The sequence below is a fragment of the Taurulus bubalis genome (assembly GCF_910589615.1).
Source record: "Taurulus bubalis genome assembly, chromosome: 11".
Lineage (NCBI taxonomy): Eukaryota > Metazoa > Chordata > Actinopteri > Perciformes > Cottidae > Taurulus > Taurulus bubalis.
The window spans coordinates 13,710,927-13,769,880 of record NC_136599.1 but is presented as its reverse complement, the minus strand read 5'-3'; the positions used below and the strand labels follow the sequence as shown (position 1 = coordinate 13,769,880).

The window sequence follows — 58,954 nt, the reverse complement described above, 5'->3', positions numbered from 1 at the left end:
TGGGACTACACTGCATGTATTCATCCGTCTCACCCCTCTCTCGGCACTTCTTTCCCACCTGCTTCCCCCTGTCTCCCTCACTTCTTTCCTCTGACCTCCTCATTTCCCCCTGATGACAACACCTACACATGATTAATGATAATCCATGCTGGCCAATGGCTGTGATATGGAAGGGCTTTATATGAGGCAGCAGGGATGATTTTCACTCACTCTTTCTCTGTTCCCAGTTGTGTCTTTTACTCAACTGACTCCAGCTTACTGAGGAAAAAGACACCAGAGGGAGCCACGATGAAAGACACTTTGGAGAGGGAAAAAACCGTGAGCCCACATTCCCTGCTACTAATAGCTCTATTTTGAAGAAAAATCAGCTCCGAGCATGAGTAGGAGGAGGCAGACGAGGTCGGTGGTTATAAATGTCATCTTGTGGAGAAACATTTTCATTTTTTTTTCATTTGGTTTTGGCCTTGTTCAAAACATCAGTGTTGTAGGGGTGAACGAGCATGAACAGTAAGCAGGGGTGGTTCATTGGATGTCAATAGTGGTAAAAACGAGTCTCTTAAAATACCTTATGTAGAGAAAATGAATTATTTTGTAACCAGAAAGAAAGAAAAGCAGACAGAGAAGTTGTTCATTGTCACTATTTGTGTGACTTTAGGGCCCTCTAGTGGCCAGGTCTGTTGTATGTTGATGGACCTGTAATGGAAGAAGTTACTCTTTTAAAAATAAGTTTGTTAAATTACATTATCACCGATAGATATTATCGTTATTTGTCATGTTTTGTTATCATGTCTGGTAGACTGGTGTGGAGGAAAATAAAAAATAAAATAATTTTTTGGTCATGGACCGTCGTCACTGCGACCCAAAATGTCTTCAACGTGAAGCCACAGGATTAAATAAGCTATACAATAAAACACCTGAGAAAGTTATGTAGTGTTTTTTAAGCTTAGTTTGTCACATGTGGACTTGCACATCTATGTAAAATAAGTTGTTTATGTGTACATTACAATGCATGAAATATGATAATTAATAAGGGATATTATTATGAGGGATTTGTAATTGTATGCATATGAAGGTAACTTTATTACATAGTGTAATGATGTCCATGTGTACATTGCAATGCTTAAGATAGATTATTGTTTATCAGGTCACAGAGCCACTAGTATGCTGAGGGTCACATGGTAATGTACACACCACCTGTGGTTCGTCCTGTGGTTTATGACACGAGAAAAAAAACTGGTGGGGGATTTGAGTTGCATGTCAGCCAGCCGAGAAGAAAGGTTTCTGTGAAAGGTTGACTGAAAGCTGTAGTCTCATCAGTTGTAACATATAGAACTGAATAACAATTCCTTCTAGGTCAAATATTGCATTAGTAAACACAGGAGGGCGGAGTGAGGACTTCAGGTACCGGAAAACATGAATGTTATGGAGCCATCTTCAAAACCTGTGCCAAGAGAGACTCCGCCCCTGTGGGACTTTTAGCAAATTGCATGCCGTAGAACTAACCAATGAGTGGCCTTAAGCTCTGTGAATAAGAACTATAACTAACACGTGAGCAAGAAAAGCGGCCTTTTTAAATCCCCATGTGACTGGACAAGACCTGCAGTCTGGAGTTCGTTGAGGAAGGAGGGGCCCCGATCGGGTTTGCATTCTGTCATCATTCTTTTATTAATAATTATTAGTATAACTCTTTTTGGACTCCGGACCTTATTCCCCACACCACCTCCCAGGATCTGAACCAATATTTTACAGTTACCACATCAATAATTGACTCTTTCTTGTTTGGTACAATTTTTCGTTCCAATATTTTGTTACGGCTCTTTGTCTCATGTTTTCGAGAAACATTTGTTTCCACTCCTTCTTTGGCGAATTTAAATATTGGTCATTTGTTGTATAGTGTGTTGTATTTACTTGATATATTTATGGATATTTTATGGAATATTTCTTCATGTTTTCTTAATATGATCAGCAGATATGATTTGTTTTTCTTCAAGGTTATTGAGATTTTGAAGACCCAGATACGATATGAGACATAGACTTAATATTTTCAGATCTGCCCATAAAATGCCCATCCCAAGTTCCCAAAGCCCATATTCGCAGACCCATATTTTGTTGTTCAACAGTCCAAAACCAGAAGATATTCGGTTTTCTTAAAAACTGCTCAAACCCTTTATTTTTTGTCGATTAACGAATTAACTAATCATTACAGCTCCATTGTTGATACATTGCTTATTTTGCATTCCCCATCTAAACTTCTTTTTCTTCTATTTTCATTGGTATTCAACCCATTTTTATATAGACAGGTGCTGGTCATATAATTAGAATATCATCAAACAGTTGATTTATGTCACTAATTCCATTAAAAAAGGTTAAACTTGTTTATTATATTCATTCATTACACACAGACTGATATATTTCAAATGTTTATTTCTTTTAATTTTGATGATTATAACTGACAACTAAGGAAAATCCCAAATTCAGTATCTTAGAAAATTCCTGTCGGAATCCTGTATAATCCTGTTGGAAAATGAAATCTGCATCTCCATAAAGTTGGTCAGCAGCAGGAAGCATGAAGTGCTCTAAAACTTCCTGGTATATGGCTGCGTTGACCTTGGACCTCAGAAAACACTGAGAGGACAAAGAAGATGTCTCTCCTCTCTTCCTCCAGGGTCCCAGAGTCTGGAGGAAGAGAGGAGAGACACACAATCCACGTTGTTTGGGATTTTCCTTAGTTGTCAGTTATAATCATCAAAATTAAAAGAAATAAACATTTGAAATATATCAGTCTGTGTGTAATGAATGAATATAATAGACAAGTTTCACCTTTTTTAATGGAATTAGTGAAATAAATCAACTTTTTGAGGATATTCTAATTATATGACCAGTACCTGCATATCCTGTTTTTGAATCAGTTGCTAGTGTGTTAATTCCGGAGACAGGTGTTTGTTATCACAGCCTAAAACGATTGTTTGGTTCACATTATGAATCCAATGCTTGGTGAAGGTCCATTGCTAAAATATTGTGGCAACAAATTCCATGCTGACAGAGTAAGAATACCTTCTTTTTTCTAAGCATGCAAGCTGTTGACTCCTTAAGGATTGATGAGGTTTATTTTCCTTCTGTTTCTTGTCGTCAGCCTTTCTCACAACTCCAACAGACACTCTTTCCCAAACAGTGATAAGCATGCAGGTCGTACTATGTTTGTTACACCACTAAGTGTCGCTGCACCCTCACGTTTTAGCTGTGTAAATGTTGTAAGGGTGAAGTGAGGACATCTTGTCCACCTCTTCTCTCATGAGCAAACTTCCTCAGGGACTTGAAAGGTGACTCAGTAGTTAACCGCAGCCTCAAGCTTGTTTGTTCTCTTGTTTTCTGTGTTCACTGATCTGTAATAACCAGTGTGGAAAAAAGATGAGAAATGCCAGAAGTGGATTTCACAGAGAAACTGTTGATATGTTGGTGTTGTCTCCAGAGGGAAAAGGCACAGAGTATCCCCAGTGCTGAATTGTATAAGCTTCAATAAATCAATGAAACACTGAGGTCATTGTAAGTGCAACTTTTGATGCACAAGCCGTCCTCTCAAAAGGTGTATATGCCACACTGGACACTGTGATGCAATGTCAGCATGAATGTAATTTATTTTTTCACAACAAAGGTATATGAAAGGTTTTAAATAATCTATTGTTAAATTATCTGAATTGTAGTGGTGTAAGAATAAAAGTAAAGCCCTAAACCCAGCAGTACACTCTAATGGTGACATGTTGACACGAGAGTACTGTACAACTCTATAATTATTTTTTGGTTGATAATGCATAATTATATGACACATTGCCCCAGGCCTGTAAACATATTGCCAGTTTGTGTGTATAGTTTAGCGGTCCACTTTCACAGTTTATTTATCTTGTCTGGATAGATTTATTTCTCGGTTTAATTTACCTCGTGACACTTCCACCCTGTCTCAGGGTTGGACACTCTGTATTTAACATAACACATTTTAATAGATCTCTCTTAGCATTCAAATCATTGCACCCTTGAAGTTATTAAAAAGGGGGATTGTTTAAGGCCAAGCTCTGTAAAGGCTGACATCTGCATTATCATACAGTCTCATAAGATATGATAGTTATGTCTGGTTATGTGGTCGAGTGGATGGTCATCCAACTATCTACCCATAACAATTATATAAAATCCATTATTTTCAGTGGAAGGTGATTGGTGTAGTGCCATGACATCAAACAACACTTTTGCACTAATTCCTTTCTGCACTTGTTGTCTATTTCTTCCTCCCTCACCATAATAAATCACACAACAACTTTTCTCGACAACTTATTTGTATACTTGGATACCCCTCGAGGCTGTACATGTGTTGTACTGTATAATACTGAGCCCACACTGGGAACTACTCACTCTACCAGCTACTGGAGGCGCTGAATTGTAGCACTTGACATTCATACTTAAATTCAATCAGGCTCACTGGCTGAGCAGTGGTGCTAAATGCTAATATATTTTCAATATTGGTGAAAATAGTACTTTAATTACTGTAATGTTTTTATTTTTGCAAATCTCATGATAAAAAAACACAACAAACAGAAGTGCTACTAGATTTAGAAAGTAGCGCAATTATCCCTCCTTGTGAAATAGGTGGTGCTGGAAACTTGATGGTGTAGTGGCTCACAGTTACGGACAGTACTGCCATGCCACATCTCTTTGTGGAGCAGTATGTCGTACAACTCTTTTAGATTGGATGGTGCCAATATGATAGCTTTCTCTCCATATTGGACCAGCTCTCTCTGTTTACTCAAAAGCCTGCACCATCACGATGAAGTATCATTGGTCAATGACATAAATGTACATGTAAACGTTCAGCCTGAAATTTCAACGTTAAAAACATTTAAATGACTGTGTGCCCTGATCAGGACATATTAACATTCCCTAACACTACATTTACAGAATCAGCTGATGCACATAGTGCCCAAATAGAGGGAGGTTTATGGACTGAGGAAAAACGATACAGAGCATAGGGGTGTTGTATGCAAGCTCTCTGAATTGCAGCTGCATTGCAAACGCTCATCTTTCTCTGGTCGGCACAGATCAGACAGCAGCTTCCCCTCCCGAACAGCTTTTTTTTCAGCTTACAAAAATACCATCAGTCTTCTATGGGACTGGGAGGTGCCACTGTGCACAATTTTATTTTAAACTATGTGGGCATTTCCATGGAAACTGCAGAGAACTGTCCGAATTACTGTCAAAGAGCCAAGATACAGAGAGTTAGATACATTCAGTTTGTTGTGAAGGCTTGTGGTTCAAGCCTCTCATCAAATAAGTCTTTGTTTTCTCTTTTCACACGAGAAGCAAAACCAATGCAGACTAGAAATATGCCGCTAGGTGTTTTTCTTTGGGTACAATAAAACTTCCTGACTTATAAAAGAACTCTGTCTTGATAAGCATGTGAGTGTTTCTATTAGGCTACTGTGGGCTAATAGTATGCCTACTGTATGCCATGAAATGTTCTTCTTACTCTAGAGCTGTTATGTTTTACAGTGTACTGCACTCTAAGATGAATCAACTTCTGACCTCAAAAAGTTTAAATCCCTGTTGTGTGATTTCCTGGAGCACTGTGTGAAAAAAGCAATCCTGTTAAAGTCCATTACCTTACACAAAAAGGAATAATAATACTGATAGTATATAATAAGAACAATATTACTAATGATCTTAATCATGGATATAACGTAATAATAATATTAAAATCAATAAGAACAGAAGCATTCATCTCAGATTTTACAAAACAATTAAAAAAACATTGAGAACATTGAAACATTGAGATTGTTTGTGAGATAACTGAAAACCAAACTAATGGTGACAATTTAAATGACAGACCACCTCTTTATATCAATGATGTCATTATTCTCTAACCGTAAAGGGGACGGGGCCTTGTAACGGTTAAATCCGTTCAGCCAATAGCGTGCAGATGCTGGAATCTTAAATAGTGAAGACATTGTGCTGCATTCAGGTACAGTCGGGAATTCTTAAACACTGTTCTGATTCATGCCTGTCAATGACACACGAACACTGTTTAACAGTCCATTAAATATTGGAATTTCATTAGAAAAAGGAAAAACTAGATTGGACCTGAAGGAGTATTACTTCAGCCAGTTTTAGCGTTAAATGTTGCACTATTTTTGATGGTTTCACATTTGAATTTGACAAGAGTCGCAGTTGATTGATTTCAGTATCAGCATCAATAGTGCACTGTGACAATTGGTACACGGTGTAAACCTCATTGTATCAAAAAGTAGATATTTAGTATTGAATTGGGACACAAAGCAGAATTTATTTGCTTAATAACATCCTTCCGGAAAATATAGTTACAGAGTCATACTTTTTAAGGAAATTTAAGAAATATAGGTGCAAATCACAGCAATTAATTTGATTATTATTGCAAATAGTACATTATTAATTCACTGTGTATACATCTCACATTGGCCAATAGAGATCTGGTGTGATATTCAGTGTGACGGATTTGAGGGGAAAGCTGGCAAAGAGCATGACAATATGAACAACAATATAATACTGCACATTACTGTTGATCTTCTTTAATTGTGCGTCTTAAAACGTAATGTACATTATTATTTCTTCGAACAAGATGATTACAATGGCAAACTGAAGTGTCCGGGGGACAGTGAACGCGGTGTTATGGGAGGGTCTTGTGAGTATCGGTTTGATCGTTTCCTTCTCGGCCGTTTTACTCTACAGCTGCTTCGCAGACGGAAGACAGGAGGAGGGGAACACGGAGGCCTTTGATATTTGAAAGCACACTCCGGGAAAGGTAAGAACTTGTTTGTTTTTACCTTTTATTACGCTCGTTTAATTTTTGAAAGCGCCGAAGCGGAAGTCAGGAAAGCGAGTTTGAGGTGTGACGGAAAAAGTAGCTTCGCGAGACGCCACCAGCAGCAAGCTCGGCGAGTTGAAACCTGTTACTTGTTTAGAAGTTGTTTTTTTCCCGGCGGAATGGCTGACGTGTTTCGACGTTTAGGTCATAAAGGGGAAAGTATCATTAACTGTGGGACACACCTGTTTGTCCTCTGCAGTCGGCGATACGGATCATATCAGCATTCCTGCCACAAAACCCAGCCCCGTCTCTACCCACATTATGCTTTATTACGTCATATAATTATATGGACTTCAGCTGTGGAGGAAGGCAGAGCAGATCTTCACTCGCTGTGTAAAACATTAAAAAAAAACGTATCGAGCTCTTTCTCTTTGGAAACCTGTTTGGCCAGTAAATAAGAGTTGATGGTATCGGATGTTTTTTTTCTAATAATTTTACAGTAAGTATTAGAAGGCACAATTTCAATAATACTTATAGGTTACCGAGCGAGTGACCTTTTGGTTTTGTTTTGGTGGTGTCTTAAAAAGTCTTTCTCGCCCATTTTACATTTCTGTTTAAACATTTGTCTGTCCCGAGGAAATTCCTCTCTCCCGAGTCACCACACCCTTGTTGTGCTCCTCGGCTCCTGTAGCGCGAACCCTCGTATCTCACACAGGCTTGTTCCCGTAATGGTCTTGGCGTGTTCCCCATAATAAAGAGGCTACCACCGGTATCTGAGCCCTGCAAAACTAATCTATCGACTGGACTACTACGTCCAAGGGCAGACACATAGCCAGAAGAAGAATCCTTAAATATATCTTCCTGGCATAGATGTGTGCATGCTTGTATGTCAAAATGTTTGTGTTTGTGTGGCTTCTACAGGAGAAAGTATGATGTAATTGTAGCTAAACAGCTGACCAGGCTGTTTGCAGGTAGTGGTCAGAAGTGGAAGTGTTACACATGCACACACACAAATCAGTGTCAATGCAGTGGAAGGAAATGTTGTGGAAATCCCCAATCAAGACTAACTACATTAATGCAAAAGCAGAAGTACTTATGTCTGCGGTTGTCATCAGCAGAATCAGTGTGGTTTTGACTGTCACTCTAACAAGTGATGTAATCCAGAGCCTCTCTGTGTGAAGTGGGGTGTATTTGGCTTGTAAGTATGAGTTATAATTTTCAAATAGAGATACATGTAGATGGTGTATTGAAAATACTAATATTTGTAAAAGAAAAAGCGCTCACACAGAGGAACCCTTTCAAAAATGGAATTAGAGAAATGACAAAGTTGAATGTCTGTGATCAAAACATCAACTAATTACATTTTTTGCCATGTTTTCTTGGCATGAAGTGCATACATGTTTCACTCATAGCATACCAATAATTTAAGATGGTTTTCAATCAGGACCCTGAGTGAGTGGATCAGGTAGCTTGTGGAAAGTCAGATGTGTCATATATTTATTCAACATTTAGGTAACTCTAAAATTAAACTCGACTATATTTTTGCCAAAAAAATTTGATTGGGACATCCATACAAATGACCTAAACTTCTAATTAAAATATGAGATGGTGTGTCATAGTGACAGACTTGACATCTCTAGCATGTGCACTCTTATTCTTTTCCTGTCATATGGAGGTCATGTCAGATGACAGCTCAGTAGGTCAGCGCAAAAGCCTTCATGGAGAACAATTATGGATCAAAAGCTCTAAATATGTCAGCATCTCCAGAGGCCATTTCACCCTGGTGCTTCACCTCATTGTGTTCCCCTTGGATTGCTCTCTACCACTGGCCTAATAGTGTTTTACTTTTCGCCTGTTGTACAAGCCAACCCGAGCCTTAGGGATGGCAACGCAGGAAGTTCTCCCAAGGAAGTGGTGCTTGGACAGAAGGGGATTGCCCAGATGGCCGTTATTCCATCCTTCCAGCTCACGCTGGTTTGTGTATTTTAAGGCCGTAGGTGCTTATCAGTTGAGGTGCTCAAACACAATGTTCCACCCGATCATGTCTTAGATTTGTCAGGGCAACGTTACATCAACAGTATTTTTTAAGGAGGCCAGTATCATACTGAAAGTGAATTTCAGTGCAGAATGCACAAGAAAATGCTGAGTTTAGGCTTGTATCTGTTTTTGAGTCATCCGACCAGCGTCGGAAATACACGAGGGAAAAGGGCAAAACCGCCCCTAAGAAATATAATTTTGCCCCTGATATCACTAGGAGAGGGGCAAAAAATGCCCCCATAATGTCCTCTAATAATTATGATAATTTAATGAACTTAGAAATACGCCGTCCGCGTTTAAATCAACCGTCTTGACTTCCCGTCACGTAGCGACCGCTGCGGCACAGCTGTTGCGCAACATACAGGACAACATGCGCGACACACCGTTGCTCAAAGACTTTAGAAAAAGCATCAAACTGGCTACGGGTCCTCTAGCAGGGCTGGAAGCGGCCGTCATTCAGACACACTTCCTCGTGTGAAATCCACCGAGCTGTGTGGCTACGGATAATATTATAAACCCAGACACTTGGGTGTTTGGCGTTCCAATGTTTTGGGGATTTCCACAACAAGTATAAAGCAGAAAGAGTGGTTATTTCCATGGTGGAAGGCGAACATGGAAACTGCACGGAGATAAGCCCCGCACCCTCTTTGGCGCATCCAGCTCAATGACAACATTGATGACATGTTGGTTTTGCTGCAATAGAAATGATTGAAGTGAGATGAAACTTGATCTTCTCAGATACAATATGTTGACGGAGTTTTCCTTTGGGGACAATTTGCGGTGGAAAAAAGGGAATAAATCGCAATACTCAATATATCGCAGTATAAAATAGAATCGTGGGACCTCTGGTGATTCCCACCCCTAGTAGGTACAACGTGATTGTGATTGTGATTAAGGTTTTGAATTGTAAAAAAATAAAGAAAAAAGTTTTAAATTGTTAATAGTTGTTTAAAAAAATGTAATAACAATGAATTACCACAAAGAAATAAGAATACAATTGATTGTCTGATTTATGTTTTCTGTTTGTTCTTTTGTTCAAAAAATCTAAGAAAACACTTAGAACCTGTAGACTACTGCCTAATAGTCTTATTGTTGCCATTTGATGACAGTTGCTCATATACTGTAAGCCTAAATAAGTATATTTATTATTTTTGAACAAAGGTTAAATTGTTATTTCACACGTTTCAAAAAATGCCCCCAATTTTTATTGAAATGCCCCTGGATTTCAGTTGGTGGGGGCAAAAATTGCCCCCTAAAAAATATGTAAATTTCCTACCCTGCATCCAACTGGCTGGTAAACATGTCGGCATGGAAACGTGTGTCTGTAGGCTTCTGGATGTATCATGGAGAGACCGTAAGCAGATGAGAAAATCCACTTGGGGAAAAATAAATCTTGTTCGAAGGCCTTTTGCTTTGTGCTTGCAGTTTCAGGAAGTTCCTAAAGGGGCCGTTTGGAAATCCAACCATTTCTTCTGAGAAAATACTTGGATTAGTTGAGCTGAGAGATGCTCACAAATCTCTTGTGAAATCTCTTATCGCGCCTCACTTTTTTATTAGCAAAGAGTAATGGAAATCATATAGGCAGCAGGCTTCATTTTTAATCGCCGACTGTTAATCATCTGGAGCACTGAAAAGATTGGCGGTTTTTTGGTTAATGTGCTCTCTGCAGCTGGCCACATATCTCTGTCACTGTATGATGACTGTGTTGATCTCTTCTGAACTACACAAACACAGAGCGGCGACTCTTCTCCTCCGAAATAATCCAGTTTAAGTTACTTTGAGAATCTCCCCGTTAAACCTTTATCCACATCATATCGATATTTGATAGTAATCAGATCAACCTAGTAGTTCTGAGAGGGGACCTTCAGTATTTGGAGCAAGTTAGTAGGCTACAGCTATTCATTGAATGTGTCCGAATGTTGTAGGTACAGGCTCTGAACATTTAAAGCTGTAGTGTTTCTGCCTTGTCAGCCAAGAAAAGGTGATTAGACATCTTTGTGTTGCAGTTATTTTAGCATTTAGTGGCAGTCAAAGTTGAAGGGTTAACCTATTAAGATAAGAGATGTGAAGTGGTTGGGAAATGATTGTCTATTGGATCTCAAACCTAACTGCTGTAACGCTACACATAGCTTAAGGCACAGATGGACTGGACGGGTGAGAAACTGTCGTGGTGTTGGGTGCGGGCGGCTCCATCTAGGCTGCGTTCATGCTTTGGCTTTCATTTGTGCTGTGTTTGAGAGTCAGATAGGAATAATGCAGAACCCTAAGGATACAGAGCATTAGCTCCCTGATGGTGACATCACACTGCAACACAGGAAGAGAGAGGGGGAGAGAGAGAGAGAGAAAGAGAGAGAGAGAGAGAGAGAGAGAGAGAGAGAGAGAGAGAAAAGGATGAGACAAGAACAGAGTGAGAACAAGAGACTGGAGGAGGATGAGTAGAAGGGAGGGAGGTACAGGAACAAATGATGAGAGTAAAAAGCAGGGCTTCGAAAACGGAAACACGTTAATGATTTCTAACCATGTCCTGATTAGCTCTGTCCCCTATCCACACCATGTCTAATTCATCCATGTATTTATTTTGTACTCCTTGAATATTAATCAAAGACTTTGGTATGTTTTAGGTTTCTCTATATCTGTTACTTGTGTATAACATGCTGATGTTCGACCACCACGCCTCTCCTTCCTTCCATCTTTCCGACTTTCTGTCTGTACCGCAAGCGAAACTCGGGGGCGGATGAAAGGATAATTCTGTGTGCTATTTCCCTTTTTCATCCTCTGCTTTGAGCTGTGCTCTGTGATGAATTGGGTCGGGGTAGTCTCAATGGCTCTGTCCTATTTCAAGCTCCAGCTAGGTTCTCTGACTTTAGCTGCCTCCCCGGCCCAGATTCTGAGCATCCACTTCTGGGCTCAAGTTTGATTCAACCTTCATAATATGAGCTTTGTTTCAACTTCTCGCCGAGGATTTTTTCTAATCCAACCTCAAGCAAAAGGTGTGTAGGTGTGTGCCTGTGCATGAGTTTGATCGTCTATGTATTTTGAATAACATTCATATTTCCCTACATTGTAAGGGACTCCACAAAGCAAACTTTGCCTTAAGTAAGTTTACATTGAAATCAATAAAGCAATTTGAATAGTTAGTCAACTAAATAGCTCTTCATTAACAAAGTATATTTGGCACCTCCATAAACGGGTCCTCCACTGATTTTACGCATCACTCTGTTGCAGGTATCACAGGAGAGTAGTACTGCATGTGTGAAAAAAGTTCTATAAAGCCTGTTGTTGCTCCAGAGAGAGATGCTTTAAATCTGATCTCAATTGATGTACTTGATCAGATGAGGCATCAATTCTGAATTGAAACTTTTTCAATACTCGTTTTCCTTCTTTCTTGCCTGTGCCTAAATTTCCTTTTGGAGCGACACACACCGCGTCCTGTCTGAATTCTGGTGAGGTCAGCATGACGTACACTTTGTCGTCTGCAAGGACTGTACGCAGTACAAGCATACCGACTGTGCATGGCGCTTGTTTCCTGCGCTGTATGTAATGCATTCCCCATTCTGTTCTCAAGTGGCCTCACAGCGTCAGAAAATCGTGAAAAAGTCAACATATTCAAATGGATTTTTTTAGGCTGACCAAACCCACACATTTTCAGTTTAAAGGAAAAGCAAACCAGTAATTATTCACATCATTACTCACATCTGTATACCAGTATTTTTGTTGTTGTTGTGAGGGTACATTTCTGATTTAACATTATGCTTAATTACTAATATTGTATTTATCAATTATTAATAGTTTCAGCTCCTAATGTTTCGAAAATATTCCTATCCTTTGTGTAATTTGGTTGTCAGTGTAAATCTGTTATGGCAGAACGGTTCGGGAAAGATTCAGACAGCCTCTCCGTGCCCAGTATGTTCAAAACACTGCCCTGAAACGCAGTCTTCAAGCAAAACCAACACTTAAATCAGGTGGAGAGAAGTTGCTCCACCCGTTACAGTGTTTTGTGAATGTGTAGTTGTTGCAGTTCGTCCCCATGTTTGTTCTCCATGCTGGTCTTCATGTATAATCTATTCCTCAACATTTCAACCAGGAGAATACGGTAGCAATACTGGTGGACGGAGAGATGTTGTGTGTTTAGAAGAAAGGGGTGAGGGGTGTTGAAAGTGGGTGAGACATTCCTCAAAGCTTACGCCCTCCCACATTTGTACACAGTCAGACAGGGTTTGATTGTAAGCTTTCAGTGATCCATTATTATTATTCAGGTGGAATGCCTTTTCCTTCTTTTGACCCATCAGTGTGTCAATACCTGAACTGTTAACACTCAGGTTATAGTTGTCTGTAACAACTCAGACTCTCTGTTCAAACATCACCTGCAAGTATACAGTTAGTGTAAATTTGACAGGGGGTGTGCTGGCACATTCCAAGGAAAAATAAATCAGGGGGACATTCTACCTTTCTCTGTCCTTATTCTGTAATTTCTTGTAATATATTTCACCTGGGGCAGATATGGGGTATGGTGGCTCTATTCATCATCTCCTCTTGACCTCCACCAGTTATTGTAGCTTTCGAGACATCTACATATCATGACCTTACCTCCACCAGGTTTGACCTTCGGCAATGTTCAGCCGATGAGACATGAAATACGATGCAGCGAGTTAACTTGAGTCATGAGTTTGAAGGGTTCTCAGGTGCCAAAATGCAGCACAAGTTTATAATACTCTGAGACAGGATTTTACAACTTCATCACGAGGTGAAAAGTAGAAATATGCTGTTCATCTTGCATATTAATCCACTAGGAATTTGTGCTTGGATGTATTTAATCGGTCACGCAGCCGTGCCTTGTCAGATTACATCATGTTGCGCTGCAGCAAAAGTTGAGCCAGATTCAACTTTTTTGCTGGCCTCATTGACTGAATGAGAGGCTGTTTTGCTAAAGTTGTTCTGAATGTGGCCTGAGGCAGGTGATGAGGGCCTGTGACGAGAGAAGTGTCTCATCGTAGGTAGCACCAAGTTGGACAGCTTCTAACGCAAGAACAAAATGCTGAGAGTCAGATGCAGCTGTCAACAATTGGCAGCATTTTAAAGGTGTGGTTCACCTGCAACATTCCACTGAAAATTCATCCTGAAAAACGTGTGAACACACTTATAGGTTATATGACCTTTCTCTTCGAGGTGTGTGTGTGTGTGTGTGTGTGTGTGTGTGTGTGTGTGTGTGTGTGTGTGTGTGTGTGTGTGTGTGTGTGTGTGTGTGTGTGTGTGTGTGTGCGCGCGCGCGCGCGCAAGTACGGAATGTCTCTAGATTATGGCTCACCACTCAGAAAATGGCTTCAGTTCATTTTGGGGTTCTTATTGTTTTTCGTATCAGAGAGAATAATGCAGCGGTAATGTGGCTGGTTGGTCTATTAAATTCACTGCTGCTTTTACAAGTGATTTTAACACTACACAGATCTTCATTTTAATTATTAATGAGTGTATTTGGACTGTTTTTTTTCTTCTCTTAAAACAATTTTCCCCCAAACACTGAGGCCGACTTATTGCAACATAAAATCAGGGCCACACTTAATTATTGATTGTTGAATATAATACAAAAGCAAATGGTAGAACAATGAATAGCTGCGTACTTAGGGATGATGTTGTTTGGTGGTTTGAATTTGTTTTCATGAGGTTTATGTAGCACTTATATTAATATAGTTTATAACATTAAGGGATCATTTTTAGATTTACTACCATAGATAGAGTCCTTAGTTTTAACTACGTTAAATCGTACAACCTCCACTCTGTTATATGGGTGTCTGCTTTCTATGAATCCTCACACACAGTGCAGACTCTTGTTAAAATGAACAATCCCACACTGAGGACGAGGCAGGACCAGTTGTGTGGGACTCCTCCTTGAGCTATTAAAACTTATTTGAACTGACCTGAGGGGAGAAACTCAAGGAGGGAGAATGAGAGAAAATTACAAAATGGTTGAATTCCAGATGTCTTTCCTGGGGCTCATATTCTCTCCTGCCTCTGTTTATGTCATACCAGGAACTCACTAAAAGGAAGTGAGGAAGGCAAATGAGCACATAAATGTCCATTAAACACCTGCAGATCTTCCCCAAACAACAAAGAATGACTGTTGTTTCGCGAACCAGCCGGAAGAGCACAAAAATGGATAGTTCATAAAGTAAAAGGTTAAAGTAAAAGTAAAAGGTTACTGTTAAAGGTAATTGTTTCATGCCACATTTTCATGCTTTAACATCAGTGCTTGCTTTGTAAAGAAGTGCTTGTTCCCTTCCTTGTACTGGCACAGTGTGCACACACATTAGTGCAAAGGTAAGGGGCCATTATCCCCACTAAGCACCGCGCGTTGCCCTTGGCACCGTAGGCAGCATGCTAGGAGAGCTGTCGTCATTAAGCAGCATTATTTTGTAACGACACAACATCTGCAGGACTAACACATCTCAGAAGCGTTCTGGGGCTGCACGGTGCTTACCGTGTGTGTGTGTGTGTGTGTGTGTGTGTGTGTGTGTGTGTGTGTGTGTGTGTGTGTGTGTGTGTGTGTGTGTGTGTGTGTGTGTGTGTGTGTGTGTGTGTGTGTGTGTGTGTGTGTGTGTGTGTGTGTGTGTCCGTCCTTCTCTCTGGTAGTGACAGTATGATGAATGGAGTAGAACAGGTGGCGTTCTCCAGAGACAAACTGGCCTGATTCTAATGTAGGTGTGAGAAAAAGCAAATTGTCTTTGATTATTGTGGTGTAAATGGTAGTTGAGGCGAATCAAAATAAAGGATGTGGAGATGCACATTTCCTTCTTGAACAAACACGAACGCCTAGACTTACAGTCTCCTTTTTAATTTGCTTTTTAACAAAGCTAAAGATGTAATTCATGCAATAAATGACATGATACAAATATATGTTTTGGTCACTCTATGTAGAGAAGCCACCATGTAAGCATTTAAGGATTTAATTGGCTTTATTTTCTACAAATATTTGGTATCAACTAGACCTTTCCAGCCAACCCACTGATACTTTCAGGGGAAACAACTGTTTATATGCTCAAGTGCAGCAAAACTCTGTTTACCACTCCATAGCGCAAAATTACTGTTTGACACATTATAGTTACTAGTATACCTGTTGGAGTTTGTAGAGATGATGATGATGATGATGATGAAGATGAAAGAAGTACACAAGCACGTAGATGTTTTGCTTTCATGGGTTACTAATAAATTACTTTTTGGCTACTTTGCAGCAAAAGCAAGCTGTAAACACAACACTGAATCATCACCTGTTAAATTGATACGGCAAACCTCTCAGCAATCAGTTGCTTATTTACACACACACCCGTAGAGAATAACCTTATTTAGTTTTCATTTTAGTTGTTTATGGCTAACTGATTATGTAAAAGCAATCCATCTCTCTTTTTTAGCTCAGTTTGCTCCACTAACTGGCTCTTTAGCTGCTAAATGCTCCACTATGTTCTTGCCGTTTGGTGCTAGGCAGGTAGTGTACTTTTTTGCTAAAAGCAGCTGCCTGCTGTAGCCAAAAATGACACAGAGCGGTGAGAATAAATTAAAAACAGTAAAGTTTCGGGTCTTAAAACCCAAACGATAAGCTAAAAGATGCTAGTGATCGCGCGCGCCATATCTTTCTCTGGCAAGCCACATTTCACTCTCGTATACACACCTTTCTGGGATGCAAGCAAAGATTATGAGGGAAGATTGTGTGCAATAGGTGTCAACAAAAACCAGTAAGAGCTGTAGATTACCAGGCCATAGAAGTGGCACATTTAGGATAATGTTTAAATTGACGTGTGCAGCAGTGAGACTGCAGCATTACAAACGCTGCTGCTCTCCTCCTGCTCTCTTCCCTCCCACTGCTTTTCTAGACCAGTGCTGACCCCTCAGTCTGACTCTGTTTCTCACCTCGCACACAGGACGCGGTGCAGGAAAGGGAAGAGGGTGCGGCTCTGAAACAGACTTCGATCATCTTTCTTTCCTCCTGGTTCTCTCACTTTTACTATTTCTGGTTGGATTGTTTCACCTCCCTCCTGTCTTTAATGAGATTTGCTTCTCACCAATTTACTGATTGTTTGTTTAGTTCTCACGCATCTCTCAATTCCTAACATAAAGACTTACCCACCGTGTATTGTGTTTGTAGATGGCAGCCATCAGGAAGAAGTTGGTGATTGTTGGGGATGGAGCGTGTGGGAAGACTTGTCTGCTCATCGTCTTCAGTAAGGACCAGTTCCCAGAGGTCTACGTGCCCACTGTGTTTGAGAACTACATCGCTGACATTGAAGTTGATTGCAAACAGGTACTTTATATTTTAAATGTACATTTTTATTTGTTTTAGTTAGATGATTATGAATAATAATCATTGTTGGAAACTAACTAGGTGCTGTATTTAGGTCAACTTTTGAGTATACTTGTTTTGTCAGAGGGGCATATTGTACTTTCTACTCCCACTGCATTTAGCTGACTAGTTGCTTTTCAGATTAACACTAAAAAACACAAGATATGCTTTGATTTGACTTGTGACCTCTTACAAACAGTCTTGTTCGGGCATCTTGTCATATGTCAGATGTCTGAGATGATAGAAATACCACCAAAGAATCATTTTACCTCTAAATGTATCAAATGGGATTAATCTGAATAACTGTTTGAAGCCCAAAAGAGGTCACATTATATTAACAAAGAAACAAAGATTAGAGAAAAGTGAAAATAATCTCATGACCTGAAATACAGATTTATCTTCTGACACGGTGGAGGGTCCCCTTAGGTTGGACACCACTGGACGTCACTTTCTGGTGATAATATAAAGTACCTAAAACTAGTTGCTCCTCAACCAGCTACAACAGCAATCAGTATTAACAACTTAATCATTTAATATATAATAACACAACAACGTTCACATGGGTACTTTTACTGCAGAACAAGTACTTTTACTTCTGATACAGTACATTTAGCTGGTGATACTTCTGTGTTTCCACTTGAGTAGGATTTTTCATTAAAAGTAAAGGATGAGTACTTTATCCACCACTGATAATCCGAGACATTCCTCAGAACAGGCAGGTTTATGTGTCACTAAAACTGCTGCTGTAGTGATTTAAAATGTGGCCCTGTTTGGTTGAGAACCATGGGCTATAAAGACAGATGGGGATAAGTGCGTATTGTAAGCAAATCATCGCGTCTTTTCATTGTTATAAAGCAGAAGACCTCCAGCCAACAACAGGAAATGGATCAATGCCACCTTCCTGCCCAGTGTAGAAACCCATCCCCTCATGCATCATGACTAATCTCCCATTTCCCGTTCCTGTTTCCTGTGCGGTATAATACAAAGTTGACTGTACTCCAAGCCCCTCCACTGGGGTAGAGACATGTATAGTAAAAAGTATTTGGTGTATTGACATATTGTCAGTTTGTGTCACAGTTCAACTTACAGCTGACCTCTACTATCATTATTTGATTATATTTAGTTGTGGTTACAACAACCAAGATAAAGGCTGAAAAGAGGAGTTCAGATAGGAAGGAAGGAAAATAAATGGATGAGTCTGACTCCTGAGAGACATCTAGTGGTAAAATAATTTAAAAGCAGCAGAAATGGACACAGGTTTGTCATGGTCAATGTCAGGCAAACGTCTCATATATTATGGAAAATGCCAGAGGGCAGTGTGGCCAGCCAGTCTAGTTAGCAAAAGTCAGTAAAGTCCAGAGTAACTGCTAACATGCTGTATCTATGTCTAGATTACAGTTAAAGCTAATGGTCCACAGCCCTTTAGGAGATACAGATAAAAGCCACATGACGTATTCATGCAATGACACTTCTAGGCTACTGTATAGAAGACATACATATGTGGTGGTTTGGGGTTGTATTGTAGCATGTGCTACAGACCTTGCTGAGCGCAAATTATTATTATTATTATTTTATTTTTTTTTTTGCTGGGCATTTGTTTTATCTAAAGCAGGTCAGGCATGCTGGGACTTCTAACAGCTTGATTAACAGCCTAAGAATATCCTTTGGGAACAATCTCCACCTCTGGGGAGTTGCTTTTTAGGCATGAAAGAAATTCGTATATCCTCTTTTTTTCTTCCTTTCAGTTATTCTGCCTCTATTTTTGTTGCCCATATTCTCCTTTCCACTCTTCATCCTGCTGTAGATGAACTTGGATTATTCAACCTTCATAATGTTACTTAAGCACTCTTTGCTAGCTGCCACTTGCTTCACTAATGTTTTTTTTCTCCTCTTTCTCAGGTGGAGTTGGCGTTGTGGGATACAGCCGGTCAGGAAGACTATGACAGGCTGAGGCCTCTCTCTTACCCTGACACAGATGTTATCCTCATGTGCTTCTCCATAGATAGCCCCGACAGTTTAGGTAAGGCTGCATATAAATTGTTTACCCACTTAGCAAAACCAAGTAACATTTCAGAAAATTGTTGTCCCATTAAGGTAATGTTGAAAACTCTTTGGTAGCAGTGTGGCTTCAGTGACCCAAGAGACTTGACACAGAAGGAACCTGATTAAAATAGTGATATGGATTTATGATTTACTTTGTTATGCTACCTCAAGTCAAGGCAGCTGGTTATGTTTATTCAGTCATTTATACAGAATTTAAGTTTTTAGGCAATCGCGAAGAAGCTAGACAAAGTGCATATTGGATTAAATCCAGAAAAAAAGAAGGTGGAAAGAAAATGCAGAGCTTGCATGCCATTCTGATACTCAATTTAGGAAATAATTTGAACTATTTGCATTGAAAAAAAAGTTAAATAATATTTCCTACAGATGCAGGAAGGCATTTTGGCAAATGCTCCTTTTTAAATGTCCACATTTTTGTCTGACTTGTCAGTGCAGTAAAATCCACACTCATCCTCTCTGTAGGTTTTCCTCTTTTGATTATTTATGTGTTTGACATTACATTTCCCTGTCCACTGCCTCTACGCATAATGCAATTAATGATCCATTTTATGAAAATGTAATGCTTATTTAGATGGCTTCTGTTCATTAGTATTATTACATTATTGGTGTTGTAATTAATCCTGCCGCAGCTGTGAAGACAAGCTTTACAGTTAACAGTTAGTCATGTCTAAAGTGTGGAATAGACTAAATTAGAACAGAAAAGCTGACTGTTTCTCAGCTATAGAAATTTGAATAAATAATTGGAGTAATTCCTACCTGAGCAGAGAATGAAGTCACTCACCTTAAGACACTGCCACTTAATAGATTCCTTTTAATTCAGTTGTTTCACAGTGTTGTTGATATGGACTATGACACAGATGGCTTGCCTACTCCATCACAGTAGGGCATCTCCCTCCAGACAGCGCAGATTTTGACTAACATGCTCGACCATGTATCAGCTTTCCATGATCTCTTGATTTTTATGTTTGTCCAGTCAAAGGGGAAACGGCACGAGCTCTCCCAACTGTCCTTGTAGGGAAATACGTCAGGGATTTTCTGTGGAGTGACTTTGCTTGTTTCTTTAAATTTATTTATTTTTCATTGTCGCAGAGAACATTCCAGAGAAATGGACGCCTGAAGTGAAACACTTTTGTCCCAACGTGCCCATAATTCTCGTGGGTAACAAGAAGGACCTGAGGAATGATGAACACACACGCAGGGAGCTGGCCAAGATGAAACAGGTGTGTGTGTCTGACTATTCTTTTATGTTACTGGCAATACATTATTAAAAATACGGAACCACCTGCATTTAGACACCTGCATTCAAATCATACTTAAATAAAAGTATGCAAGTATTATTAGCGAAATGTACTTTATGTTTGAAAAGTAAAAAAGTACTCATTGTCTAGTAAAATGTTCCCCGTCTGTATAGTGGATGTACAAAATGGAATATTTGTCTCTGTGATGTAGTCAAGTAAAGTTAAATGAAAGGGAAATATACCTTGAATTTGTACTTAGATACAGTGCTTGAGTAAACTTGCTTCATAAACATGCTACATCACTGTTCACCTTGTTGAATGAACACCTTCCGTCTTCACATTAACCCTCCAGGAGCCGGTGAAGCCTGAGGAGGGCAGAGACATGGCCAACCGCATCAGTGCCTTCGGCTACCTGGAGTGCTCCGCCAAGACCAAGGACGGCGTGCGGGAGGTGTTTGAGATGGCCACTAGAGCAGCACTGCAGGTCCGCAAGCGCAAGAAGAGGGGCGGCTGCCAGCTACTGTGAAGGGGCGGAGTCTGTTGGCCAATCGACACCCGAGGGAGGATTCCCATCTTGCACGGCACAGAGCAAACCTAGAGAAACCTTAAATCGATGGCTTCCGTGGACTATACTTACTTCACAGATGCAGATATGCCACAGGAGAATATGAAAGACTGACACGCCTGTTTAGAAGCAAAACAAATCAGCCTTTTATTTTAATTTCTATTTCCTCTGCTACTCACACACCTTTTGTTTCTGTTTGTTTGCTGCTCTGTTTTCCTTCACCCTGCATCAGCCTGCTAGTGTGAAGGTCCTGTCCTTCCCTCTATGATTGTATGTTTGTATTTATATGTGCATTTACAAACATATCATGTCTGTTATGTTTACAAAGAAGGGTCTGTCTTCTTGAGGGTCACATGCCTCCTGAATGGCAAGACCGTTTTAAGATGTGCTTCAATAGTATGGAAACCCTGCTTCACTTCAACCTGCATGTACCACTGTCTCCTTATAAGTCAGCTTAGGTCACGCTCCACATATGTCACACCACTATTCATTTTACACCCTTAAAATCCTTTCCCCCCCATGTTTTGAGTCAGCAGAGCTCCATTTCCCTCAGCTGTCTCTTCTGGCATTAACGACTAAATTTAGAGCTTGTTCACTCTGCATTCATCCACTGAAATCTACATAAACTGAAGCAGCAGCGATTATTTGTGTGGAGAGTTTGTGAACTGCACTTTGCTGTGTTTCTCTTCCATGGTGATAGCTTAAACCGGCACCGGAGACAGTGGTCTATTGTCATGGACATAATGCTCAGTCATGCTCACACTGGCTCTGAGTCCGACAGACTTTCCTCTACCCAGACGTCAACGCCTTCCCAAACAAGTCTTCAGTCTGAACTCTGTACTATTAAATGAGATCCAGTATACAGTCATTATGCATCACTGTGTACTGAATCTACAGGTTTCTGGTTGCAACACACAATGGATGCACACTGTACAATTCAGACAGATTATAGTTCTATTCTGTGCATAAAAGTTTCAATAAAATTTCCAGTTGACAGCTCAAATGTTGTCATTACCAATGTGATATCTCCTCAGTTTGGCTCATCAGATCAATAGCTTGCGTCAATATTTTAAATCAGGGCTTTGTTGTTGTGTAATAGGCATTTTATTTGACACTACACCCAAGGGGACGTAGCTTGAAATGTGATTGAAATAACGCGCATATGTGTGTGTGGCCAGTGTACGGTCTCTTGTGTAGTCTCTTGAAGTAGGGCCAGCTGATAGACAATCATTTGGTGGTGTTTTTGGGCTCAGAGCTGCACCAATGCGTCATGAAAGTGTTGTTCACAGAACAAGGAATTGCAACAGAATTGTGGTTAAAAATTCGGCGCCAACCATCAGTACTAGCAACCGCAATTGTTATAATTATTTTCTCCAAGTGTATTGTCATCATCACTATGTGACATAATCATAAAGCCACCATCTTTTTAGAGGCAGCGCTCTGATGCAGTTATTGTTTCTGTATCATGAAGCAAAGAGATGCATGCAGTACATGTTGCATAGCAGGTACTGTCATGAAAGAATGTAAGTATATGTAATGTTACAATTGTCGTGGTCTTTTTATCCACATAGATCCACATAGATCAGAATGTTGCCAGATTGGGCTAATTTATGGATGCCGCGGGGCCTCTGTCCGTTTTTTTAAACACAGAAATGTAGATTGTGATGACGCTTTACAAACGGGAGTGGGATGTGTTGAATGTCTGGATGAGGCAAACATGATATTAAAGTATTTTTTAAATGCTACGTAATCTTAACTTGTTTGGTTTAGCTTTCTTTTCTATTAAAGTAACCTGACTTTGCAAATTCAAAACTTAAAATGTTCCAAATGTGTTTAAATCTTCTAGATTAATTTACATTTATATTGTAGCATTGTTTGTGTATTTTTCTCATTAGTAAAAGGAATTTGACAGAATATTTTATGTTTTTAAAATTGCTTGTTTCACAAAATGCAAAACCGTTCAAAAATGGACCACACAATTATTTTTAATAGTCAACATTTATTTACATTTTTTATTTTGTAATGGTGATTTAAATATGACACATGGACATACATACCAATTGATGATTCTAAAAGAGCAATGGTGATTGAGCAAAGTTAAAAACTATCAATTAAATCACTAAGACTGACACTTTTGGTAAAAAAAAAAAAGAAATTTAAAGAACAATATGAATTATTTCAAAAAATGAAAAATCAAGTCTGGAAATCATTTGTGTGACTAACTGGGGACAATGCCATTTTAAAGTCAAGGGGCAGTCCAATGAGGTAGCTGAAGATGAACTGCTCTAAATAGGAATCAGCTCCCTGTCATTTAGGGTCTTTGGTCAAGTTCATATAGCTGACGTTAAAACGGTCTGTTTGTTGGAATGCTTTATTTGTTCGTGAAAAATGAGAAATGTGCCCTTTTTTGAAGAATTGTACTAATGATGTAAGGTCTTGAAACCTCGATGCCAAAGGAATCAGGATGGAAGATTGTGCTCATTTCCCTCACAGGTCGCTCCTCCACTCGGGGTCCAGATGCTGCTGAACAGCGCTCTCTGCAGTCTCCACTGGATAGAAAAGATTCACAGAAGGAAAGCAAAGTGGTCAATGTTAACATCTATTGAAAAATATTCATTTTGAGGGGTGATGCCGATGAAAACAAAGATGTGTCTGTCACCTTGGATATCAATGGTGATGTAGAGTTCAGCAAGTCTCTCCACCACGTCCACATCTTCCTCTACCTGCTCATAACCGTCGTAGCCTCCTTCATCCCGACAGTACTGGATGAATCTGCAGACGTGTAGCATGGAAGGAGAGAATAATGTATTGAATTTTGGAAATTTAAAATGAAATGTTAATATATGCTGACAGCAGAAATCGGAAGCAGTCAGGTGACACACACCGAGCCCAGGTAGGATCCGTGTTCAGCACACTGGGGTTCCCCACCACAATTAGCAGGGCTTTAGCTCGAGTCACAGCCACGTTGAATCTCTGGAAAAGAAAAGAGCGTGTCAGAATCATGTTTTGTGCGTACATACACAGCAGACATTTTGGGGGGCAGGTGCTCAAATCAAAAAAAGGGTAGGATATTTTCAACGTATATATTTATTTTTGTTAACAAACTAACTCAAATTATCAAATTGAATAAATAAATGAATAACAGGCAAAAACAGACAAAACAAGGCCATATTGTATAACCAAATTTAATCAAAAAATATTCTAACTTAAAACGTATCAAAACTCTGCTCTGGATAAATTGAAGCAGTGGCCACATCAGCATCATGGTCGCCTTCAAAGGGCCGGTTGTAACTGTACAGTGGTGGGCCGTGGATTTTCTACCTGCCCACATCCCTGTCCCGAGACCTCACATCAGATCAGGAAAAACTTCCCAAATAAAGATAGTAAAAACCCTTTCACAGGGAAAAAAGGAAGAAGCCTTCAAGAGAGCAACAGAGGAGAATTCCTCTCACCGGATGGACAGAAGCAATAGATGTCATGTGACCAGAATGAACAACGTAACAGAGTTATAGCACATTACATGAATATGACAGGAATTAAATAAACGGCACCCTGCTGCATTAAAAATTCCCTTAAAAATAAGCACAGTTTTTTTGCAAAGGCCCGTGAAAGACTGAAAACGGCTCCACGAGCGACATTAAACATGACAAACATCAGTAAACATCTGGACAAGGCTTTGAAATCACGGATTTTATTTTTTTAGGAAACGTCGGACCAGTTGCGACGTAATGTTTTCAGCGGCGCTAATGTTGTGGTTAATTTATCACCAAACAATGTCGGGGGATTGCACAAACACCGTCATTACCTGTTTGTCTGATGGGTCAGAGCAGAAGTAGCTGCACCTGCCTGGCGCTCAGCACTGCATGAGCACTAAGTGGAGGAGAAGGAGGGAGAGAGAGGAGGGACGCGGCTGGGGCTTGTGAGCGGGGCGAAAGAACTCAAATATCTGCCCCGTCAGATATCAAAACACATTTGGGGGGAATTGATGAAAGAGAAGGGGCACTTTTCTCCTCCAGGGCAAAAAAAAAAGGGCAGGTGCTTGAGCACCACTTGGGGTCTATCTGTGCACGTGCCTGATACACAGTATGTAGACTATGTAGAGCATGCACGTACACCTAGCAAAATTCCTCGTTTTTGTAAACATTCCTGGCAATAAACGGTAACTGATTCTGATTCTTATGTGTGCATGTGTTTGCTTTGCATACCTTCTTGTTCTTGACAAAGCCGAGGTTGAACTGTTTGTCTATCTCCACGTGATTGGGGCTGCTCCGAACTGTCGACACCAGGATCACTCTCCTCTCCTGACCTTGGAACTCCTCCACCGAACCAACCTGACACACGTGTGTAAACACACTTGAGACACTTCCTCTGCTGTGTATTTGACATTTATTTAGTGGGAAATATTGTGTTACCTTTAGGTAGTTCATGTCCAGAGATTTAAAGTCTTTCTCCACTTTTTTCAGGGCCTTGCGGATTTTTTGCACCTATGTGACACGGGGGTGGGGGGATGTACATTGTTCCACTTCAACCTGTGTTCATTTGGACTTAAAGTAATCTGCAACAACAATAGGATAAATTGTGGGTCGAGTCATTTCCGACCTGTTTCCTGTAGGGAGCGATGATGCCGATGTCTCTGGGTGAGATGGTACCCAGGCCCCTCTTGCCATGTGTCTGCAGCAGTTTCCTCACGTAGTCCACGAGCACCTCCACCTCCGCTATGTTGAAGAATGAAGGACTGCTGGCCTCACGCTCGTCAATACCGGTCACACCTTTGAAGATCACTGGGAAGTCCTGAGAGAGATGTGAGATATACGTTATATTTGATTAAATGCACATTAAAAAGAAAATGTTTAGGGAGAACTTCTTTTGAATACTGAGCTGACAAATCAGTTTAACTCTCTACTGTCAATAACAATTAGCAATGAAGAAATGGAAATATCTGTCATTCACAATGAACACAGTATTTCATTTTAATTTGGGTTTTATTCTTTTTATTAAGATATTAAATCTACAAACCTCACGTTGGAGATGCTGGCACTAAAGAAAATGACTAAAATTATTAAAAGCTGGTAATTCATTTTCTGTCAATCAACTAATAGATTAAGAAACTAATTGTTTCAGCTCTAGAATTACAATGTAATGGCTCCTTTACATATTGAATAACAAAGATATTAATTCATGAGGTTGAGGCATATTGCTGGTCATTTGCTAAATGTCCGTTTCTGTTTGCACACGGTCTGTACAGTATGAGTAATAAAAAAAGAAGCACTACCTTCTTCTTGAGGTATTCCCATCTGCAGTAGGAGTTGCGCATCATTTCATCAGCGCAACACTGCAGCTCTTCATCGTAGAAGAGCTCGTTGGGAACCTTCAGAATGGCCGGATGAGACCTGAACCAGACACACAAAATCAAATCAAACTCAAGCCCTTTCTTTCAAGGAGTGCCGCTAACGATCTCTTGCACCGAACCTGTAGTTGCGCAGCAGTTTGGTGACGAAGCGATTGTTGAACACGCCCTCGTCCTGCCGGTACAGAGAGAAATCCTTCATCAGGCGCTCCAAGAGGGACACTCCTGCAGATAGAAGAGTCTTTAACTCACACAAGTAGAGCAAGTCAACGTTAAGAGTAAGTCTGTGTGTCAGCTATCAAAAACAGTGTTGCAGAACTATGTATCCTCATTTATTCAAACTACAGTGTTATTAACAAGACAGTGTATATGTGAGGGTGTCTGCACTTACCCATGCCAAATTTCAGCGCAAAAGGGGATCTGAGAATGGGTCCGAGCTGCTTGGGGTCTCCGGCCAGAACCACCTGACCAGACTCTGCATCCAGCAGCCCTTTGTTTTGTTGTGTGTGTTTTTTTGGCACAAGAAAAAGGTACAAAACAAGTACAATCAACAATGGTGGAAATTATGCTGCAACACAATTGGTCACAACAAGTAAACAAAAGAGGACAAAAAAATGTATTAAGATGAAACAATAAATATCTTTCTATTTTTTTACATGAATGTAAGTGACTTAAAGTAGTTGGCAAACCTATTCGTGAAAACATCAAAAACCTATAACAATATAGGAATGCATGCATGAATGTTATTAAAGTTTTAATGACTGATTAAAATGATTGATTATTAATCTAAAACCAACTAGTGTAAGAACATGTAACAATGGTCTATGGTTTCAGCTTGTGAACAAAAGGTTTCCTTGACTTTAGGAGCATTAGAATCTGATAGATAAAAAGAAAAGGGCTGTCAAATTTATTGAGCAGCCTTGGAACAAAAATCCATCGACACATTAAGCAAGTTCAAAAGAGTTACAGAAAACACTCTGCTGTTTCTTTTCTACCTGCCAATGGGACTAAACATTCAGTCTCCACGGCGTGTCCCGCCTCGTCCACAAACACGTGAGTGAAGTGACCATCAGGGATGTCTCCTGTGACCAGCCTGCAGAGAGCGGAGGGAACATTTGTGGTAGAAAACTCTTCCCCCACAGAATTTCATCTGTGGACTTGACTGTTAGTATTTTGAATGACAGAATTTAAACAGAACGTAAATACTGCAGTGTGCAAAAGTGAAATGCAATCTTTTTTAATGGTGTCATGCAGGTGAGCAAACTGCACCGTCAGTCATTTACTACCTTGCAGCGGTTATTAGGGTGGTGACCATGATCCTATACTCCATCAGCTCCTCTTTAACAGGAAAAACGTAACACTCCCCTTCCAGGTTAGAGCATGCCTGTGAAGGTACCACAAACCGTAATGATGCTAGAACACTTTTGCAACGGTATCAAACACAAAGCAGCAGGAAGTGTAGCAGCAATGTTGCGTCGTCTAAAGACACTGCTATGCATCATAAAGCCAGCAAGTAGATTATCTAACTGTGACCAATTAAATGAGAGTGAATGAATGGCAGTTACTTTCTGCTTCACATCGAAAGCAAGCAGCATGCATCGAATGCATTGACACTGACCTTTAGTTCCAAAGGGACGAAATCTGTGGGCCGGCTGCTGGCGTACATGCGGAACACTTTATGCTCGTCCACGTGGTCCAGGATCTTCTTGCAGAGCAGATCGGCAGCGCTGTTGGAGGGAGCGCAGGCCAGGATGTGGCAGGAGGCCTGGGTCTTCTCTATCTGCTTGATGGCCTCCACCAGAGTCACAGTTTTGCCTGAACAAACAAGGTGGATCCTAAATTGCTAAACAGTTTGATTCTACACAAAGACACATTATTATGCTGGTACCCGCTGTACCTGTTCCAGGTGGGCCAAACACCAGGTAAGGGGCGGGTTTGGATGAGCCAGCTACAATGTGTTGTACAGCCTGATACTGCTCTGGGTTCTTTTCCAGCTTTGCGTCAAACAGCCTATTCACAGAAATATACAGGAACAGAGGTATGATGTTAGAGCAGAGTAATAGGTAGAGAGAGTCAGCAGACATGTTTAAATGCACAGGGAATCACATCCTCTTGTCAGGTAACACAACATATCTGGTTTTGGGCCAGCTCTGTTAGAATAAAAGGGTTTATCTTGGAATATGACTGTGAGAAAGCTCTTTAAAATGTTTCCATTAATACGGTATTTAATGTAGTACAGCAGCATCCTTTAGCATTAACTTGGAATTAAGCAGTGTTAATCATGATGCCGATCTTAATGTGTCCCTTCATTTGAAGCTGTAGTTAAGGTATTCCTCTGGTCCCGCCTGTCTTCTGGATTGTCATTCAGAAAAAAAGTATAATTTTAATGCTGTTTTAAGCTTGCAGCGGGTTTATTTCTTGTACACATGGGTGATTGTGCACATGAGTCGTGGCATGGAATTTTGGCTATAATGTTTCAAGTGTGATCATATTGCAGCTCAGTCTCTTACATTATTAATTATTTTTGCAGAGGAAGGGATACTGCAGATACCTGCACTGTGAAATCGCCAGCCAACACATTGCACCAGGATACACAGCCTACATGCTAGCGTGCCTAACCTGAGCTGAGGAGGCTCAGCTTGCTGAGAGGAGTCGGCAGGTGCAGCGGGGAACAACACCTGTCCCAGTTTGAATGTAGTGGCCAGCTCTGCTGCTCGGTGCTGTACGCGCCCCGGCAGGCGGTTGATGGTGAACTCAACATTGAACTTCATGCCATCTACAAAGCGATCCAGCAACCTGCAAACAGATTTTAGACAAGATGTGTATATATTTAATATTACCATTGTTATTTTTTTATGTCAAATGAAGTATTATTTGTATTTCTTAAATATAATAATAACTTTCTTAGTTTAAAAAAAATCCTATAGCATTTTTTAAAACAGTTACAAAGTGCTTTGACCGACAAAGCAAAGGTAAAGCAGAATACAAGGCGATATAACAACAGAAAGCCAAACAGTGAGGCCAAACAAAAGTAAGACAAAACTAAGGTAAATTGTAAACATGGATAAAACGGCACAAAAATAATGCCAGAAATGCATCAACCAATTGTATGTTATCATCATATCTTGATCTTACTTTGACCCAAAGCCGAGTCTGACACTGTCCAGCAGCACACTGTGGACGTAGCCTTTGTACTTCACCCCTAGTTCTCCTGCAGGATACACCAGCAGGGAATCCCCTCGTAACACAGACGGACGGTTCTCAGACACACCAGGTACCTGGCAGGTGAATAGAAACACACGTGAATTAATGTATGTCAGTAAATATGACGGTGAATATGTTGCTATATATAATATATTAGAGGTTTTTTTTTATCCGATATTTCTTTTCTTTTATCATAATGCATCACAACCGGAATGCATGATTACACTTCAGCCAGTATACTGGCCATGTAAAAATGATATATTGAACCATAACAACTGCCTGTCTGTTTATGTCAGAATTCAACCGACGAGCGTTCCTTGAAATGTAACAATGCAAAGTAGACCAGAGCCAGTAGTTTAAATAAAACTTAGTCATCACTAATGCTTGCTTTACACTACATATATTTGCACTGTGTTCATGATCTGTTTTATTTATTACCCCTCTCCATGCAATATAGATACTATTTAGCAAGTTAGCTAGAGCTAGCGATCTTATCTAAAACAAATCATTTAGAGAGGGAAGTGAAGGAATGAGAGATGATGTGAGTACAGTAAGGAAATGAGTGAGAGCACATGCTAACCTCCAGAATGAGAAGTTTCTTGTCGAACTTGTCTTTCTGCATGACGGCGTATTCTTTTTCAATGTTGGGGATGTTGTATCGCTTGATGTCCACCTCCATCTGAAGCTCCTCCAGATACAGCTGCAGTTGAAACTTCTCCGTGTAGTTCTCCCAGCTAAGGGGACCTTCCAGCACGGCCCTTCTGAACAAATGGCAAGAAACAAACAATGAACAATGTATGGCAGTATATGTTATACAGCAAGATGGGTGGTTTTTATTATGTCAGTGCAGTGACCAGGTTTCACATCCTGAGTTTAAACAACAAAAACACGTTGTTTTTCAGTTGAATGTTAATAATCACGTTGTGTCTCGTGATTCAAGTCACTGCAGAATCTTCAGTGTAAACCAAGACTATAGTCTTTACCTTCCCAGTGTCTTAACGTAACCATAAACAGCGGTAGTCACTATAAGTGGATATTATATTGCAAGATTGGGTATTTTGGTGGAAAACAAACAAAAAGCATTGTCAATTAACATTTTACTGATGACATGGCATTGCCATTTTTGCAACTTGCCAGATATGTTAATAAACAACAGTTGATCATTATGTTAATAAGAAATAAGAAATTGGATGGCATTACGTTTCCCTAAAAAAGGTCATTGCTGTTTCAGGTTAGTTGTATGCAAACTTATTTTCTACCGGCTGTACTGTGATTTATAAAACACATTAACATCAAATGTAAAACACATCAGACAAACACCTGACAACATCAAAAACTTGATTTACCTTTTATCACAGAAGTAAGTAGAGTGCTTCAGTGACTGGATGAGCTCGGGCATGAATGCTGGCATTTTATACTGTTTTAGCTCAATCACATTTTTTATCTGCATCTTGGACAGCCTGGTAAGAGGAGACATAATTATAAAGTTTGGATACATCACTAGGAGACTTACAGCATTTAATGTTTTAACATTTGCTGTGTATATTTAACAGTGTGTTGAGTGAATGCTCATACCCTTCAGGTTTCTGTCCATCCACAATCGTGTAATTGGTCTCAGGGGTCCAGGCAGGGAGGGAGAGGGGTTTGTAGGGCGCTACAGGTGCCAGCTCCAGTCCTAAGGCAGTCATGCACTGAGCCTCAATGAAGCGCACAATGTGGAACGCAGCGGTGGAGGGCTGCAAGTCTGGTTTGAATTCAAAGGCCAATGTAGCTGGATAGAAACCAACCAAACTGCAGCGGAAGTTGACCTGGACTTCATATGTGTCACCTGAGAACAAGGCATAACTGGTAATAATGTTTCGTATAGTCATAGCACTTTATTGAGTCCATAAATTCTCTCTCAGTTGAGCAAAAGATGGCATCATAAATTCAAATGGCAAATGCAGGATAACTTCCGCTCCACCTGGCTCAATCTTCACTAAGGTGTTAGAAGTACCAAAGCATTCAAACTGATTAAAGATATATCCTCATACCTATTTATTTGTAATAAAGTGTACTCTGCATATAATGTGCAGCTATCGCTTTTATCACCATGAACTCGTATAACATGAAACTTATTTGAGATGTTTGCATTACCTGGTTGTAAACACAGCGGGTTTTTCTTGGTCACGTTGTGCTCATCCTTCAGCATGAAAGCCCTGAGCAAGTGCAGTGGGGTGTAGTAGGTGAAATACACAGGTTCTGTTCCAGTGTTCCTCACGTTCAGGTTTACCACGCACTGTTTAAAAAAAGAACAGATCTATGCAGTGGAGCATCACATTTGTACCTCCACCAACAATGTGTGTCGGCGTTTCAGCAGATGATCATCAGAGAACGCGACAGTCATGACATAAGTACCTCACATGAGTCATCAACGCGCAAGCAAAGTTTCCCGTTCTCAAACTGATGGTCGGAGTCAATGCAGATGCCATGTTTGTCAGAGGTGAATTTAGCCCTATGGGGCAAAAAAAGCTGGTTATGATACATTGTATTAAAGGTGTTAGATATATTGTTGTTTTATTGCTGCAAGGTGAAATAATACAGGCAGAAGATAACGTAGTGAATGCAGAGTCGGTGACAGAAGTTAATGACATCAACCTATTTGATGGGAAGCTGTTTAATTCACAACTTTGTGGGCTGCTGTTAGCCTGCTAGCCTTTAGATTTGAGCCTCTTGTTGTTGCCTGGACTCCAAAAAATACACGTTGTTTGTTGATTGCAGCGTAGAAATAAATAGTAGAAGAAAATGTTAAATTTAATATTTTTTAAACAAAAAAAATAAAACTCTCATTCTTGATTCCTGTTACTTGTCTATCTTCAGTCTGGTCATCAGAAGGCTCGCCAGTTTCCTCCGGGCTCGAACTCCCGTCTCTGCCTGATCTCCGGAGCTGTAGGCCTGTACTGTGCTGGGACTGGCTGCTCCATTCTGTACTGGTTCTGGCCGACGGCCCCTTGGTGAATGCCACTGGTCCAGAAAAAGAGCGGTGACCTGTGCAGAGGATCACTTCATGTCAATTTTGGCTTCAGATGGAAAATTCCTCAATATTCCACTATCAAGTAACTGAGTCTCCTCTGTTATAATTTGTCGTTAACAGCAGCAGATATAATGGTATAATGGCTTTTAAAGGAACCTAATCTGAATATAAAAAGCATCTATAGAAATGCATACAAGTAAAACAAGCAAGCTTTGTCTTCAAACATTGAAAAGAGGATTTTTCCGTAAGTTCTGTTCCTGAGAAAGTGACACACCTCCTGTGACGCAAACAGTGATTTTGCAAGTCATTGTGGCTTATGAGGCGAAACCTTTGCTTAAGAATTAGCACATTGCTGTTGTCAGTTTAAAACATTAAAGCCCTCAAAAACTTCAAATTTCATATTTTGCTATAATATTAAATCATTATTAATAACTGATCCACCAGAGGACTCTTGCTTTAGAACCAAGATGACATAATTACATTGTAGCAGTGATCTGTGGTGCAAAGTGACATCACTAGCATGTGACCTACTAGTAATATGTGGTGTGCTCAGATGTGTAATAAACTTTGACACGTCATCGAGCAATTCATCTTCAATTCGATTCAATTGGTAAATTATAGTTCTAAATAAGAGACATTCGAGCAATTTCTATAGGACATTAATTCCTTGTTTAATCTGATTCAAAAGTTTCAATAATTATATTGAAATACGTCATACTGTAGTTTACAGCGTGTACTAACTAACTTAAACAACGTTGCATCAAAAGCCAGAAAGTACAGATGAAGATGAGCTTTGTATTTACACTTTATCAGGTGATCACATTGTAGTGTTGATCAATGCCATTAGGTTTTAGTGATTGACCTCGATTAAACAGCTGATGACAGCTAACTAGTTCGTACTGATTCTCCTTCATCATTTCAAAAGCAGACATTTAAAACAGGCCCAAGTGCCTAAAACACAATGCGGAAATACAAACCGTGGAGTTGAAGCGAATTCTTTCCCCTCGTCGACTTATTTTGTTGTATTCCTTCAAGGCATAGAGCACTGAACCGAAGCTTGGATCTTTGGTCCCTGGATTCCTAAAAATAAACATGCAAACATTGACATAACTGTCAAACACACAAACAGGTCTGCTATAACATCCCTGTGATGAACTCACCTGCTCCTGAACTCTGAGTTGTAAATGTCTCTCAGTTCAATTCTGTCTGTGATGGATGCTCGGTCGCTCTCCTTCAGGAACTCAAAGAACTCCACTCCAATTTTGCAACGCACAGACAATCTCATTTTAACCATGATTAAAGATTGATATGATGATCAATGACATTCAATCAATAAAACCCCTGAGTATGGCTACAGTGTATCGCTCATCAACCCACAGCTTTTATTTGCGAAATACCGGAGACTGCGAATCCATTTGTATACCTGGACAGTCCACAGGGGCGGTGTTTATCTGTTTCTTATGTTACGGAGCTGAAATACTAACACCGCCATACTCGGATAAATAAAACAGGTGCACGCAGACAGCAGTCAGTCCGGAGAAACGAAACTTAAAGCTGGCCCTGTAAAACCGAGAGGAGGAAAGCGAAACCTCTTACATAAAAAGATGATTATAATGAGATAATTAGATTATGAATATACCTTTATAAATGTGAGGCTTGTCTAGATCAACGCAACCAACCCAGGACATGGTCACACTGTTACACCTGGAGAATGTGCAGCATCAGGATTATGAGTCTCCATTGTTTACCATTCATAACTGATTCACTCTTTAAAACTTAAATTACACTTTATGACATTTTGTGACAGGAGCATGCGCCGCATGAATGTTGATCAACTGAGCACTAAATGAGCCTCACAATAGACCTGTATTTTTACAGCAAGCACATTACCACAATAAATGTAACTGGCACACCTAGTTGCAGCTATTCATTATATGGTTAATTACACCTCTGCTTTTCTTGCTGTGAAATGTCAAAATTATTTGTGAAAAATCCTTCGTGGCTATTTAAAGAAAATGTAAGAACGTACTGTACCTTCCTGCAGTTTGCAAGCTGGTGAGATCGTATACAGCTCATCTCGAGGGAGAATCACAATTGACTTGACTTGTTTTGTGGTTTAGGTTGCAGTGTAACTACCACAAAGCACATGCGTACATATAGTCCACATCCATGTGCACAGGCCAAATAAAGTGTGTCAGGATTTACTTAAGTGAAAATCAGAGAGTGAAAGATATTTAATCAAGGTGATGTTGTAGAACTCCTATAAATGTGCTGGTATGTCTTTGTGGTTCTTCATCAACAATCCTTGTTTGAGATTGTGGTATATGTGACTTTTAGCCCAATAGTTGTGTTGTCTTGAGGCTAATGATGTGGTTTGTTTATTTTTGTGGAACAGAGTATAACAAAATCCAGACTTTTATATTTTGGGGAATATTTTTCACAGGCCAGTTTAGGGCATAAAAGCGATACGTATTGTTCTTGTCAATCTTTTCTTCTAGAAGTTTCTCACAGAGCTGATCAGTTGCACTGTTTGAAGGAGCGCAGGAGGTTGTTTGAGGGCTGCAATTTCATTTTTTGCTGGTTGGCTTCCACAAAATCATTGTTTTGCCTAACCAATACATGTACAAAATACATCAAACTATATGTACATTTAGAGACAGAGGTGCAAGTATGTTTACATGCAATGTGGAAACAGAATTTTAGGGACTGGATTTTCGACTTTGAGGTAGTCTGACTTGTGTAGATGTGGCTGGTGGGAGAACGACTGTCCGCAGGGAACCGCGCTTCCCTCCGTCTGTTCTTGTACACTAGCTGTGCTGCTCTGGCTACGCAGGGTCATACGGTTGATGCAAAAGTTGAAACGGAATCTCATACCATCCTTGAAACAACTCAGGAATTCACATGTTAGTCCTGTGTGGTACTATGGATTTAAATTAAATTGATGAGCATTGTGTAAGGCCTTTGCAACAAGAATATGAACAAGCAAAAAGTACTTCACTATATATGACCAGTCAGGGAAGCCTCCTGTTTCTGTTATGATTACAGCTCAAAGTTGCTCTCTCTCGTTCTATAATAGTTGTTGAATTCCATTTTTGTTTTTCATTTTTGATTTGCCACATTGCCAACCCTGTCTCCTAAAAATAACGTAATTGGGAATGCGTATAAGTTCTGGGCGAACGTAATTTTTAGGAGACAGAGTTGACATTGTTTGAGTCGTTATTTCATCACATCACTCAATATCTGTTTTTTTTTAGTGCTTAGTTCTTGTGAATCAACCATTAAGCATTGTGTGTAAAAGGAGAATTGGATGTGGGAATGAAGAATTGTTGCTATTATATAGTCAGATTTCAATTAAAAGCCTAACATCCAAATAATAGGTAGTGAGAAGATCCTTAATTAAAACTATGTTGTTGGTAAGACATTGCTTATTCAGCAGTAGTACCTTTGAACAAGTTTTGGGCTGATCAGGCTGAACATGTCATGGGAATGGAAACAGTTGACTGAGCATGTGCAGCATTCACTTTCTATTGCATGCCAAGACAGAAATAGAGAGAGCCGGTGGCACACTGGGTCCTGGGAACATTCAAGAGTGCTATCCTTGTGTCCTTGACTCAACAGATATCAGTAAGAGTTTGCTATATTTTGCACACAATCAGAGGATGATTCTGATGCTGTGGAGGAGGGATGTTAACTCTCTTCAGGTGGGGGCCGTGGCGACTCCCCTTCAAGGTGCCTGGCTTGTTGTGTTATGTCTTGTCGTTGTATTAGGTCCTCTTGTCTCTTGTCCTTGGTAGATGCAGCAGATGGGTGATGCAGGAAGTGAAATGGTTTGAAGGTGAACAGTTGTAATCCTTATATGTTGAGACAAACTCCATCCGCATTAAAAAAGATGTCTATAATCTCAGAAAATGTTTTATAACTATCGATAAAGTGCACTGTATTGTGCATGCAGTTGAAAGGTGTTCAAGTGAAAGGTGTTCAGTGCCAACAATCTGCTGAATCTCTCAACTCCTCTTCTGACTGGTGGTGGAGGGCAGCTAATAAACATTCATTGTTCAAGGAGCTGAGTTTAGATCACTCGTTTCAGTACTTCTGATTGCGCTGTACAAGTGTCATTGGCCCCCATGTACACTTCTTCATGATCATTCCTTTTACATCTCACAGTTTGACACCCAGTCAGTAGATTGTATCTTTTTGCATTCAGGATTTCTCTCAGACTGTTGTGCGAGGACAGAGTCCTGCAGCGGTGGTTAAATTCTGTTTTCAAGTTGTACACTTGCTGGTTTGTTGCCAATTCTTTCTTTTGCAGCTGTCCACGGATGTGTCCTGTTATGCACAGGGGCTGATGAAGCACACTGCCTGGATGGTGGTGCCGGCATGGGCTCTGGGTGTCATTCGTTCTTCCATTTCCCAAGGAAATTATGTATCCTTAGGTTTAGCACCTGCTTCTTGCAGGTTCACCTGCTTGCTTATTTAGCAAAGTGTTAGCATTCTCGTGTCCATTGTTTTGAGTCCGAGGTAAAAAGGTATCATTCGTTCCCATAACAAACATGGTTGGGGCCTTCTGCATCTTTCATTACTTAAAGTCTGATAGAATCCAGGATCTGCTTTCAAAGGATGAAATATCAGCAAAAAAATGTAAGCAAAGCGGAGATCAAGTAGCAAAGTGTATGCAAGAAAGCAGGAAGCTTGGTACTGCAGAGCTGATTATCATATTATCTCTATGTTTGATAAATCCTGCTGTTTTGTTTATCTGGTTGACATCTGGTTTACGGTTGATTCATGTTTTAGTTTTTTAAATCTACATATTTACTTTGGCCACTAGGTGGCAACGCAGATTTATTTTTGCTCTGTGTTTAAGCAGACAGTATTTGATGTGTTTAAAAATAATTAAAAGTAGGTCTATAATTTTAGCAAGATGTACAGAGTGGTAGCCTGCATTCTCCCTTTTGTGACTTAATTGTGTGGTTATTTATTTGCACTCTTGAAAGGTGCAATATTAATTAAGATGAATTAGATTTGTTTAAATGTGGCCTTTTCCCTATTCATACAGTAGCTTCTTGGGTGTTTCTGCAATGCGTTGTAAGGTAAGAGTGACTGTATCCCAATATCCATGGCAGAATTATAATATTCCTGAAACTATTTAAATTTGTGTAGGGGTAATTTATTATAGTGATCATGTTTTTCCTCTTCAGTGGATACAGATATAACTAGCAGTAAAATAAAAAAAAAGTAGTAGTAGTAAAAAGTAGTAAAATCAGTCTCACCAAACACAGACCCTCACCATAAAAGTGTAAACAAAAAAGAAGACTTGTAACCTGACAAATCAGGTTAGATTTGTTTTATGTTGTGAAGTAAAATAGTAGACTGGCAGGATTATTACCATGCTAGTTATGATGGTATTACTTTCAATTTTAAGTTCACTTTTCAATATTTATTTTTTGTTATAGCACAAAGTACAATGTTGTCAGGTGCATACAAATACAAATAATAATAATATGTAGAGAAAGAGACTATATTAGGTAAAATTGTGGTGTACGTTTCAGAGTTCAGTAGGGGTTAGTGTGTGTGTGTATGTGTGTGTGTGTGTGTGTGTGTGTGTGTGTGTGTGTGTGTGTGTGTGTGTGTGTGTGTGTGTCTGAGCGTAGGAGGTGATTGAAGAAAGTTTGGAAGTGGGCAAATGAGGCTTCAAGGAACAGGGGGTCGGGTTTCTTTGACACAAAATCCTCAGAACAACCAGAGGTGTTTGTTTATCCTGATCAGTGTTAGTCATGTGCATGTGTCTGTTTGTGTGTGTGTTTCTGTCAGCCTCATATCTGCCTGTCGATCCATGTTTGTGTTTAAGACTAGAACGCCGTCAGGCTGCATGATGACTCAGCCGTCCAGATTGTCTTACTGTACGATCACCTCTCTCTCAGTCCTGCTTCCCCGACAAGTGACTCAGTGATCATCTCGCTGCCCCAGCGGCTACGACCCCACATGCGTCCCAATGACACCCAGAGAGCAGAGCTCGTCTGTTTCTGAGAGACAAAGTGCCCCTGATAGCAATGTGCATGTGTAACTGTTTATCTGACAAAATGTCGATGCATTTGTGTGTCAATGACCCACAGAGACAGCAGAGCCAAGAAATTACTTAAACGGCCACAGCTGCATATCCATGGCAACAGGGTGTTTTAATGGAGGGACATTATGGGCTAGAGAGCAGGGTAATGACCGCTCTGGCCGTCGGAATGCCTTGATCTTATCATCATGGCGAGAGGGGATGCTCCTACTTTCTGATAGTCTAATAGCCCTTGCTCTAATAGACAGGCGGCCTGGGCCACTGAGGTCACTCAGAAACACAGGAACACTCCTTCCTCCCACGCACACAAACACACACACACACACACACACACACACACACACACACACACACACACACCATAGCGCTGCTTTTCCACAAAAACTGTGTTCAGTTTTCTAGTGATGCACTGTCTGGTTAAAGGGTCCTTTTAGAACTCTGCCTCTGCGACAATTGGATCTGGTATATTTGTGAGGGAAATGTAATCAAAGGACATTTCTTTCAGGAGAGAAAGAAACAAGGGAAAGGATAAGGATAGAGCAGAAGAGAGATAAGAGTTTGTTGAAAACCTGTTTGTAGAAGAATGGCCTGTCACTTTTTTGGCAACCATTACACACTCTAGCACTCGTATACTCTTGCAAATCTCACACAGCACGGCGGAGTGTATACATGTCCAAATCTTATAAGTCCAATTGAATACCACAACAGTCTTCTTCTAATCTGTTTGTTTGAAATTTGTGATGAATCTGCAGTTCTCAACAGACCCAGTGCAGGCCTTATCCACACCTATTTGTCCATGTTAAGGGTTGAGTTATTTCTCAACACGATTGGTTGAATGCCAATGGAGGAGTGTGTGTGTGTGTGTGTTTGTGTGTGTGTGTGTGTGTGTGTGTGTGTGTGTGTGTGTGTGTGTGTGTGTGTGTGTGTGTGTGTGTGTGTGTGTGTGTGTGTATGTGTGAGTGAATGTTCCTCTTTATCTCACTCAATGAGTGAGTGGAGGTTGGCTGTAAGGCTATCTGTCCCTCTCAGACACCCAATCTGTCTCTGTCACTGTGCCTCCAGCCTGCGCACACACACACACACACACACACACACACACACACACACACACACACACACACACACACACACATACACGCTCACGCAGACATTCGTTGATGAACTGGCGTCAGCAACGTTACCTTTGTTAGATGCTGATATTGCATCAGTGTCCCGTTATTGTGTATTTGGTACTAGCCAGACCAAAAAGGACTCTCCTTTCTAATGAATGTCTAAAGTGAGTAGATCTGGTTGTAATCAAATTAAGAATCTTGATCCCAGTTAAATTTCTCAAAGTCCTTTTCTATCTCCGTCATGACAGGTAGACATACGGTGCTCAGGATGAGAGCTGCTGAAGTGTCCCATTGAGTTCCCTGAAGTGGACTTATCTCCTACCATCGCTTCTCGCATCTCACTGTTTCCTGGATCCAGACAGGGATGAGCGCCACACTCATCCAGCCCTCCTCACACCAGAGAGGCCTCTCTCTTCTGGGCTCAGTCCCACACTCAGACCCCTCAACCACACAACCGCCATACAGTTGGCAGAGTGCTGCATGACACTCAAGGCAATGATCTAGTTCTAGTGTGTGAAAACTGGACAGTTGATGGCCATGGGGATGATGTTGACAGAAATATTGATGTCACCACCAAAAATACTGTTGATTCTGAGTGGACAGAAAAGACACAATCAGGGAGAAAGGCATACATCCTCAAGACTCCCCAATATTCACATATTACATTTCTTTTTTCTTTTTTACAAATGTGAACTTACTGTTCACATTTAAAGAGCCCCTCTGAACATGTTTTTTTCTCTTTATTTTGGACATTTGAATCCTTAATGAGATAGCAATAGTAGAGAGATTACAGGAAATGAAGGAGAGAGAGATGCCATAGAGGTCCTCAGACAGATTTTTAACCAAATATTTGAGTGGAATTGGAAACGTATTCGATGATGTGCAGTGATAAGTGTAGCTAACAGGCTTCTGGCGAGAGCTTTGTATTTACCGCACAGACATGACAGTGGTATACTGGCAACCAGCTCAGATAACTCAATAAGAAAGAGAAAGGGCTTGAGGAAAGAAAAAACGTGGACACGAGGATGCATAAAGTAAGGATTAAGTTTCTTTAAGAAAATCCAGAGCATTTTAAATCACATTAAAATGTGTCCAAGACACACAAACATTGTTGCCCTTGCAGATGTAGGAACCTAAATAGTTCATGCAAGAGTCATGCAATGTAGCATACAAAGAGCTGATGCTCCTTTGCTGTTTCTTTGTCAGGACAAGTAGGAAAGTTGTAGTATATCATCTAAATGTGTTTGGGCAAGTAGCTGCTTGAAATTATATTTGTTATATTGTTTTCATCTCCATATAACTTTTAGTGCATGTAATTGATCTCTCATTTTTATTTTACATTGGTTTTAGTAATTCATCCACAAAACTCTTTGCTAAACTCTCTTTGGAAGAGGCGGATTACCTTGCCATACCTAATGAGCAGATGACCTGTTAAATATCAGAAGTAGAGGCTGGGATTGTGCTGGATAGTCCTGGTAATAATAATAATCCGCTGTATCTGTGTGCATGTTATGTATACGCATGATGATGCATTGTTTCTATAGATTGTCCTGCATGTATAGCTGCATGTCGTTTAGTCCTGTGTGGTTCTCATTGTTGTGAAGTGGAATCATGTTTATTGATTTTGTTTTAGTAGTAGTAGGCTTTTAAAGCAGCTTCCGGTCTCCCTCCTTCACTCTCCCTCTTTGACTCTAAACTACAGGGTGAGATAGTGTGTTGCAGCAGGTGCATTGTCACTTCCAGGGTGGCCATGTTCACCAACTAATCCAAGACACAGATCACCTTCAACATCCCCTTCAGTGTGTAGCGCCATCAGATTATGTTATGTTATGTTCCTCATGCTGTTGTTGTTGAATGCGGCTTGGCTCTCTGTGTGGTAAACAGCTGTTGGCGTGTGCTTTAGTGTCTGATAAACACATTAGACTGTTGTTTACTCTACGCTAAACTATCCCAGTTCAAACACTTGATAGAATCGGAGCTCCAAGCCAATAATGAAGATGTGAGCATCCCTATAGTACTGTGATTAGTGAGAACAAAATCATGCTGCCCGAGTATACTTAACACACACACACACACACACGCACACACACACACACACACACACACACACACACACACACACACACACACACACACACACACACACACACACACACACACACACACACACACACTTTGTTAGCTAGTATCAGTGTTTGTATACAGTATATCTGTGTTCATAGTGGCGTAGAATTTCTCTGCACAAGGGGTTTTCATACTACCATAAAACAAATAAGAGTTGTCCATGCGTTTCTACCCTCTGTGTATGTGATTGCCTGGTGGAAATGGGTGATCGCATGTGCAATGTATCCTTTCACATAATGTTCATGTGTTGCTTGTACGATCTGTAACATACACCTATACGGTAAAGGTGTTGCTGCTGAGTTGGCTTTAGTTACTGGAGGAGGATGTGGACACAGCATGGTATTGCCAAAACAAGGTGTGGTGTGTCCATGCCTTTGTGGCTGACAGTGGGTCAAATTAAAATATCACAATTCCATTCGGCCAATGTGATGTGTCTCTTCTTTCCTGAGCTTTTGTCTGGCAAATTCTTTTTGTCAAAATGTACCTTTAATTTCAAAATCCGTGTTAACAAAGTCCAGATATCAACAGGGACAGAAGATCTCATCTATTGACATGTAATACAATACAATTCTAGTATGAGATCAGGCTCCAGATTTGGTTGCTGTATAGCATTAGTATCAATGCTTGGTTAAGTCTGTGTGAAAGCTCTATTATATGTGATTGAATTATCTCCTTACAGAGAGTGGGAGGCCGCAGCATAAACAAGTCACTCTGAACGGAGAGAGGGACAGATGAGTTTCCTTCTGTTGTTTTTGTTACACCAGCACTTTATTGTAAAACTGAAATGATATTGTTCCCGTGGCAGCTTTGTGTAAATGTTTTGTGCACAGTATTCCTCCATTTCATGCCGAGCGCTCGCTCTGTTTACCACTGTTTACTGAGCGACTGAGGCTACTGTACTGTGTCCTTGCTCTCGATCAGCTGTCTCAGTGCTGGTAGAAGGTGAACCCCAGATAATCCTGAGTTTCTATAATTCTATGTTTGGGCCAATCAATCTAATACAGTAAATTATGGGAAGATGAGCAGGAAAATGAGCATTGGAGAAAACTGCAACTCAAAACACAAACAAGACATTCCACAAGGAGAGTGTTTGTTTGTGTGGTGTGAGTTTGAGTACGAGTTGTACGAGTGAAATTGTGTGTATATTTAGTGGTTTGTGTTTTTAAAGGTGAGGAGTCTAGGAAACTGGGAGTGCAACGTTGGCTCCAGTGATGTGGTAAACACATCTTCTCCACTCTAAGCAACAATAAACACATAGTTGTGAACATGTTTGAGTACAGGTAGACACTCCAGTTGTTACTTTCACCAACTTACCACTTAAGAAGCTTTGGCCTTCGGTTATTTTCTGACTTTATAGTTGCACCTGGTACCCCAATTTTCTTCCCTTTTGCAGAGGTTTAAGGTGACAGAGCATATGCTGAGTAAAAGTCAAAGGGATGAGCTGAGTTTTGGTTTGATTGTGTGTGCACGCTGGGATAGCTCACCACTATCTATCAATGTCACTCAGGTAGCCATGGTATCACTGTTAGTGTCAGCATCAGTGTGTGTCAGCTGGTATCACTCACTGGTATCTATGTCTGTGAGGCCTACACAATTTGACCCTGACCCTGTATCTCTCCTGTTTCCCACACCTCTGTCTTTCGTTGTCTGTGTGTGTGTGTGTGTGTGTGTGTGTGTGTGTGTGTGTGTGTGTGTGTGTCTGTGTGTGTGTGTGTGTGTGTGTGTGTGTGTGTGTGTGTGTGTGTGTGTGTGTGTGTGTGTGTGTGCGATGTTTAGTGTGTTTTGTCAGCCCAAACCCCCAGATTCCTTGGTATGTTGGTGGAATTTCGACTATTTTTCCAGGTCACTGTTGTTTGTGCCTTGCGAGGTGTGTCTGTAAATTCCCACACAGGGAGGGAGATAAACACACTCACACTGTCATGCGCATATGCAAACCTCGTCACCTGACAGCCCACACCTTGTAGGGTGAAGAATTCACCGCGACTAACTGTCTTAAATGTCCGACCCAGGCGCAGCACCGGCACTCTTTGTCCTTTCACGCTCAAGGTGGCTTTCTGTGAGCCAGACCTGCAGGCTGATATCCAGCGCTAAGCTTGACTCGTGGCTGAGCAGCAAGTGAATTATATCAAAGATAAATTGGGGATGACAAATTGGTGCTGTGTGAGGTCAGAGAGGCTTTCTTCTCGTGGAAAATTCATAGAGGTCAACCTGCATGAGATCATATGTGTTAGTAGTTGGAGCGATTGTAGACGCACCGGAAATATTTGACATGCAACGGGGTGAGTGAGTTCTGAAATACTTCTTCGCCAATGAAGGGGAAACATTCCTGTTTGATTCTTCTGGTTGCCAATTAAAGAATTTATATTTTTAGTTACTTGGAAAAGAGAAGTGGAGCTGTTGCTGTGATAGTACAAGGAGGATTGATCAAAATGTGTTGCTGTGAACCATTATAGAAATTGTTGAGTAAAGGAGGCAGTTTTGCTGAAAGTCTCAGGAGATAAGTGCTTTATATCATAAACCTCTTTTTCCCTCATACTTATACTTTCTCTCCCTCTCTGTCACACCACTACCTGGCAGGTCACGTAAATATTAGTCTGAGCTCCCTAATAAATCTGCCCCTTCTACTGCACCCACAATCTCACAACCCAATCCTAAAGGCTGACACCCTCTCCATCAGAGTCAGCAGAGCGAAAAGAAGACACTGTAGGCAGCTACGCTGTAGGCCAAATTTTAATCCAGCAGAGCAGGTGTTCTTTTGAATGAATGCACCTTTTCGCTGGACAGCCAGAAAAGAGCTTAACTACATGAGCAAGCCGTTAATGTTTAGGAGGTGTCAACAGAAGATGGATCAGTGGTGGTCGTTCATAGTGCCGAAGGTTCTCTGTCGGTACACCTAAACTTTATGACCCCTGACCCTCAACCAGACTCCCCCTCCAATCTCCCCCTCCAAAGGACCTAAATTCTACTGGCCCTGGAGGTAAACTCATCCCACGACACACACACACACACACACACACACACACACACACACACACACACACACACACACACACATACACACACACACACACACACACACACACACACACACACACACACACACACACACACACACACACACTTGTATGTACTTTCTGATCACAAACAGTGAGTGACAGAGTAGAAAGGCTTGGTAACATACCGAGGACTTTACCAGACAGGTGATAGCTGAGCTCAGGGGGCTCTAAGGGGGTCCCATCCTCGCCTGCAGGTATGTACACGTGAATATGTGTGCGAAACAGATCGCATGGCTGACACCCGGACCACCCCAAGGTGAATGTTATAGGGCAATTGTTGGTGTGGTCTCTGCCTAGCTTCCCACAGAGAGAAGCCTGTATCAGATACAAGGAGCAGGAGAGCAGTGGAGGGAGGCGGTCAGTGGGATGTGGCAGGTGGGGGCGAGTAATGATGATGAATTGTGGGGATCGCAGTTCTTTCGGCTCAGATTAAAATCTGCTGATAAACATGCCCGCCAGGTCTCTAGGTAACCCGATACATTTATCTCTCCCCTTCATCCATCTATGTGACTCTTCCTTCTCACTGTTTCACACCTCTTCCTTTTTTATCTCGCAGTCCAAGATGGATTTTAGATGTTAAAGTCAAGTCAAAGTCTAGGTGGTGGGCTCTGTTCTGTTCTGTAGCTCCAGGCTCTATGTGTGTGTGTGTGTGTGTGTGTGTGTGTGTGTGTGTGTGTGTGTGTGTGTGTGTGTGTGTGTCTGCAGTTGCATGCATGTTTGTGTATGTAATCAGAGTGTGGTTTATCCTCTATTCTCAGGGTTGGTGTCATTTGGCAACCGGATCTCAGGCTGACATGCATTACAGCCTGGACATAAGTCTGAACTAATCTGTCTAACTGTCACTACCGAGACACAGGGGGAGTCAAGAGTGGTTGAGAATTACTGTGATGAGGTAAAATAAATGATTGGGCTGCATGCATGACTAACAGTCTAAAGATACTGCAGCAATGTGTGTGTCAGTGTAAAGGTACGGCCACATAACGTTTCCATTCGACGACATTGCCTCACACTCAGTCCAGAAAAAGGGCTAGGATGCAGGTAATATATAAATATTGATCAAACTAAAACCTGTGAACTATGTACTAAGGTAATAACTTCTCCATTGTCAAACACTGTGCAGTGTTTCTGTTGCCCGATCGAGCACACCTTGCGAAACTACCAGCTGGAGATCACACTGAAACAGGAAATGCATGTTTTAAATTGTCTTTTGTACAGGCTTCAATATGATTGAATGGGAGGTGAAATGTATCTTCATAAGACGGAAGTGTAATGTGACAGTCACAAACATTTAACGCAATCGGGCCAGTGTCATACAACCTGGGGGGCAACCTTTACATGTCATTTCAACAAAACATATTTAAGTTCATCGGGGCCACAATTTGACCTGAACTACTTGTGGTCTGGTCTTAGTCAAATGACTTAGCCTAGCTGTGTTATTAAAGGATTATTCTGGTTTATTACAGCATGCGCCTTGGGTCTTACCCACAAAGTGAATATTGGATCTCAAACTAGGGATGACATTTCGGCAATGGGGCAATAAATACAAGCAGTCAAGACATTCATTACAGACAAACCAACAAGACCAAAAGTGAGCGCACCCTTAATGTCCATTATAATTACCCATGACAAAGAAAAACTGTGCATGCACAAGTGCAGCAGGTCAAATTGAACCACAAAGTCTGTCTGTAAACTGCGATGGATGGTCACAAAGGTGACTTGGCCATTATTTTCTCTTCCAAATATTGGCTCGCCCGGGGGTTTGTTTAAAACCCGTGAGATCATCTTTTTAGTAACCCCACTTTTGTTCCCAGATCTCAGTTATTAACCTGGGGAGTGCAATATTATGATAGCCAGTAATAACATTGCACCTACAAAAAGTATCCAAGTTGACCTCCTCCTGTGTTGCCTGATGCCATTTCTGTGCCTTTAGCTCCACTTGCCAGCTGTAAAGATGATTTGCCTGTAAAACTGCAGGAGGCTCTCAGCCTGGCATCCAGGACACAGATAGACTGCTACAGGAAGTTGGCATGAGAATAGTCTCAATAAATGGAATTGCTTGATAATATCACCCTGAGGGACAATAACACTTATCTTACCTCACAATATAGGCCTACAGTGGCTATTCAAAGTCCTGGGATGTTGAGGGCTCATTTTTGGGCAGTTGGTGGACTGAAAGGATGAATCATAATTACAAAACGTTGATTAAAAAGGAGATTGTATTGATTGAAGAGACATAGAAAAGCAATTTATGTTTTCATTTCAGCTGGTGTCTGCTTCCTGCATCAAGGTATCTCCAGGGCAGACACCTGAACATGGCTGCATCCTGTCTCAAGTCTGGGCAAGGAGAGGGGATCTTACCACTGGGACACATATTGACCAGCATGCAGGATTATAGCCTTACAGAAAGGAAATATAATTTGCTTAGTAAATTAGCAATGCATTAATCATTTATTATTTGTCTTTACATGCCAATGTTTGTCTTAAGTTTGTGCTGGTGTGCAATATCCCTTTGAATTCATGTCAACGGGAGTCTCTGGGCTCTAATGTAACAGAGACCGATCTGGACTGAGAGTCTGGATAGCAGAGGGGGCCGAGGCAGAGAAGATTGCTGGAAAGTATTCCCTTTGATAAGCCGGCCAAGAAGCCTTTGATTAAATGTGGTCCCAGCAGGAACCCACACTAGGTCCTCTGTGGCACGACCATGTCCAATCACCAGCTATCAACAGCCCTGGGTAATTATAGCCATCTAGTCATTAGCCTGGGACCCACCTGGAATTCCACATAGCAAGGGGTGGGATGAGGCCAGCAGGGGTTGGGCTTTAGGTTGGGCCTTTAATCAAACACTTCCCTCCCCTTGACTGATATAACATACCCCACCCCAACTCACATAGAATCAGCCTTTGTTACCGAGATAGATTGTATTATTAAACTGCCCCAGTGTCTCTCAACTCATGCTGGTGAGGAGCAACGGTGCGTGCGCGCTTGTGTGTGTGTGTGTGTGTGTGTGTGTGTGTGTGTGTGTGTGTGTGTGTGTGTGTGTGTGTGTGTGTGTGTGTGTGTGTAGAGGTGTGTGTGTGTGTGTGTGTGTGTGTGTGTGTGTGTGTGTGTGTGTATGTGATGGGAATAACATTGCAGGTTATGACAGCAATACAACAACTACTCACTATCCTGCTCAGTCACACTGATTAGTTCTGCTCTGTCTGTATCTAGTCTCTTTATTGCCTTCAACCTCTTTGTTTGTCTGTCTGAACAAAAAACAAAGATTCCAGTGTCATAGTAATGCACCATATATTTCATATGAACATCTGTTTTGATAAGGCAATATACACAATGTTATACAAGCAAGCTGGAGAGCAGATACGTGAAATTTGTCTGATGTTGTGGTGGCAGTTTGTCATCTTACACACTGAAAACACAGTACACTGTATAATCATAATAATTGGAGTGCTCTTCTCTCTCCTCGTGTCAGCCAATGTAGTGCAGTCTCATCCACAGATGAGAAATGAAACAACACTTTACATTTTAAATAAATCACTTTAAACAGCTTTTTTTTTTGTATTTTTTGTCTTTTTTAGAGTTGCATTCAAAGTCACAATGATGCATCTGTCCATTTATTCATCTTGTGTCCATCTTCCTGTCCTTTGGTAGTCCTCTGCCTGGACTTCTGTTGGGCCACACAGGGCCAAACTTATGCTTCGATGTCCACTTCTCAAAGTGCACTTGTCAAGCTACTTCCCAAAGTCCATCCAAGTATTTGGTAGATAAAAGTCTATTTTCCTCCCAAAAAAAGAACATAATGTGAGTATATGATGTTGCTGTAATAATACTGGATACGTTTTAAGGCTCAGTTAATGTAAAAATGGGTCTTTAAAGCATCAGGAAAGCAACAAACCATTTTGACCCAGTACCACACGCTAGAAAAACGGCCTTCTGGACTAAATCTTTGATGAAAAGTCTTTGAAAAGTCCAATCCACCCTCACCACAAAGTGTTCATTGCTTTCAGCGTTCATAGGATCCCAGCAATTCAGTCACAGGGTCATTCACAAAAAGGGGCTAATGGGTGTTAATTCATATTGATGGGTACTGAACTATAGTGCTTTCACAGAGACAGGTAGAAAAGCCATGCAATGATGATCCGAGGTTGGGGCAGGGGAGGGCAGAGATACAAAGCACTTTCGGACAAACTTTCCCAGAAGCCCATGTTCCACAGGATGTCCCGAAAAGGGGAAAGGGTTGGGTTTGCATTACAGGGGACCGAGGGGGCGCGTCCTCAGGTCTGATCCAACCATTCAGCTCGCTTGGGAGCTTTGCATGTGTGTATGTCCACAGCTTCCTCACAGTCCTTACACTCCACGGCGCAGCACCATTTAAACTTGCACTCGCACTTAGTGATCTGCTTGACTCTTGTGGTGTCGTAGCCCCGCCCACAGCACATGACCTCACAGCCATCCGTGCCGCGTGATGTCTTATTGCAGACCCGCCCAGCCGTGCCCAGGGAGCCTGCACAAAGCACAAAAGAGTTAGCCAATAAAACCTCAAAGTGAATGAAAGCTAGTTTCTGGTATTTTATGTTTCATTTCTCTCACAATTCTTCTACTGAAAACATCTGGTGGGTCATTTCGATAGAAAGACAAAGTCCTTAGATTATTAGTTTATTATCGATAAAATGAACATTAATCTGCAACTCTTTTGATAATCCATTCATAGCTTAATGTTAAAACCAGACATTACCTTAGCTTCTCAATAGTAAAGAATTGCTGAAATTGAATTAGTTGATTATATGAGTTTTTAGTACTATTGGCTGGCCACAGCAAGTCATTTGAAGATGTTACATATGGCACTTGTAATAAAATAAAATAGGCATTGAAGATGATCTGTTGAAAGCTGGCAGTAGCAGCTCTGCTGCAGCAATGCTGTCTGTGTGGACACCACATTCTTATGAGCCACAGTTGGGCTGTGTGGTCGCGCTAAGCTGCTAGCATGGACGCCTTACATAACCATAGAAAGTATAAACTGTGTGGGAATGACGAAGTTCATCGAGTGTTGTATAAACCAAAATGTGTTTGTGTGTTTATCACATTAAAGACTGTTTTGCAAAATCCATATCGGGGCCAAACATGACATCGGGGATTTAACCAGTATACCACCTACCCCTTTATTTTAGTTTACCTACTTAATTGTTTTTAACTGCAGCTCCTGTGAAATTTGTTCAATGTGGAAGTGTCCTTATTCCATGACATTGCAGCGTTATCCCACCTTATGTTCATGAACAATACAATATTTATTTTGAAATGGTATTTTGATACACACATTTCGCCTCCTTCGATTGGAAAATTGCTGTCGGACATATTGCGACGTCGGCACAATTTAAATTAATTGTGCAACCCTATTTTGCAGCTATGTTGCCAGCATTTTGTTAAAACCTCTGTAGGTTTTTTTAACCAAGCGAGAGATATTGAATGTCCACTCATAATCACAGCTCAGGTACTCATAATTACGGTTTGAAAGATATGATGCAATATGATGTGATTTGATGCGATATCATAAACCCTTAACCCTTCGGTATCTAAAAACATAAAAGCTAAATGGAACAACATTACTCTGTTTTAAAAAGAAACACATCACCATCTCTGTCTAGACAAATATAGTTAAGCTCAGGATATACTGTAAAAAAGTATATGTTCCAGGCTGGACCTTTAGTAATTTGCATTATTACAAATGTAATAGTTTCAATAGCTCTCCAGATCCAGTGTTGGATCTGCAGTGGCATCACCGTTGTTGAGTGCATTTCGTAGTGTTTAGGATATTACCTAATGCAGTGGCATATTGGCTGTGTCTTATGTGAATGTCATACCCACAGAGATTAGTGCTGGTGTTTCGTGTGAGAAGCTCCCTGTTTGAACTGCTACCTATCACAACAAACTGCCCATAGAACAACAGACCCACACACACAACTATGCAGTGTTGGTAGAGTGGCCTATAGTTACACTGCCTTTCCCAAGCCACTGCTCCCTTTGAAGCCACTTTCTGTATGTGTGTGTGTGCATGCGTGTGCGTGTGAGGGTTAAATGGACAGTGGAGCGTGACAGACAGACAGGCTCTCACACTCTGAGGCCCACTCTGCCCTCCAGCTACGCTTAGTTCAGACAGACAGAGAGGGAGAGACTGTGACAGACAGAAAGAAGTGATTTTTTTTTTTTTAAATTAGCTGCTTGTGTCCCTAGGCAGTGGATTCCACTGGGTAGGTGAGAAAGAGGGGGAGGATGGACGAAGGGACGAAGGGACCAAGAGAAAAGTGCAGACAAAAGGAGCGAGGAAGAACTGGACAGAGCTTCTGAGTGATGGAGGTGTTGATGTCAACTATTGTAAAGTTGGTTTGACGGCGTTTCATCCATTAACCGGCCAATCAGAAACAGTCATAACTAATTGGGTGTGTTGTGCAAAGGTTGATCAACACTTCCTCTGACCATAGGAGAGTGTGTATGTGTGTATGTATGTATGTATGTATGTATGTATGTGTGTGTGTGTGTGTGTGTGTGTGTGTGTGTGTGTGTGTGTGTGTGTGTGTGTGTGTGTGTGTGTGTGTGTGTGTGTTGACAGAGACTGATAGAGGTCAGGTGGTCACAGAACATCCCCAGGGTACAAGGATATTAGCTTCCACTGACATCACAAAAGTCCTGCTGTGTTATCTGACTACCATTACAGACACACACACACACACACACACACACACACACACACACACACACACACACACACACACACACACATTGACATTCACAGACACACACACACACACACACACACACATAAACACACAAGTCATGCATGAACATACACACAACATACACTTAAAACCCCTAAAACATAACAGTCGAGACAATCCATCAACGCCCATGAGAAACTGCCTTTCTTCGTCTTTCAATCCAGTCCACCTTCTTCTTCTCTCTTTTTACCGTCTCACCTGCTGTTTTGTCTTGTAGGCAGTAATCCGGAGAGTTCTCAAAGTAGACCAGGTCGTTCTTGGTGGCCTTCCTGAAGGCTTTGTTAGCTACAGCGAAGCCTGTCCCATCCTGATTCATCGTCACCTCGATGGCCCCGTTGTATTTCCTCCTCAAGTAGTCACCGGTCTTCCTGAAGTCTGACATGGCCATCCAACATGTCCGCAGCGTGCATGAGCCACTCACACCATGGCATTTACACTCCAGCTTCATGAACCGCTTCACTGCCTAAAAACAGACAGAGGTGTGTATGTATTTAGCCATCTTAACATTTGGTTTTACATGTTTTGTAAAGGCAGCGTTAAGGCATAGAGATTTAACCTAATTTCATAAAAACACATTTCTCACCTAATGCTCTAGTGGTATCTAGTCTTGTAGGTAATATTTGGTTTCATCTGCTGAGGTTTCAAGATAGATATCCACCTCTGAGATGTCTGCCTCCACTGCAAGACAATGGAGGTTAAAGGATTTTTGTTTGAAGTGCTCAAAGCATTGAAAGATTACATTAAAAAATGTACCCTGGATGATCCACAGATCTTATGAACAGTTTCATCTGACCTACTACCAGTCCCTGAATTGTTGACAGTGAAGTCCCTGGGATAATCAGAGATATGGAGACACTTTCTGGAAAGATATGAATTATATGAAAGTGTTACCGCTGTGAGCACCAAAGACAAAATTCCTTTTACCGACATTGGGCTGGCGACAAAAAACTAAAATCCAATTTAAACTTTGGATCAACATGTGTTCTAAAAATTGTATCTGTATGAGAACAACGCAAGGTGTAAATGCTAGTCTGTCACCTTTACAAAAAAAAATCGGAATGAAACCAATCTGAACGCAATCCTGGGTAGCTTATCCTATCTCCCCTGCAGGAGCACAGGGCACTTATGCACTGACAATTTTACAGGTACAGATCAAATATTTAACATTTTCCCACATTCAAACTGTAGTTTGAAATTCAAATAAAAATGGACGGTCCTGAAATGCAGTCAGAAGGCATTGCAAATTGGAATGACATTGTATTGAGATTGGATCCCAGCAAGGTATGAATGCGTCCTGTACAGTTTGTCTGCGTTGTTAAAAAAATAATCTCTCCAACAAGTTGATGGGTAACTCTGCATCCACTAGTTTGTCTGCTCCTCCTACGTCATTGTGGAGATTTGGTCACAGTGCAAGTGGAATTTAAATAGTTAAATACCAGGTTGTATGCAAACGCCTATTATCATTGCCAAAAAAGGATTACATGTTAATACCATGAGTACATCCCAGATGCAAATCACACAAATACCTGCACAGCTACATATATTACTAGATGTAAGTCAGCTTTTTTGTTTGTTATTTGGGTTAATTGATGCGGCTGTAATTGCACACTTACTGTTCTGCCACAGCGGTTGTTATGTAGGTTCATGAGGGCCCGTGCATCTCGGACTGTCCTCTCTTTGGCATCTATGAAGGCTTTGGCAAACTTGATCCCATAGTTGATGTTATCACTACAGCCGCCCCAGTCAAACTCTCCTCTCTCGTCGCTAGCCCGTCCCCGCTTGTGCGGGTCGCAGTTACACGTTTTCAGCTCCCCCTGGCTGCAGGCGCGAGTAAGCGCATACACCACTCCTGCTGAGGAGATGGCGTAGACGAATGCTGCTTCACGACTGCCTGAGAAAGAGAGACAGAGAAAGCACAAAAGCAAAAAAATTAACCAAGAGTATAAACTGAGGTAGCGGTTGAAATAACACAATCTATTCATAATTACAGAAATTGTAGTTACTGATATCATGCAATACAATAGATGTTGTACAACCTAAAGACCTAACACTGTGCACCCCACATGCATGCACAGATACACTTAATGCCATGACCGGGCCTGGGTGTCAGCCATCAGAACATGAGGGTGCAGCTGACGGGGGCATATCAGGTCTGATGTGGAGTATAGGACAGCTCTGTTTAAATATTATCATGGAAATAATCCCAGCTGCGGGGCTCTCCTCTGCTCACATAAATTGTTTAAATACAGACACAGTGATACCCCATTAATCAGCACCAGGGTGATGTCATGACAGCATTTTCTACCATTGCTGTGCTTTTCTGGTCTCTTTAGTTCCTGAGAATATGAGTCATCTATTGTGTGGCCAAAGACACATAGAGAATTAGATATAGTGTTTAGTCGCAGTTGCTTTTTGCAGCGCCCCTGGGAGTGAATACCTCAAAAGACAACAGCCAGAGGCAGAAGATCTTGTCCATCTTTAGTCACAGCCTAACAGACGAATGTGGTTTTCACTTGGTGCCTCTCTTCTCAAAGTTAAAACAACTCAAATGCTGTTTCAGATAGAAGAAAAGGATGCATCTAAAATGAGATTCTAATTTGTCCAGTGAGTAAACTCATCCTCTGCATGAATTAGCTTTTTGTATATGTACATAAAAAAGTCCAACTCGGAATCTTGGAGAATCTTACGCTAAGCAGAGAGCTCCACTGTGTTGTTGTTAACGTCATATCTCTGAGTGTGGAGAACAGCCTCTGTGCTGCAGTGTTATTAAGAGAAAAAACATTTATATGCAAATGCTTCAAAGCTGCTGCAGTGTGAGTTGATCAGCTGGTCTCATGTGTTAGTGCTCCACTCACTAGCATTAGCTAGTAGTCTCTGGGTGAGGGGGTACAAAGTATCCACAACATACTTCCAAAGATAATTATTAAAAATATCAAATAAAAAAGTGCCAAAATGCTTTCCTTTTTTGAAGATGAACTACCAAATGTGTGTGCTGTCCATTGTCTGGGTGCTGCACTGTGCCCTTGTGGTTGAGTTAGCTTTCTTTGTACATCAACTTTATTAATGAGAATCGTTTTTTTTTTGGTCAGTCAGTTGGTCATTTGGTCTGTCAGGTCTTTCATCAAACACTTTGGTTCGGATATTTAAACATCTATCATAGAATTTGAATGCAATGTTAATGTTTCGTAATGATTTGTTCACCTCCGTGGCCTACTCACGACCACCTGGTACCAATGCTGTGAAACATACAAAAAAACTGTGGGTTGAATTTTTACATTTGCTGTTGAGCTTTGTGGTTGCCAGAGCATGAGTCCAGATATTTTTGGTGATCATGCAAGCTTTCCATCAGCAAGCCATTGTTTTACTGACACACAAGAAACATTGGTATCCAATAAAACTCATACTCATGCTCCCCAGATGATGAACTTTTTCTATTTTGGACCCCACTTGAGGTTTGCTTTACCACAGCCTTCAGGTTTAAATGTCAACTTTGAAAACACAATAACTCATTATATTCAGCGGCTGTGAAGAAATTCAGCTCTAAGAGGATAAACCATTTTCAGACCCTGTCAACATAGAATGCCTTTCAGCCGTGCTTTTCAGTCATCTATCTCACGCGCATCTGACATGCCTCAGCTTGAATTAAAATGTACTTTTTAGGCCACAACGGCCAGCCCCCGTTTCTATTTGAATCAATTCAGCTGTCTACACAGGGCGCATAATGGCTGGTGTTTCACTTGCTCTTCACACACGCAATATGACGCAAAGAATCTTCGCTCTTAGCGCTGCCAAAACATGCATGACCACAACGGTCTCTGTTTCTAACCATGCTCACAATTGTTTTACTTTGATCACAGCCTGCCTCAAGGACTTACAACACTGTACTGCAAAGTAGCACATAAATACATGAATGAAGGAATATTTCCTATTTTTAGGAATTGGGAAATACTGAAGTACCAGCACTTTAAAATAACATCACAACAACTGATATAGTGATAACAAATGTATGACGGTGGGGGACTTTTGTATCTGAAAACATTCTGAACCAGCCGAGGATAGATGAGTTGGAGTGGTCCAACCTACTTGCTCTATATTCACTGGAATGTCCCATTTCATCTCTGGGTGAGGAGAAGGGGGCAGTGGGTGCTGTTGAGGCGGCATGTGTGGGGGAGGATAAAGGAAGGTATTGCTGGTCATCATTCAAATCTACGCTGTTTGTCTGACAGTGAGAATATCTCTCTAAATATTTACATCATTACTGTTTATTCCTGTCCTCCACACATGAAGGCGGTATCTCCATATCTCCTGTTTTTTTTTCTCCATGCATTGTTAACACATGCTTAGGGTGGATGGAAGAGAGATAGTAGCACATCTGATACTAAGTCTGTGGAGTCAAGCACCTTATGTTATGCAACCCGAATCCAGATTTACTACAATTAACTATTATAAAATAAGCCTTAACTTTTTTCCCTTGCTCCAAAAGCAACAAAGTCAAGAGAAAGCATAAGCCGCAACCATAACCCCAATAATGTAGCATTAGAGAGAAACTATTTTTTTTTGACTGCACTGCATGCAACATTGACTTACAGGTGCATCCCTGTGTACAGGCCCTGCAATCATAATGCAGCTGTAATTATGTAGAATGGCTACTGTGATGGACAATTCATAGAACTGTCATCATTTAATCTTTCATGCAAAATAGCCAGCTGGCAGAGGGCACCTTTCCTATGGTGTTTACTGAAGAGCCCCTGTCGCTCTATTATTCAATAAGTATTCATAACTCAGACAGTGTGCAGTTATGAAACACTTCATCAGGAGGAAGTGTACATGCACTGTCTACAAAGTGAGTTGAAACATATCTATGTTGTAACATGCATGTGTGCCCGTGTGCATATGTGTAAAGGCATGCATCTATTACACAGCAGAGAGGTCTGGCAGGAGTGGAAAAACAAAAATGACGACAAGCCTGCGTCTCGAAGCCCGTGTGTTTATTGACGAGGCGTAAGGCATTACAACAGTCCATTAGCGTCTATAAACATGGAGCACCAGCATACGTGAGAGGGAAAGATCGGAGAAAGACCAGAGTGAGCGGAGATGGACGGAGAGAAGAGAGAGGCAGTAAAAAATAAAGAAGAAGGATGAGAACGAGGAGTGAGATAGAGGCAGATAGAGCTCAGGTTCAGACTCAGTATCTCTACTATTTGGCCTCAATCAGTAATTAGACGGGAAGATATCTAGACACACCCATTGACTTACTCCGAAGCAAGACGCGTCCGAACACGGTGTGGTCGCGGTCCAGTGTGCTGCAGTTCCAGCGGTGGTGTCTGAATTGGTGCTGGCACTCTCTGATCCACTCTTTGGTGCCCTCGCCGATGGCCTGCATAATGTCTGGGTGGCGCTGACAGAGTTGCCGCTGCTTATTCACCAAGCCTGGGATGTTGTTGCAGATCACACGGGCCCCCAGTGCCCCAATGTACCTGAAGAAGCAATAGACACAAGACATTTGATGGTTTTGAACTGAATCTACACCAACTTCATTTCAAAGGATTCCTACAAAGTCACAGCAGGGATTGATGGTATATTGCAATTAATTAGTACACATATGCGCCCTCATATGGCAGGGATTTACGCATGTGGATACACACACACTCAAAGGTGTTGAGTGGTGTGAACGAGAGCTGCAGTAACAGTCCTCTGTGAGTCAGAGTTCACTACACTTAACGGTTTAAGGTTTGCGACCTAGAGGGGAGTGGAAACCATTTACTCCGTTCTCCAAATAAATAAGCACTTAACCTCTCCCCACAAGACCTGCGTGTGTGTGTGTGTTCAAATGTTTCCCGAAGGAATAGTTGAAATCATGTCGTCACAAATCAGAGCACGGAGTCTGGGGGCCTCCAATAACCCTGTCAAACTGAGTCCCCATTTACTCACTTTACTCCTCTCATGTCTTCTGCCTGTTCGCTCTCATGCTCACCATACTCACAGTTCCCTTGCATGCCTCCAATCTTTCTCCCTGCCCTGATAAAATAAACTCCAGTATCATATCGAGATTAATGCTGTGTTGAAATTACCCCAAAAATATGACTTTAAACCTAATCGTGTGTGCATGAGACCTCTTGCAGCTCGGTGGCTGCAGGGTTTTGGCGGGTCAGCGAGTGGAGGTCAGGGAGCGTGTAGCTGTGTGGTCGTGTTTTACGAGGTCGGGCGAGAGGATGGAGACTGGAGGCTCTCTGCTCCCCAGAGTGGGATTAGAGAGGAGGAAATAAGAACAGAGTGCTCATCAAAGGGAAATGCCAGAGAAGCAATTCACACTTCTTTTTCTCTCTGAGAGTCAGGAGGACTTGTGGTTTTAATAGGATAGTAAATCATTATCCACAGGTCTAAAACACCATGCTGTAAAGCCCTGTGACTATATTGTGAATCACAGAGGAAAGACAAGTGGGACACAAATGGAAGACTTTTATTGACTTCTGATGACGCATCTGATATTACATCAACCTTCTGTTGATGTCATCTGCTCAAGCCCTATTGGATCGCAAGAAAAACTAAAAGTAAAGACTAATCTGATCAGTTTCCTCAATGTTATCAGTATTTTTTGATATTTTACACACACAAAGATGTATGTGCATGTCTTTGTGACATTACTTATGCCTTTTCATCTTTCTCAAATGGCTCAAAACATCTCACATTCATTTCCGTGTTAAAGCCCCGGATCTGTCCATATCATCACTTATTGTGCACCCACAGAAATGTGATAAACAGTTAGAGACTGTATCCCCTGCACTAAATTCCCCTCAAAGCCAATAATGCCCAGCCAAAGCCTCTACACCCACTGGTCCCACTACTCCCCATAACTGCTTTTAATCTACACAAACTATTAGGCATTCCATTACCCCCATACCCGCCCACACACAGACACTTCTCTCATAAACACACTCACACACATGGACATTTTCACGTGTGTTATTGCGCAGGCAATGAGATATTTTGTTCACCCCTCACCTATGCTCTAGATGGCTGGTTTTGGGGTATTTTAGTGAAGTAATTTGCGCGTGTGCGGTACCTGGTGAATTAATGACTGCTCTGCCTTGTTGAACGCAGGCCCCATCCTTTGCTGAACACGCGCTCCGCCAACAGCGCCGACGTAAATTACATTTATCGCTCTATTATTATTGCACGATGTGGCAGGCCAACAAACTGACATGAAGGGAAAATGCATT

General features: G+C 41.1%; 3 protein-coding genes across 3 annotated transcripts in view; 1 reads left to right on the top strand and 2 right to left on the bottom strand.

Moving 5' to 3' along the window:
- Nucleotides 1–6,744: 6,744 nt before the first annotated feature.
- LOC306743289 (rho-related GTP-binding protein RhoA-D) lies at nt 6,745–23,106 on the top strand. Its single transcript, XM_079225794.1, has 5 exons — nt 6,745–6,820; nt 16,992–17,147; nt 19,086–19,206; nt 20,337–20,467; nt 20,838–23,106. The coding sequence occupies exons 2-5, from the start codon at nt 16,992–16,994 to the stop codon at nt 21,009–21,011; spliced, it is 582 nt and encodes a 193-aa protein (XP_079081920.1). The 5' UTR covers nt 6,745–6,820; the 3' UTR covers nt 21,012–23,106.
- A 4-nt stretch (nt 23,107–23,110) lies between these two features.
- On the bottom strand, nt 23,111–27,757 carry LOC306743288 (putative helicase mov-10-B.1). The gene is made up of 11 exons (XM_079225793.1): nt 27,684–27,757; nt 27,393–27,490; nt 26,789–26,887; nt 26,520–26,622; nt 26,323–26,440; nt 25,650–25,841; nt 25,463–25,534; nt 25,256–25,381; nt 23,935–24,023; nt 23,710–23,822; nt 23,111–23,599 (listed from the first exon to the last, which is right to left on the bottom strand). Exons 1-11 carry the CDS (start codon nt 27,725–27,727, stop codon nt 23,538–23,540), a joined length of 1,116 nt encoding a protein of 371 aa, XP_079081919.1. The 5' UTR covers nt 27,728–27,757; the 3' UTR covers nt 23,111–23,537.
- A 21,481-nt stretch (nt 27,758–49,238) lies between these two features.
- LOC306743144 (protein Wnt-2b-A) overlaps nt 49,239–58,954 on the bottom strand; it is a gene marked incomplete at both ends in the record, with an annotated part of 10,680 nt that continues 964 nt past the window's right edge. The window contains 4 exons of the mRNA XM_079225631.1: nt 49,239–49,468; nt 51,933–52,197; nt 53,348–53,625; nt 56,991–57,211. Of these exons, the coding sequence (XP_079081757.1) occupies nt 49,239–49,468; nt 51,933–52,197; nt 53,348–53,625; nt 56,991–57,211 (994 nt within the window). The remainder of the gene's footprint in view (nt 49,469–51,932; nt 52,198–53,347; nt 53,626–56,990; nt 57,212–58,954) is intronic.

Excerpts from the sequence above, each read along its gene's own strand:
- LOC306743289 (XM_079225794.1), top strand. The coding sequence starts at position 16,992 with ATGGCAGCCATCAGGAAGAAGTTGGTGATTGTTGGGGATGGAGCGTGT. Across the intron at positions 17,148-19,085 it reads TTGAAGTTGATTGCAAACAG|GTGGAGTTGGCGTTGTGGGA; the intron begins GTACTTTATATT and ends CCTCTTTCTCAG. Across the intron at positions 19,207-20,336 it reads AGATAGCCCCGACAGTTTAG|AGAACATTCCAGAGAAATGG; the intron begins GTAAGGCTGCAT and ends TCATTGTCGCAG.
- LOC306743288 (XM_079225793.1), bottom strand. The coding sequence starts at position 27,727 with ATGGAGTATAGGATCATGGTCACCACCCTAATAACCGCTGCAAG. Across the intron at positions 26,623-26,788 it reads TGCGCTGAAATTTGGCATGG|GAGTGTCCCTCTTGGAGCGC; the intron begins GTAAGTGCAGAC and ends TTCTATCTGCAG. Across the intron at positions 25,535-25,649 it reads TCGCTCCCTACAGGAAACAG|GTGCAAAAAATCCGCAAGGC; the intron begins GTCGGAAATGAC and ends CGTGTCACATAG.